Raw genomic sequence first — 72,089 nt, forward strand, 5'->3', positions numbered from 1 at the left:
TTAATAAATGGCATCAGCTGGAATTGAAAATTGATGGGGTGGAGGAGTACGTGGATCAGGAGCACGTGGATCAGGAGGTACTATTAACATAGGAAAAGGTAAGATTTCCATAGTGTTGGTTTGAATAAATTATTGCATCTTTATAACCCCTTGTCATATTGAGCTTTTCAATGCCTCATTTTAGAACCAATTACAATGTACTCAAAGAAACAAGATTGACTTCAAAATTGATCAATTTCATATTCCATATTAGTTTCTCATTACATTTTGTACCACAGGTTGCCTCTAAATGCACAGAAGTCAATGCAATCACGTGCAAAAACTGCAAAGGGCCATATCTTGTTTAATATTCACTGTATCATGATAAATCTATACATTTTCTAAAAGGAAATTGCACAAGGAAACAAATTTTTGCATTTTGAAAATGGTAGGAACTAGTGTTGGGAAAATATGAATGATTAATTAAATTTTAATTAAAAAATATCAACTTTTTTCGTGCACCCTGTATATCATGAACGTGATTACATAATTTTTCTTTGAAGGGTGAGATTGATGCATCACTATGTTGTGAACATATCCTAGCACATTGGACAAAATCCAAGTTAAGACATTTGTTGTGGGGTATTTTATGTGAATAAGGTCCAATTTGAGAAAAACGCATTTGAAAATTTTGATTTACATTGCGGCCTATGGGCTAATTAGTTATTAATTAGGCAATTACACCAAAACGATAAACATTTGTGAGGTAAAAATGGTATGAGATGTTGTAGTTTTACAATATCTATAACATATTAAAAAATAATTTTTTTGATCATTTTGACCATGTAACACAAAATGGACCACCTCATGACATGCGACCCTATACTCTACATAATGCCTACTGTACATAATAGACTACTTTACATGTAGATGGAAGGCCGTCATTTCAATGCTAACCCAACAGCTGTGAGCAAGAGTATATTTAACATAACTATGGGAATAACTTGAGATTTAAGACCTGGGTTGTAAAGATTAAAGACCTGATTTACAAAATATTGATCTTGAGAGAGTTCATATGGGCAAAAAATTAAAAATTAAATAGACATAATTACATAGTGCACTCAGAGATACATTTATACATCAGAATGAAAACTAAGTTTAAATAGTCATTGAACACAAATATATTGAGATTTACTGGCAGACAAATGGAACCCTCAGATCCATTGAAATCAGAAAACACATGCCAGCATGTAACATGTGATCAAAGGCTGGAACTGCCTTTGTTGATTACCTTGAACCCATCAATAGATCTAGAAAGGACATCAAACTTTGATCAAAGGACAAGCAACTCCGACACATCTAGATTAGCTAACAATTTACCACAGGAGTAAAAGGAGTAAACCACTGAAGACTGACACTTTACTTCATCATCAGAGATTATTTACTTATTCACTATCGAACTTGGTCAAATTCCCTGCAAAGTATAAACACACGTTTTGTGAGTTTTGTTTATATACATGTTTGTACATTTTATTGTTGCTTTTTTGTGGCACTGGCATTACATCAAAAGTTACTATTCGATTACAACATTCAAAAGCACTATCGAATAGGAGTCACGGATTGTGCTTAATATTTAAAACAATTGGTTCACTGTTTCAGTTTGGCAACTGAGTTGACTGTATTTTACAACTTGCCCACCAGCAACAACTTGTCCAAATGCCTTAAATAAGGCATTTACAGGCTGGATTTTGCCAATGGACATGTGCTATATTTGAGCCTAGGAGCTAATTCAATTTGGCTTTGCTGCTAACTGTATTCAGTCAAATTGCATACAATGTGTGCTGTTTGTGGGGGTGGGATGCGTGTTGAATAAAATATAATAGTCAATTTCACATTTTCCTGAAGATGACATCAATACCCGGCATCAATACTGATGGTGTAAACACTCACAGGGCTATTCCACTTGAAACCCATACACCCCCTATGGAAAACAAGATCTTAATCTCCTACACAGGGAGTGTAGATTTCAAATGGAGTCGCCCAATCAGGTAACTCCATTTAAAATTCGCACTCCCTGTGTGGGAGATTAAGGTCATGTCTTGCATAGGGTGGATGGATTTGAACTGTAATAGCCCAACACTGTCTCATTCATTTATGGTATTCCTCTGTCACAATTCAAATAACAACCTTTTCCTTCATGTAGTGCAAGCTATAATATGTTGTTAAAAAACACAGGGTTGCTTTGAAAATTCCCTTGAATCTTGCCAAGAAAGGCAGCATATAATGTGCTGTGTTACAAGCTTTAATTTTGGGGTGTACTCAGTACAAATGACCATATGGGGACGTGTCGCAAACATGGGTAACATTTTTGGCCTTTTGGTATATCAATGACCCCCTTTTCTAGGCTAATTTTGATATATGGATGGGTCCTTTTTTCAAAATGTTCTTAATTCTTTTGGAAAATGGCACAATTTTGCCTCATGGTAGCCAAAAGTTGTTGAAATTTCCCCCAAATTTTGGGGGAAAGTTGTAAAAATTAATTTGTGTTCAATTTGGCCGAAAATTTGAATTTTGGTATATCGATGGGTCCAAATTTCTTGAAAAATTGGTATAATAATGGGTCCACTTTAAAATTCTCAGCGGCATACGTCTACCTAAACCAAACTTGAGTACCCCTGTGGGCCTATTTGTTGTAACATTGATCAAGATTTGATGTGCAAAAGCAATTTCATTGCTACAGGTATTTATCATGTGATATCCATGGTATATGAGAACATTGTACTGCATTTCAATGAAGAGGGTGTTGTAAAGAATTATGTGAATTGAACCATCCCCAAGCTGTATATTAAAGGAATTTTAGGCTATTCCAGTTGATATGCCCCGTGAAAGATTTTTAGTCTTCCACAGAGGGAGTATGTTTTGTAAATGGAATTGTCAGGGCAAATTAATTTGAAACCCATACTCGCCCTGTATATAGCTTTACCTATATCTTCCACAACTGGAGTGAGTATTTCAAATGGAAGTTACCCAATTTTCTATTCTATTTGAAATCCATATTCCCTCTGTGGAAGACTTAAGCTTAATTTTGTTAATAAATAAAATAAATAAATAAAATAAAATAAATTTTCCAAAGGGAGAGGGTGGGATTTAAATGGGATAGCAACAACACAATATTTGCAACAATTGCTCTAAATGATATTAAATATGACCCATGCGACATGCCAAAATGATTTTTTTAAAAGCAAATTTGACTTTGAATGTGTTGGCCTGTGTTGGTTCAATTTTAAAACTATTTTGTGTAAACATTTTAAATTCAAAATCTGTGAGTGTCCCTTTAAAAGTTATGTTTACGTGACTAACGTGATTCCTGTAATGTCAACTTCATGCATATAGCACAAATTGAATAAGTTTTGATAATAATATTGTTAGGGATTCAATCATGTTTCACCGTTGTTCATCACCGTTTAACAACGATGCGCGTCGTCTGCGTGGTTTACTTCGCGAGGGCAGCTTTAGCTGCCCGGCGAAGTAAACTCACGAGACGCTGCCGGACGCGAAGTTGTTAAACGGTGATGAACAACGGTGAAACATGATTGAATCCTTTCAACAACGAAAAGAAGCTAAAGATCGTATAATTCACGATGATTTCACGAGGAAATGTCAGTTAATCATTGTCACAAAGCCTTACAAAAACTTCGATGATTTCTCTGTTAATATCATCAATAAAACTACAGAATAAAACGGGAAAATTTAGCCGCTATCTGAAAATACTGAATTCAACTTGTAAGCTTGCATACGCACAAAGGTTCCAGGCATGACGAATTTTACGGCGCTCTCGCGTAACGCGTAGTCTCGCTTCGCGTTACAGATCACGCTACAGTAAAAGTGTGGATTCATCACGGCTCCTGTACAAAGGAATAGGAAGAGTTGTTGAATTATGCTTCAACTGAAAAAGTCAAGAAATGATTGAGTTGAATTTACTATTTCTTTTATTAAAATTTAACGACAGTATTTGAAGTATGTGATTTGAAAATCTGACGTCTGCATTATTTTTAGATTTTGATAACTTGCCAAAAAGGACACGCACCTGATTCTTAATTATCAAACAAGGCCTACGAGGGCGCACCAGCAATGGTACCGGTACCGTCCTCTCAAATTTTTTTATACCTGCAATGAATTGGTGATGGGGTAAAAATGCATTTGATCCTATGTCCACAGCAGTTTGACCATGTGTCCACTGTCAGATAGTGAAAATTATGTCCTTGATGTAAGGGTTTTTCCCAACTTTCATGTTTAATAGCAGGAACATGTAGGTGTCAGTGTGTGTGTGCTCTCTTTGTGGCTTAATTACATGTACTCACGTCATCATAAAGGAAGACATTTACATTTAAGACACTTCTTCCATATTTTTCTTCCAGTCATTTTGCCAGGAAAATATATTCAATTTTGACATCTGTAAATGAGAACCAAACCTACATGTACCCTCATAGACTGAGTACTATATGAAAGGTTCATGTTTTGCTGCAGTTTGATCATGTGTCATATCAGATAGTGAAAATTATGTCCTTGATGTAAGGTTTTCCCCCCAACTTCCATGTTTGATAGCATGTAGATGTGTGGGTCTGTATGTTCTCTTTGTGGCTTAATTACATGTACTCACCACAAGGGAAAAATTTACATAAGATACTTCTAAAGGGATATGGGGTATACATATATCATTCAGTCATTTTACCAGCAAAATAGATATAAATTTTGACATCTGTAAATTAAAACCAAACTTCACAGCTTTTCACATCAACAACACAAGCTCAGATCAAGGAGAAAAGGCAAAAGAAAAAACCACAAAAAACAAACAAACCCAAAACAAACTTGCATTGCCCATGTAAGATGGCACTGAGCCCTATTGGCCTACGCCCTATTACATTTGAGGGTGCAAGATATGTCATATTATACATTCATTTTGCCAACAAAATAGATTCAATTTTGACATCTGTAAATGAGAACCAAACCTTAGAGCTTTGAAATTCACATTGACAGTTTCACAAGCTCAGATCAGGGAGTAAAGCAAAAAACAATTGTTAGTTGAAGTGGGTATCAGGGTCAGGTTTAAAAAAAATCACATTCTATCAAAATACTGATAATCTTTTGCTTTGAGTTTTAATGTCTACATCCCTCTATTGCTGCGCCATCAGGCAAATTACTTTAACAAAATCTGCTACATTTGAGAAATATTAGAAAAAAGAAAAGTTTGATTAAAAAATTTTTTACCACAATAAGTTTTTGTCTACTTTAAACCAAGGACACGCACCTACAGAATTCCTCACGTGCTGTTTGTCACAGTTTGTGCCTATGCCAAAGAACTTTTGTTCCAACAATGCAATTTTATTAGGTCTACAATGATGAAAATACCAGGATTTGGTATTGACAATGCAATGAATAAGCAGAATATTGCAAATTGAATTTAACTTGTACAAAGTTCATATTCTGAGATATTACATGTAGACTATTTCAATGCTAAATATATTTGTGTGCACACTTCACACACATTTGGAATTTCAATAAGTATAATGCTGTATGCTTAATTTCAGAACACAAATAAGAATTTTTTGCCCATTATCATGAAAGACAATATAACAAGGTGAATCTGGGGACATACTGCCAATTGCACCTAAACCAGGGTTCGGTTTTTCCTGGCGAAAACCTGTTTTTGCCTGGTTTAAACCGGCAAAAATGGCAAAAAAAAAAATAAACTGGCAAAAACTCATATATAGTCAGTCAAATATTAAAAAGTACGGTAACACAGAAAGCTCATAAACAATAACACACAACTTTTGATCAATCAAACCAGGGTTCGGTTTTTGCTGGTGAAAACCTGTTTTTGCCAGTTGTAAAATGGCAAAACTCATATGTAGTTAGTCAAATATTAAAAAGTAACACAGAAACTCATAAACAATAACACACAACTTTTGATCAATCATTCAACATAATTTTTGTCTCGTCAAGTTCTTTTTAAGAATTTAATGTGCCACATTACAGTTAATGCACTAATGAGCAATGAAAACCCATTACTTTAATTCCTTCTTAATATGTTACTTATAATTACCAAATCTGGCCTTGTTACACTCAGGAAATCATTTTTTGTAACTTAGTAATTTGTTTTGAGATGAAAAAAGTGAACTATTCATCACTTTTTTTAGTTTTTGCCACTTCTGCTGGTTTTTTTTTCCACATGCGGCAAGAACTGCTCAAAGGTCTGAAAATGGGGACACGCTACTGTGTCTTACAGTGGCATACAAGATATGCCAGTCTTTAGGTCCCAAATTAAAACAAACCTTATGGAAATGTACACTAGTACTTCTTAGGGTTTTTTTCTTCCATTTTCAACAAATCACTTAAATTAACTGATTTCCTAGCATTTATACTACAGTAAGCCAAATAATTAAGGTACCTGTTATGTTCACCCCTTGTATATCCTAAACAAAGACAGATATGTCATAATTCGAACCAGCAGCCAATAGCTACATCTTTTGGTTCGAATTTAAGACCTTCTTTGTTGAAATTGTTCAAGAAATAAACACACAACGATCCAAAAACTCAAGGAAGATGCCAGTTTAAAAGTTGCAGTTTGCTCCATATGATGCCCTATTGAATTGTTCACAACGCGTTCGAGAACAAGCGAACTAGCGCCGTGCTCAGCGGCGTAGCTTGGATTTTTCCAAAGGGGGCAAGCCTGTATGGGGCGGGGGCCCAAATTGACCAAATTTCCCTGCACTTGGGGGGAGAGATGGGGCGGGGCCCAAATAGACAATTTTGCCAGGCTTATTGATAATAATCGTATGGTATTGCATATTGTATGGATTCTCCATCTCTCTGCCCCTCTTCTCCTCTCTCCCCCTCTCTCTCCTCTCATCACTGTTTCTTTAATTCTTAACCAATAAGGTCTTACATATCTGTGTTTATTAAGGGAAGGGGTATGAACGTTTGGGCAGTATTTATTGTGGGACATTAGAGCACATCAGACATATCAAATTGCATTCTGAATACAAAGAATGTCCTTCTGATATCAAATAATTTTGATTTTTTGAAATTTGCAATGTAATACACATTTTATGGCAAATCATTAAAAATTGATATTTTTGATATTTAACAGTACTCGAAGTAAACTTTATAAATCTGATTATTTATATTTGAAGTGTATGTAGGTGGGATGAAATGCTGACGATCAATTGAACATTTTGACCTTTCGTATTAAAGATATGGATTTTTTCCCCAAAATACCAACAAAAATAGGTCTTTTGGGGAAAAAATCCATATCTTCAATATGAAAGGTCAAAATTTTCAATTGATTGTCGGCTTTTCCTCCCAGCTACATACACTTTAAGAATATATCATTAAATTTATAAAAATTTACTTCGAGGACTCTTATATCTCAAAAATGTGAAAAATATCAAATTTTATTAATTTGTCATAAAATTTGTATTATATCGTAAATTTCATAAAATGAAAATTATTTGATATCAGAAAGACATTCTTCGTATTCAGAATGCAATTCGATATGTCTGATGTGCTCTCATGTCCCACAAAAATACTGTCTAAACGCCATAAACGCTCATTCCAGTTCCCTTAAGGATATACAGGGTTGAACTTTGTGCAATAATACTTTTAAGTGATTATGTTATGAAATCTTAATTTGTCTTACACTTTTGGTCATGTTCTTTACTCATTTATTTTTTTGCTTAGTTTTTTATGTATGTATGGGGTATGGGGTGGGGGTGTGTATGTACTAGTCACAGAGGAGTAAGATAAGACAGAGCGCGTACCACCAGTCAAAGTCCCCGTGTATTGTATGCTACCAGTTCTCGCATATTCATGAGGGCCGATTGTTCGATCGTGCTGTGTCTAACAATCACGCCAGCGCTATGCGTGCCAGCGTATAGAGCGTTATGCTTTTCGCGATTACGCAATAGACCATGAAAATATGCGGTAATTGCGTAGCAGTCTCGCCTGTCGCATTTCATGGAACAATCGGCCCTCATTATCGGATGAGGCGGAGACTTTGACCGGTGGTACGCGCTCTGTCTTATCTTACTCCTCTGTGGTACTAGTATCATGTTTTATTAGGTAAATTATGCAACTTAGGCTGATATATGTTAAGGAGGTGTTTGTTTCAGGCCTTTTGAGCATCTCCTCATTCAAACGAGTATTTATTATGTTATTGTTGTTGTGTTGTTGTTGTTGCTGTTGCTGTTGTATTTTGAATAAAATTTTGATTGTTGATAAAAAAGATAGAATGCAGAATGCAAAATTGAAAAGTCATCCCGCTGGCGACTCCTGATAATAGGCTACATCACTTTCCACAAGCGCCCTACAACGCCCATGCACAATAATCTGTAGACCTTTTCCTGAGACATCACCTAGTAATCAATATTAGGTCTGGTATTTGAGTCATCCATGCCCGAAATGCAAATACCACGCTGGTGCGCACGATGAACTTTGCTCACTCTGTGCCTTGTGCATAATGGGCAGCTCATGATTATATGCATTCATACACTCTTCGATAGCGAGAACCAATCAGAGCAAGCGTTAGAAAAATCCAAACCATGCATTGATTGTGTCTAATTGCACTCTGCGTACTACGCAGGGTTGGACTTTTGACCGGTCAAAACCTGTTTTGTCCACAAAGCGGTTAAAACCAGGTTTAAACCGGTCAAAACTGGCCAAATCTGGTCAAAACCTAATTTGTATTCTGAGTTCAATGAAGTTGATGTTACATGTATACAGGTATATTAACATAACTATAATTACTACTCAAACACTGTTGGCAGGGCACCCTTTTTAAAGGGTGCCACTTGGAAATTTGGAAAATCCTTAAAAGGGTGGGGGTTTAAACTTTGTTGGTAAAAAGGGTGGATTGATAAAGGGTGGGAGTAAAATAAAAAGGGGGGGGGGAGTGTCAGCTTACAATATATTTTCATTGAATGATAAAATCATCCTAGTTTTCAAGAACAAGTGCCAAACCACAAGAATAAGTGCAAAACCACTGCCAGCAAATCGTAAGATAAAATTCCATTTGATGCATGTTTACATCCGTGTGATGATAGACTTGATTTACTTCGAACCAAATTGCCTGTGACTTCACCAATGTATACAAATAGGGGGAAAAGCAAAAAGTGGTGGGGGTCAGGAATTTTCAATATAAAGGGTGCCTCAATAAAAAGGGTGGGGGTAAAATAAAAAGGGTGGGGGTCAAACCCCACTGCCAAGTATGTCAAATAATAATAGAATAATATGATTAATTAATTAATTAATTAATAAATCATTAATTTTAAAATATAAAAAAAGTCCCTTCAAAAGCCAAGTTCTTAACAGCAACAGCCGCACTGGACTTCAATGAAGATTTCACTGACAAGGCCTACTGAAGTTAAAAGCTTCATGTAAGACATGTTGATAGGTTATTGTATCACAGTAATGAGTTGAGGAAGAATTGCAAAAATGTGCCAAATAACTTAGCCTCACTCATGGACATGTTAATTAGAAAACTAAAACAAAAGGCTTTTTAAATTGCTTTTAAAATTTGATAATTAGGCTAATCTAGCTAAGGCCCTTCGCACTTGATTATTAGTTTCCTGTTGAAGATTTTGAAAAAGGGATGAGGTGACTTTTAATTATTAATTATTAATTATCTTTTATTTTCTTTATTTAGTTTGAAATATTACAAGCAACTATTGACTCGTTTTGACTAGGGCGGGCATTTAATTATTTCACAAGAATATTTGATTTTATAAATAAGTGAAGGTGGAGTTGTACTCTTTGTTTATTTATCATTATTGTTGATATTATTAAAGTCAGAAAATGGCAAGTAGAAGTAGTTGAAAGTTATTTTAAAGGAGAAAATTAGAAATAAAAATAAAATAATTAATTATTTTGAGATTTCCAATACTGATATCAATTTGTTTGTTTGTTGCACCTGTATGATACTGGCAACATTTTTGATTGTTTGTATTAAAATATAATGTCAAGTGAGCTTAATTTTCAGTCTTTTTCCTTTATTTTATTTGATTTTGTAGCATCAAAATGGTTTTGACCGGTTTTGACCAGTTTTGACCACTTTTTAGCGGTCAAAACTAGGCGTTAAAACCTGGTTTTAACCGTTTTAACCACGCCGGTTTAAACCGGGCGGTTTTAACCGCCAACCCTGGTACTACGCGCAGTGTTTCGTGCACGTTCGCGTCGCGTAGGATTGATTCTTTTTTCGGGCGGGTTGATGCATTTATATTTGGTTCTATTTTCCAATATTTTTAGTGATAATTTTGTTATAAAAAAGGTAAAAATCACATGTTTTTTTTTTTTTTTGTATGAAATAGCGTTAATGAACTTGTATTTCTCGAGTAATTAGACAAAATAATGCACTTGAAAGCTGATGTTGATCGTCTAATGCACTCCCTTCGGGGCTCGTGCATTAGACGCATCAACATCAGCGCTGCATTTATTTTGTCTAATTTCTCCCAACAAGTAATACGCGTTCATTAACCTATAATTAAGAGAAGTAATTCATTGGTAGATCACCAGCGCAGTCACTTTCGGAGCCTTATTTCACCCTTATTTAGATGAGCACTCCATATGGCCAAAATGGTCCACCAAATCGCTTCAATTAGGTCTTCATTTTTAAAAGTTTCTTACTTCTGAGGGGGGCACATCACATCAGACACCCCCCTGCGTAAGCCATTTCTTTCATTTTATTTTATTTTTTTCTAAAATTGCCACCCCCCCACCTGACGGCTCTAGATTCGCCACTGAACCACTGTCCTTGTTTGGCACAGAAAAACATGAAAAAGATACAGAACGGACGGAGGAGAACTACATGTACACAGTTCATGGTGTTTTTGCACACTGGATGTTTGGTGGATTTGGGCCCCCGCCCCATACAGGCTTACCCCGGAAAAAATCCCAGCTACGCCACTGCTGAGGGGTCACATCACCCTCAACACCCCCTGCGCCGCCTGCACACGCAGCGATGGTCGCCCGAGGCCGAGGCCATTTCTTGCATTTTATTTAATTTTTTCTCAAATTGTCCCCCACCTGATGGATCTGTCCCCAGATGAGGGATGTCCTTATTTGGCACAGCACTGAGCCACTGTCATTTGGCACAGCTATGAGGTGCACAAGCATGTCATCTTCATCTGTGTCTTACCAGACTAGTGAGGCATTTCCTGTGTTCTTGGGGTTTCATGTCTTGTTGGTTTCTTGGCCTGCTCTGTCTGTTTGACCTCTGCACATCTCATTCAGTATTCGATGTCGCTCTCTTTGTTCGAGTTCTGTGATTCCATTCCACCTTGATTGCTTTGCTTTTCTTTGGAGGCAGTCTTTGTAGAGAATCTGTGTTCTATAGATAGGAGAACAAATGAAAAGACAAAACAGAAATTCCATTGAAATAGCATCTAGTTTTTCCGTTTCTTTTGTATTTTGTAACTGGATAAAACCAAGGTGAAACAAAAGAGTACACATGCAATTATTATTTTGTGGAAACTTAGATGAAAAAGAGACAGAATGGACGGAGGAGAACTACACAGTTCATGGTGTTTTTGCACACTGGATGTTTGGTGGATTTGGGCCCCCCTGGAAAAAATCCCAGCTACGCCACTGCTGAGGGGGTCACATCACCCCTCCGACACCCCCCTGCGCCGCACACACGCGACACAATGGTCGCTCCGAGGCCATTTCTTGCATTTTATTTAATTTTTTTCTAAAATTGTCCCCCACCTGATGGATCTAGATCCGTCACTGAGCCACTGTCCTTATTTGGCACAGCTATAGAGGTGCACAAGCATGTCATCTTCATCTGTGTCTTACCAGACTAGTGAGGCATTTCCTGTGTTCTTGGGGTTTCATGTCTTGTTGGTTCTCTTGGCCTGCTCTGTCTGTTTGACCTCTGCACATCTCATTCCGTATTCGATGTCACTCTCTTTGTTCGAGTTCTGTGACTCCATTCCACCTTGATTGCTTTGCTTTTCTTTGGAGGCAGTCTTTGTAGAGAGTCCGTGTTCTATAGATAGGAGAACAAATGAAAAGACAAAACAGAAATTCTTTTCAAATAGCATCTAGTTTTTCCGTTTCTTTTGTATTTTGTAACTGGATCAAACCAAGGTGAAACAAAAGAGTACACATGCAATTATTATTTTGTGGAAACTTAGATGAAAAAGAGACAGAATGGACGGAGGAGAACTACACAGTTCATGGTGTTTTTGCACACTGGATGTTTGGTGGATTTGGGCCCCCCTGGAAAAAATCCCAGCTACGCCACTGCTGAGGGGGTCACATCACCCCTCCGACACCCCCCTGCGCTGCGCATGCGTGGCGCGATGGTCGCTCCAAGGCCATTTCTTGCATTTTATTTAATTTTTTTCTAAAATTGTCCCCCCACCTGACGGCTCTAGATCCGCCACTGAGCCACTGTCCTTGTTTGGCACAGCCATAGAGGTGCACAAGCATGTCATCTTCATCCGTGTCTTACCAGACTAGTGAGGCATTTCCTGTGTTCTTGGGGTTTCATGTCTTGTTGGTTCTCTTGGCCTGCTCTGTCTGTTTGACCTCTGCACATCTCATTCAGTATTCGATGTCGCTCTCTTTGTTCGAGTTCTGTGACTCCATTCCACCTTGATTGCTTTGCTTTTCTTTGGAGGCAGTCTTTGTAGAGAGTCTGTGTTCTATAGATAGGAGAACAAATGAAAAGACAAAACAGAGATTCTTTTCAAATAGCATCTTGTTTTTCCATTTCTTTTGTATTTTGTAACTGGATCAAACCAAGGTGAAACAAAAACATGCAATTATTTTTTTGTGGAAACTTGGGTGAAAAAGAGACAGAATGGAGGAGAATTACAGTTTATGGTGTTTGTGCACATTGTGTTCTCCCCATGAACTCACATGTTGTTTGTTTACATTCTTGACCCAGTTAGCGATTAAATAACATCACAGGAAAATTGATGACACCAGTAATGCACATATCAAATGCAACCCCGGCCCCTGGGGACCCGGGGATGGCCGGGTCGTGGGCCGTGGATTTTGGGTTTAAAAGTTCAAGTCCCGGGTAAACACCTGGCCAGTCCCGGACCCACCGGGCAAAACTCTCAGCCACTCCCGGCCCCGGGCGAAAATCCGATGCAAACCGATGCGAACCCCGGGTATTCCTCGGCCCAAGTTCCCCGGCCCTGAGCATCGGATATAGGTCTGGATCTTAACATGGTTTTATTATCGCGACAATCTTGTCATGCGGGCTCAAAACTCGGCAGGTAGCCTATGTCTTCAATGGACTGCGGAGCTCTGGACATGCTGGGTGGATTAAAACGCTTCAAATATAGGCCTATATGTGTGTTCCATTGCAAATACTCACCTTGTTGCGGAACATCAAAAAAGCGATAAACAATTTAGGCTACCTAGATTCTCGTCACTAGCGCAGAGCAGCGTAATTCTTTTCTTTCCTTCCTATATGTATAGGTCTAGGCCTACTTGTTTTATTGTTTGAGTATCAACGCATGCGGGCCTCGGCGTGCACAGTTTACATAGCATGGAATCAAACAATTTGATATACCCTCTATTTTGCCACAGTTTTGGGGTACATTTCAGTGATTTTGGTGTATCATTGGGTGGGTTTTCAGTGGACACTAATGAACCCAACTGGATGCCCATTTAAGACTAAAATGTTGCTGAGTATGTAAGGAACTGAGAAAGACAAATAATATAGGCTGAGAGCATTAATGGTTTAGCAAAAACGCTGCTTAATCCGGCCGAGCGTAAGTCCGATTATGAACACACGTAAAGTAAGTTAGAAGGAAACTAGATCCATGTTTCAGATTCGGACTTGAGTGTTTTTCATATTCGAACTATATTGAAGTGTGTCTCACATTCAAATGTCAGACTGCTATAGGCCTACTGTTTCCACTTTCTGATTAACGTCTATTATGTCTAGCGACCCTTTTTTTCGGACGAGCACACCGGTCGAAGGAATTTTACGTTGCATAGTCGGCCCCCAGTCACCCGAAGTTCCCACGTAGTTATTTTGTATATTTTTCATGCTTTAGAGTGACACGGGGAACGGGACAAGAGTGGGTCATTTTGTATATTTTTCATGCTTTACAGTGACACGGGGAACGGGACAAGAGGGGATCCATGTGTGCCATCACTATAATATGCATGCTTGTTTTAAATATTACGAGGCACGAATGGCGGGTCGGAAAACCAGGAATATCATATTGATATAGGGCCTACATGTAGGTCTATATGATTAAAACATCAAAGATATGAAAGAAACAGATCACTGCATTTACATCTGTCAAGGATACGGGAGTGGCGAATATTCGATCTTTGCACAAACATTTTAAGCACATAATATTATAGGCCTTTTGATGTCAATCCAAAATGCAACTTCAATGATAATGAGGCTATTCTGTAAAGGCTCATACCCCATCCAAATAGGCCTACCTTGTTTAAAATCAGATGGCCATCTATCAGACTGTTGGCGCAAGTTATTAATATTTTGTTTCACGATGTTGCCATTTGGGATATTATTTAAAACATCCTTTCAACGATTTTTGATTAATGATGTTGTTAAACGCGCCAACATGAAAATATATTAGTTTTGAAAATCTGTATATTAACACCCCGGGATTAACACAAGACATTGAATTCAATTTTTATATCATACACCTTTAATTATTTGTATAAGAAGAAAAATACAGCTCGATAATTTATAAAGTACATGTACATTACCTGTAGTATAGTCTTCTGTTAAGTATTATGGCCATGTAGCAGTCGATCGCAGATGTCACAAAAGTATCATGGATTCTTTTATTATCACGGTCAGTTTTGTTTTTGAGTGTAGGCCTAATAATTTAAAACTTTACCATCGACGGGTGGTTAAAACTTTAAAACAATAACATAAAAAAACCCAATACATAAATAAGCGTATAGCGGGCTCTCGCTTGCACGTGCATGTCAAGAAGCCAGTGTGGTCTGGTTAAACATGATAACTTTAGAGCCCCGCTAAATAGCAGATACATGGCCTACTGCAAAATTTGGAAACAACAGCCAAGATTTTGTTTTTGGAATGGATTTACATGAACACTAACATTAATGTGGTGACTCAGTGGATTATTAATATACATCCACGGCTCAAGTCCGCCAAGTGATAGGATTCCCCAGCCCATAAATGCGGGCATCCTTAATAGCAAACCTCGGCAATGTTCACAGCCCATTTTACTGGTTGGAAAACCCCGGGTAAGTTACGACATAATCCCGGCCCTCCCCGGGTAAAGTCCCAGCCCAATTTCCCGGGGTTTTGGCCGACGTCAAGTCTTATACCAGTCCCGGCCAACACCCGGCTCCCCGGGACACATTTTGAGTCAAATCCCGGGTCACATGGGGTCAAGTCCCGGACCATCCCCGGGTCCCCAGGGGCCGGGGCTGCATTTGATATGTGCATAACGCAATCACTATGAGGAGTATGATCACTTCAGAGATGCAGATCACAGTGTGGGTTATACTATTGCATGGATCCACCATCTTGGTCCAAAAGATCTCCCTGCATAGGCATGTACAACAAGTGCATTTTTTGGCGCTTAATTAAGCATGCATATGAAAGGCGGCCATAGGTGCAAACTCAACATGCCTTTTCGGAGAGAATCTCATTTTGAGATAACCGTGCATTACTTGATGCAGATGGAAGTACATAATTGCTGTGCATAATTGGGTGTCATGGTGAGTCATGGGATGTCAGGATGGGCCAATGGGTATCATGGTGGGAGAATGGGTGTCATGGTGGGATAAGGGGCATCGGGGTAGGTCAAGGGGTGTCATGGTGGGTCCAGAGGTGCCATCTTTGGGCAAGGGGAGTGCGTCGAGGGAAAGGCGGATGGGTGAAGGGGTGTCAGGGTGGGTCATGGTATGTCAGAATGGGCCAATGGGTATCCAGAGGAGGCTTAAAGGCATTCCTACAATGCACTATGATTGGGAAATTTGATCAATATAACCTAATTTTAAAGGCAAAGTCCCCATTGCTACACACACAAAATGGTAATTTTAAAACTGCAGCCAACGAGCTAATAGTTGAGACTTTAGGACTGATATTTGATTTTCTTACAGGAAACATTCATATTGTCCCACTGCATTAATTTTATTCCTAAGTCTCGATGTTTTGAATGTTAAATAATAGGATGAAAACACCAGATATTTGCACACAATCCCAATGCAAGGTATGATCAACTATACCACATGTGTACAAAAGCCAGACATACAAGGTCAGAAACCCCATTGGGTTGTGGGAATGTCTTTAAACATCCTCTGATGGGTATCATAGCTTGGGAGACTAATGGGTGTCATGGTGGGATAAGGGGCATAGGGGTAGGTCAAGGGGTGTCATGGTGGCTCATGGTGAGTCAAAGGGTAACATGGCACATCAAGGGGTATCATGGATTATCAAGGAGTGTCATGGTGGGTCATTCGGTGTCATGATGAGCTAAAGGTCAAGGGGTGTTGTGGTGGGTCAAAGGGTTTTATGGTGGGCAGGGCCTCAGATTCAACGAGAATCACTGAATCGATTCTCGTAATAATATAATATATTTAGCAAATGGCTGGCACAGAGTCTCATGAGATCAACATCCTTTATGCTACATGCAAAGATTAAGCACTAAAGAAATGTATTTGTTGGGAATATTTGGCTGTAACTTAATTAACCCCCTGAGCACTACCTGCCGATCTAACATTGCCTCTGATTGGTCAATTACATGATATCTTCACTTTAATCACCAATCAGAATGAAGCTTTGCAAATAATTCACCCCAGTTTTTTTGCATGGTGAAATTATTCTAACAATGTAGCTGATTGGTCCAATTGATAATGAAAACTTCTTTTTGACCAATCAGCAGGTAGTTCTCATAGGGTTAAGGGATGATCACTGATTTGCTAAAGAAGAACACACTTTAACTCTTCCATAAATTAAGATTTTGGCTGTTTTTGGAACAAATATGATTGTGAAACAATCTAGTAAAGGTAAAATCTCACATTTAGCATGAAGGAGCTAGGGAATGGACGCATGAATGTGTTCATTTATTTCCTGAGCATGTGAGACGGTTGGTTAAGATATGCAAGCAAACGATTCTGATGCACTTTCATGGGATGTGCATTTGCAATGCGAGAAGTTGGTTGATTTTTGAGGCATCTGTCGTAAATACCGAAAGCTTTTTGTTTTTTAATGAAGCAAGTATAGAGAAAAGAAGAAAGTATGAAAACTAATAAGAACATGGTTCTCTAACTGCTGCCAATGCAAGTTCCTTCTATTCTGAAAATTCAACACAATTGAAAATAATTTACTTAAAAATATTTTTGGTTGTACGTGAGTGCGGCTTAGAACCAGGCTGAAATGTATTAAAGAGCAACATAATTGAAAAATAAGAAAGAAAAATAATTTGAGTATTAAATGTCATGATCCACTGGGCAATAAATCACTTTGTTAAACAAAAGGACACCTGCAAATTAAAATTGACATTGATATATCATTTGGCAGTACTAATAGTCCCACAAACAAAACACCTACACTTTTTATTATGCTATAGATTAAAGCAACATACCTATCCATTGCAAATTAAATCTATAATATTTTTACAGCGCTATCGCCTATTTGCATTTTATCAAATTAGGAATGACGTGATAGCACTGAACAGGAGAGAGAATGTAGAACTGAATATTTGAGGTTTAACCTACAAACTTGGAAAAAAGTACTTGGAACACTTGGTACACTTTGTCGCAATTCCGTGCAGAATTTTCAATGATCATGGAAATGACGTGTATTTTGTTTATGAACAAACATGACATCTACAAATGATTTAACCTTCCCCTCTCCCCATCAATCAATGTAGGAACACTTTGGAAAACTGTTGTCGAAGCAAAATTATGTTATTCTAAAATAGTTGGGTGCAATTAGTAGGCTGTTTTTCAATTTGTAAATGCTAACCAACTATTTTGAATAGGATGTCAGCCTTGTAGTTTTGTAAGCCTCATAAGTCACTAAGTGTCACATGTCCTAAACCGCCTGGTTTTCTAGAATGAACCATTACGCCTTCACAGATGTGTAAGTCTGTGATTGGTTAAGATGATATGGTGAGACAAGACCGACCTTGTCAAGATTTCCTTTAAAAAAAGTTTATCTTTGTCTACTTAAAGTTCAAAACATCTTATGTTGTCACGGTTTGTACACACAATAAATGTACGAATACCAGAGCACTAGACTAGAAACTTGTTTTGAAAATTAATTTCAATTCCTGTGACGACCGTAAAACACATAACAATACATGTTTTCAAACTATTTCTTCCCCCGCTTTTCCCAGGTTTAGTTCAGTATTCTTTTCCTTAGATTACACACTTCAAGGTAAATAAGCCCACACCAGAACATTCCAACCATTTCCATGGTAAATTGACAAGTGTAATATTTAGGCCTATATGATAATAAGTTTTGATTGAATATTCTACTGACAACAAACTTTACGGTATTTGAAAAAAAAGTATTATTGCATTGAAATGGCTGAAGCGGCGTAGAGAAAGTCGTTTGTTTTCAACATACTAATCAAAGTAAATGAAATGCCCTAATTGTACAGCCTGCAATATTTGATGTAGGTTGATTCTTTTTCAAATCCCATAGATCTATACACCCTTTAAAAATGCTAAAAAGGCTTCAACTGCATTTTATCATCATTTCTTATACTTTTTCATGTACAGGTTGGCATAAGCTTCCATACATGTACGATCAATTGGAACATAGTATAATGTATCCAAAAACATGCCCTTTTTAATTTTGATCGCTTTCCGATGCAGCAACACACTGCTTTACAGTGTACATTATAGTTTTGTTCTTTATACTGTTCTACACAAGATCAGGCACATTGCAATCTGCCAGCGTTTAGCTCCCTCTAGTGTACAATAAACAAATAAAAAACTCATGAATACGAAGTGAGCAAGTATACTCTATATTTTATTTTATTTTTATTTTATTAGTTCTTATTTTGCCTGGGGAAACCCCATCAGTGCAAGCACTGTTTTTCAGGGGTGCCCAGGGGTCAAACAAAATACATCAAAATCTTTTAAAAACACATACATTAAAATTAAATATGGAATACAGATAATAAGATAGAATTGCACATGTATACAACATACTTAATAAAACACTATGTAAAAATACATTTAAATACCCATGCCAGCTGGGATTACATTTGATGCACATAATTATAGTGAAGGAGCATTTTAAATATCAAAATATATTTAGTTAAGTTATTGGCATGACATTATAGTGTGGGTAAAAATACACATTTTGGTTGTTGTTTGACCTTCATACCACCTTCCCTTTTGGAGATATCATTTATTTCCCGTTTGGGAAATTTTAGGGAATTCCAGAAATGCAAACTTAAAATGAATACAATCAAATTTTAGGAAAATAATTTGTTGATGTATAATTGAAGCTTTGAATGTACGGTACTTAACTATTAAAACCAAAAGGGGTCACTATGTTTGATAAAAATCAATATAATAATTAATAAAAGTAAATGAGATATTTCAATTTTCCTTTTTGAATATGAAAGCATTAGTCAAGTTACATAGAGTACCTGGTAGTGCAAACAAATGGGCTCACATTTGATTGCAAAGGTGATTTCTAGAAAAGGTGTAAATTTATTTTCTTGCAGAAGCCCTTACATTCACATAAGGTGCAATATTAAAGAACTTACAAAATAGAAAGGCTTGAAAATGGTACCAAACCTATTCTCTTAGTTTCTATTCATCAACACTTAATCCAAACCCAAATTGAATCAAATCGAACAAGTAATACTTTTCAAATTCAAAAAGTGGATGTAAGGGCTTTTGCAACAAAGCTCTTCATTTGTTTGCCTTAAGTCCAGTAGTGACGTTGGTGCATATTTCGCTGGTCGCAGTAAAGAATCGTGCACGTTCAGTTAATCGTGCAGAGAGTGCACACACGTGACACATACAAGGGTGAAATTAACATCCCTGTTGAACCATTGAAGGGGGCACATGCCTTAGGGGGTGCCGAATTGCCCAATTTAGCATCGATTCTGCACCCCCTCCAAGCAATGAAAGTCAAAATTGTGCATTTCAGCACAAAATCATTTGAAAGACCAAAATTAATTAGTGGTAGGCCCTATGGGAGGGGGCACCATTATGTATCCTTAGCCCTGGGCACCACAACCTGTAGCTACGCCACTGTGCAGAATTTGAGGTGAACCAAAGAATAAATAACACTGATACACAATCCCAAACACACAAACACCAGTCCTTTGATCTGGGACGGTTTAGGGACCGTTCATTATTTCTACCGGAGGGGGGGCCGGGAGCAGACAGAAACCGGAGGGGGGGGGGGGCGGGAGCAGACAGAAAGTCACTGCCGAAAACTATATGACCCCCTTCTCCGATAATAAAACCATATGACCCCCCTCCGAGCTACATGAAAATCATGTGACCCCCCACCTGACGTATGCACAAAGCGCAATGACGCCAATAGATGCGCGCATGGATCAGCTGCCTCAACGCATCACGTCACTGCCACATATCAGGCTGACAAATTATGCCTTTACTGTTTTTGCCACCCGGCTATCAGTATACCAATTTTTCACAAAAAGCACCTAAATTTACCTTAATTGCAGTAATTGGCCACTTTTCTCCAAATAGTGGTCTTTACTGAATAGCCACCCATCAATATACCAAAATCGCTGAAAAAGACCCCAAAATTGTGGCACATCCTCATATACCTTCAACTAGGTAGAACTCCACAGGGTATTTTTTAACTTGTTTATTTATTTTATTATTTTATTTTATTATTAGTTTGTTAATTTATTTTTCTAACAGTTTTTGGTTCAAACTGCCACCCTGTGCTCCAGCTAGTAGTACATGTACATGTACTTCAATACCACAGGTCCCTGAACAAACCACAGTGATATTATCCATACGACTACAGTTTTTTTGCACCAAGAACAATCTTTCAAGTGGCAGGTTTGGAAACTTGGGATCAAAATTCATTAGTTTTATGTAAAATGGCTGTAAAACGAATTTATTTCATTTTTTAAGTTGTAATTTAATTCAATCATACAGAATATAAAAAATCAAATGCGTTTAATAAACTATCAAGCTGATTTATTAATTTTCAATCTCTTAAATTGTAAGTATGCATCAACTTCTCATACATGTTGATACTGGATGCAGTACATAGCCCCCTTGGTGTAAAATGAATGAGTTGCAAAATCTTCTTCATCAGTACATTGTATATTAAAATGAATAAAAAGTAGTTTATAAATCAGTGATGTACAGTGGCGTAGATTTCTTTTTGACATGGGGGGGATGGGGTTGGAAAAAATTCTTGAAGTATAGTGAATCCAGCACCCTTTGGCGACAAAATATGTTTATGGTACAAATGCGCGGGAAAAAAAAAAAAATTTTTGATATTTTGACTGATGAAATATGGTGCAAAGGTGGAATAAATGCTGGCTGCAAGCGCATACGGAAATTTGCACTTTTGGGGCTAAAATGGGCACATATGTGGTCAGAAACCTATATTCAGGCGTCAACATTGGCGGGGATGATTGTATGGAGCATCCCCTGGCAAAATATTGGGGGATCTATGCCTATGGGGTGATGTATCGATCGGACTCAAGTCCACTTTTTGCCGGACACAAACAGACTCGGTTCGGCCCAAACTTGGACACAGGTCCAATTAGATCCATGTAAATGTGAAATGATTATCTAAAAATGTCAAAATAGATCTCAAATTTGATTCAAAATTTTTTGATATTCAACATATCCACAAAATTATTTAGATTTATCTGTCACTTCCCAGAATCATTACTGTTATTGTTTTAATGAAATAATTGATAATTAATATTTTGACCATATAAAATATCTAAAATTTCTTTCATGGAACTTCCTAATTCATTAAACTCTTGAAAGAGAGAAAACATGCACACAGACATGTACACCCCATCCATAGGGCTAGGGTGGCTGTGGTTTGTGTGTGTTCACTACTCAGTGGCAGTCACTGCACATTTGTCCATCACACAACCATAATATAATTTCTGAAAGGGTGAATTTCTATTAGTATTATGATGACAGAGCTGCCAACTCTCCCTCTTTTCGCAGGAGACTCCCTACTTTTAAACCTTCAGAACCCTTAATTTTTGGTCATCTCCCTGAAAAGGAAATGGTTTTGTCCATTAAGATGTACTCTCTAAATGTGAAAGAGTGAAAAACAGCTCAAAAAGAGTGGTTTTTCCACTCCTCCTTGGAGCTGTATGAGTGACCACTCCTTTTAGAGTGAAATTCACTCTTCAAAAAGAGTGAGGAAATTCACTCGAAAAAAAAGAGTGAATAAAATCACTCTTTAGTGAGAGTGAATTTCACTCCAAAAGGAGTGGTCACTCATACAGCTCCAAAGAGGAGTGGAAAACCACTCTTTTTGAGTTAATAGCTCTGAAATAAAGAAGTGAATGAGACTGACAAAAAATAATCACAGAAATAGGCACAAAATGTTCATTCATTCATGTATTTTTGTGAGCAAAGGAATTACAACACAATAAGTGTTATTACATGTTAATTAAGATTAAAATGGTAATTTTGGCATGATTAAAAGCTTAGTGACGTGGGACTATGGGCCTAGCATCACACATGCAGATAGACGTGCTGCAGTATATAAACATGATAAATTAGAGACTGGTCAGAGATAACAGGCCTATGCTTTGGCCTGACCCTATAGCCTAAGCCTAGCTAGAGGCCTATAGTCCTCTGACTTTTGGCATCACACATGCAGATATAATGTGCTGCAGTATATAAACATGATAAATTAGAGACTGGTCAGAGATAACAGGATTATGCTTTGGCCTGACCCTATAGCCTAAGCCTAGCTAGGTATGGCCTGGCCTTGCTGCATGTGATCCTGTGGCTACTGGTATGTATAGCATGACTAGCGCATCGGACTCGGAGATGTGATCGGGTACATACTAACAATAAAAGGGCTGACGCAGTATAACAAACATTACAATTATTACACAAGTACACTCAATCATTTACAGGTTTATGAAGTAATACATGTACCAGGTATGCATAGCAGTGCATGAGTGTGCTACCGTAATGCCGGACCGACAATGTGAATCAATGTGTTCAACAAATGAAGAAGCTTCATGGGTAGGGGAGAGCGGGGAGTGTTCGCCCTAGGGGTAGGTTCACCCACCCCTTGTTTCTCAGCACTACGGCTATCGGGGAATTTGGTGATGGCAAAATTAGGTGACAAATGTCATTTTAAACTTCTCATATTAGCTACGTGATATATAGGGCAGTGTTCATCGAACTGCAGCCAAAACAAAAAATTTACACCAAAACGTAACTTTTTCTTGCATTAATAATGTTGTATTATCATTGATACATAAATACAGATGGTTTTAATGGAAATCTGTATTGGGAACATATGGGATTTGTCAAAGATTAAATGCAGTTATAAACTCCTTATTCGATTTGTATTTTGCATACCCTTAAGAAAATACAAAAATGTGCACAAAGGGCACGTTAAGCCCTTTTTGAGGATGGGGCATGTTCGCCCTATATCTTTCCCGGGCGGACTTACCTCCAAACTGGAGGGCGGACCTGCCCCATCCGCGTATTATGTAAAATATTGATAATTATACCATTAAACAAGGTAAAACAACTGAAAAGCATGTTTTTTTAAGTTATGTGGTATCAGTATTGCTCATACCACCGTTTATTTCCTAATCCATAATCTCCCGAAGTTGTAAACATGATACGCTTAAACTCACTTTAGACCCCTACATTTTACCCTGACCCGACCCTGCAACAAATTTAGTGACTCCCCAGAAGAGAATGAATGCCCTGTATACCCTTGCTAAATGTTTGCATTGAATATGTTATTGTTATGCAATGTTTAAACCTTTTTTGGGGATTAGGGTGAACTTACCCCACCATATGGGCGAACCTGCCCCAATATGGGGCAAGTTCGCCACTTTGCAAAACTTTTTTGTTTGCTCTATCCTGTTGCTATTGTAAGCCCTATAGTTCTGGGATTGTGGCCGTATATAGCTAAGACATGGGGCTTTCACATGGGCTAATCAGGTCATCCCTAACCTTAAAATTGACATCGCTAGGCTGGTCAGAAAAAAATAGGGCGAACACTCCCCGCTCTCCCCTACAATTATCACCTTTGAGACAGTAACATCAGATTTTTAGTTGTCGATTACAATCTGCAATGATTCAACATAAATAAAATAGTTCAAAGTATACTTACCAACGAAAATATTGGCTATTTCTTCGCCAAACTGCTAATGACAACTCCACCGCCATTGCTGCAACGACTATTCGCCGAATGAATAATCACAATTTTTTCGTGGCTCTCAGCGTGAAAATCCGGCTTTCTGATTGGCTGTACGAACTGTGGATTCACTCCAAGAAAGAGTGATTGTAATTTCACTCTGAAATTGAGCGGTAATTTTGGATCACTCTGTAAGGAGTGAATCTACATTGACCGAGTAGAAGCTTTTTTTCACTCTAAAAGAACGACTAACCGCTCGAATAGAGTGAGAATGAAATCACTCCAAGTTCCGAGTGAAATTTTCACTCTTTTACATTTAGAGAGTAGTTTCTTAAAGAAACTCAACTTGTTCCGATTTACCACCTTTCTTTCAAGGGACTACAACGACCTGCACGTTTTGGGTTTTGTTGTTGTTGTTTTATTTTTTACTCATCAGTGGGAGACTTTTTTTCTTATTTTCCAACAGAAATGTTGATATTTTGCACGGACACCCGGGCTGAGGAAAACGCACGTTACTATTATACTAAATGTTATCAGTATCAGAGGGTACAAATCTCCTTATTACAACAGGATTTCAAATTCTATTACGAAAATGGCAGTGTAAATGTATATTTATGAAATATGGTTCAAAATTCTCATATTTCAGCAAATTTGTATTGTACATTTGGCAAATTAGAAGCAAAATCTAGAATTTTTCTCCATTTTTTGGAATGTTTTACCCAATGACCCATTTTTTCAAAATGTTATAATAAATTACTTACTTTTGGTGCAAATTTATGTCAATTCACACCGTGGCAGTTGAAAAACAGGTTGAGGTCCGACTTAAGTCCGGACTAGGACCAAAGTGTCGGCCGACATGCAAAGCGCAAATCTAATGGTCAGAGGTCCAGGGGCAATGTTCCGGATGGGGGTCCAGGTGGCGCAGCCCCCGGAAGCTCCAGCATTTTTGAGATGCAAAACCATCTGACCCCCCTTTCAATAACTAAAAACCATCTGACCCCCCTTTTGCCTGACAAAACCATCTGACCCCCCATGTATTCTCCCGGCCCCCCCCTCCGTGGAAATAATGAACGGTCCCTTAGTGTAGTGGTCTTCTTACTCATTTCTCACCACTGCAGCCCGTGTTCAATTCCTCGCATTGCCACAAGTGAGTTTGGTTGCCGATCCATGCTCGTCCTTGCAGGTTTTTCATTGGGTGTTCCGTTTTTCCTCCAACATCTAACACCGGACCTCTTCCCATATGCCTGACCTGTCACATTCGGTTGGCATTCCCTTAATTTAGTACATAGGATGTGTGCACTCTAAACTAAAGAATTAGAGAATAAGCGATAGGAATTTTATTTTGCCTATCCTCTACCGTGTGATAGACGACAGGCAGGTCCAATATACTACGATAAAAATATTGGACCTGCCTGTCGCTCTATCATAGGTAGAGGATAGGCAAAATAAAAATTCCTATCGCTTATTCTCATTCTTAGTCAGCTAAATATTATTTTAATAACTGTAAAATATTTTTTAAAGGAAAAATTAAGTTACCGTCATAAAAACTCCCCTTTTCTAAAATGAACGAAACTTGTTTACAACTTCACATACTAGCGGCGTGCGAGTATTCCGACCTGCGCTCACGCATACAACGCGATACATACGCACACCTCTATGAGCGTGTTATGCGTTATTAACACTCATGATGACGTGGGGTCGTCTACCGCCTGATAGACGACACCCAAAATCATGCGATTGTCCAATCAGATTATGTGTCTACTAATAGACCACTCCCACTGACTAAGAATTACCCTTACAAGAATGAACAAGTGACCTTTAATAAGGATTTTGTTCAGTAAATCACACCCTTACCCCCATCCTTAACAGGGTTCATTTAAGAATTGAATGAATCAAATGGGTAATTTTAGTGTTTTTTGATATATTTTATTTTTTATTTTGAAAAGTTCTTGTTCAAACTGACATTTTTCTTGCATTGTTTTGTATATTCATCATTTATGCATTATTGCTCTTCTTCTATTATTAATATTTATTTTGGTGTGATCAGCTGAAAATGCCCATAATAATACAAATCTAGGGGAGTAAGCATAAATGGCCAGAATGCTGAAAATATGCATATTTTTCCAATTCTCTAGATCTAGTTTTTGACCGTTATCTGCTAAAAACCGCGTATGTAAAGTATATTACATTTCATAGCTAAGACTTAAAGGAGTATTTCGTGATCCTAGCATCCTCTTTTTATGACATTTTCCAGTAGATATCCACGAAAAAAGCTTATTTCCAAAATTTCAGTTGATTCCGATTTTGCGTTTGCGAGTTATGCATGATTATGTGTATTACACTGCTCCATAGACAATGTGTTGTAATTTCGTTCTGGTGCACCAGAACGAAATTCAAATTTGCGATATTTTTGCTAAACAAATTAATCTGCAAGAAATATTTGGTACATAAACATTATGTAACCAGAGGTATCCAGTGGTGTAAAAATCTCAACTTTTTTTGGGAAAAGTGGGGGGATGAGGCTGTGGATCACGAAATGCCCTTTAACTAACCTGACAGTTTCAATCAGGTAAAGTTAAGTTTAACTACTTTGGTTTTGAAAAATGAACATGTAATCTGATTTATTGCAAACCTGATGAATCTATTTATGAACCGTAATTATTGTTATTCATGGTAGACTGGCTACAATTAGAGTCTGTGGTGGAACTGAACTTGATTTGCAACAACAAAATGTTATGACACCTTTAACAATAGGCCATTTAATAGAAGGTCATGACTGCACCATTTTACACACCTAATCAGGGTTGCCAAACATGCAATTTTGTAGCACAATTGGGCAACTTTTGAAAAACTTACCAAATTCACCCACAACGTTTCCCATAGATACCAATTGTTAAGGAAAACATGGGGCGATGTTTAACATTGACTTTTGTAACTTCAATTCCTGTAGTTTCCTGTCCGATAATAGAAACCAATGGTCAGGAGGAAAATTGGGTGACTTACCTTAAACTGACTTTTCGATTATTTGATATGTGATTTGGGCTGAACAGTTTTGGCAATCTCATACACAATATCACAGGCACAGAAATATCTTTGCCATCCTCTCAAAGTTTGTTGTTAAATTGATTTTCATTTGTGTGATGACATGCAATGATATTGGTGGATTTAAGGGTTATACTCTATTTTAAAAGCACACAGTCACAAAGTATGCACATTTCATGGGGGTCAATGTCTGTAATTTTAAGAATGTCCATATTTTGATTTCATGATGTGGTCAATTCATAATTTAACATGGGGGGGCACTCACAAATTTTTTTTGAAAACTTTGTATCAACTTTTATATTTTTACCCAAAATTTTCCCAGTCTCACTGAATGACCCCCTTTTTTGGTAAGATTTTCCCCAGTCTCACAAAAGATCACCTTTTTTGGGCCTTCTCACTGAACGACCCTCGTTTTTTGGTGTCTAGGCTCTCACCAAAAGACCCCTAGTTTCGAACTGCTGTCCGCACATCCCTGTCACTTCCAAATTCGAGTGCCCCACATCGGGAATATTACCAAATGAAATTTGCAACAACATTTTTAATTTGTCAAAAAAGGGTTTATGCTATAAACTGCTAGTATTTTGTATGAATATTGTGTTGTTGGAAGCTCATATTAATGCTAGATAAAATAGCAGTCAAAATTATGCAAGCTGCAGCCCCAATAAATTTGAAATATTGCTGAGAGTGATGTGTTGGCAACCTCTCCTCTCCATATCTTTGTCTTTATTTCACCGGTCACAGTTTATTTGTTTTATTCATTTATTTATTTATTCTTTCTTTAACCAGGGTAGCCCCTTCAGTAACTGGTACTGATCTCCAAGGGGGCCCTGAGTGACAATTTACAGTACACAATGTAATAAAATAAGTTGATAACAATTAAAAGCAATGCATGGAAGCAAAAGTTACTTAAATACAGTAATTACATTGTACATCAGGTCAAGTAATAATTACATTATACAGTAATAGAATAACATTGTACAAGTTTTACAATCAAATAGGGAGTAAAAGACAAAAAAAAATTTTATAATAAATTTGTGGAATTCAAGAAATCAAAAATTAAGTCAAATCACAATTTTGAAATACAGTTTTTAAAAGTATGAACGGTCACAGAATCAAAGTTTCCACGGATGTCTTGGGGGAGTCTATTCCAAGCATAACATGATCTGTAGTGAAAAGTTCTCTTACCAGGATTTATGTTCCATTTTGGAATGACAAGAGAATTGAAAGTTTGGCTTCTAGTACCATGAGTATGAAGAGATTGCATATAAGAAAATAAATATGATGGTGCATTATGGGTAAGACACTTGAACACAATAATCAAAAGTTGTTTCTCCCATCTTGTATGAAGTTTATCCCAGTTAAGAGAATCCATCATGTCTTTAATAGGTGTTCTTATATCCGCTGATAAAAGAATACGAGCAAGTCTATTATGATGTACTTGAAGTGAAGTTGAAAGAGAGTTTATGCAATTTGTCCAAACAGGACTACAATAGTCAAAGTGTGGCATGACAAGGGCATTGGCAAGCATTTTAAGGGTATCATTTGGGAGATACTGTACTTGTATAAAATTATATCATGATATGCTTAATATTTTTAAAAACATTGTGTTGGTTAGGCCGTATAATTTTTATTATGTTGTGTATTTTAAAGATATTTTAGCCCATTTCTGGTTGTGTAAAGCGCCTAGAGGCATTTGCATTTAGGCGCTATATTAAAAGGTATAACTATGATTGTAATCCCATCGCAAGACTTTTTTGTGTGTGTTTAAACAACAGGTTTGGAGATAGAAAACATGTGGGGAAAAACAATCACAGAAAACACATCATCTTGGATCCCCAGGACCCCCTTGGCCGCTTATGTGTTTTAAATATGTGGAGAACAACAGAAAAAGATGATGACTTCTATAGCACAACATGCGTGATATCCAGGTAAGATTGCTGAAATTTGGGAGAATAATGTACTAAATTTGAACCAGGAAAAGACCTTGAACTGCAATTCAATGCACAAACAAGCATTGATACCATGACAATAGAAACCAGAATTTTGCCAAGTCAGTATAATTCTATTGAAACTTATTTATAGATACTGTAAAATTGTTTAAAACTGAGCTGATGCAATCACTGTGTTACTACAGTGCAACCACAGACCTGCTATAGAGGATTTGCTTGGACCCTGCAGGGTAATAACAGCCTTGTAATATGAGCTATCTTCAGCATCACACAATGTAATAAGCTATCTTCAGTAGATATCAGTATTCACACAGTGTAATATGAGCTATCTTCAGTAGATAGCAGCATTCACACAGTGTAATATGAGCTATCTTCAGTAGATAGCAGTATTCACACAATGTAATATGAGCTATCTTCAGTAGATATCAGTATTCACACAGTGTAATATGAGCTATCTTCAGTAGATATCAGTATTCACACAGTGTAATATGAGCTATCTTCAGTAGATATCAGTATTCACACAGTGTAATATGAGCTATCTTCAGTAGATAGCAGTATTCACACAATGTAATAAGCTATCTTCAGTAGATAGCAGCATTAGTACAATGTAATAAGCTATCTTCAGTAGATAGCAGCATTCACACAATGTAATAAGCTATCTTCAGTAGATAGCAGCATTAATACAATGTAATAAGCTATCTTCAGTAGATAGCAGCATTAATACAATGTAATAAGCTATCTTCAGTAGATAGCAGCATTAATACAATGTAATAAGCTATCTTCAGTAGATAGCAGCATTAGTACAATGTAATAAATTATCTTCAGTAGATAGCAGCATTAGTACAATGTAATAAGCTATCTTCAGTAGATAGCAGCATTAATACAATGTAATAAGCTATCTTCAGTAGATAGCAGTATTCACACAATGTAATAAGCTATCTTCAGTATAGAGCAACATTCTTATAATGTAATATACGCTATCTTTTGTAGATAGCAGTATTCATAATAATGTTTACAATTTAAAGGAGGATTTCGTGATCCTAGCATCCTCTTTTTTGACATTTTTTAGTAGATATCCATGAAAAAGTTATTCCCAAAATTTCAGTTGATTCCGATTTTGCGTTTGCAAGTTATGCATGATTTAGTGTGTCACACTGCTCCATAGGTCACTGCTGGAATTTCGTTCTGGTATACTAAACAAATTAATCTGCAAGAAATTTTTGGTACATAAACATTATGTAGCCCGATGTATCCAATGGTATAAAAATGCCCTTTTAAGCTATCTTCAGAAGATAGCAGCATTCACATAATGTAATATCCACTAGCAGTAGGGGTATAAAATGCTTGCATCACAATAATGATAAGACAATTTTAATTAAGTTGATAAATTTGGGTTTCCTAAAAATCTCACATGTGTAAGGAATGAGCGAAGAGTGTTGGCCCATTGGAATAGGGGTGTGGGGGTGTGTGTGTGCGGGTGTGTGTTTGAAAAAGTTTGTGAACATATTATCTTGAGAACCATGCTATGATGATGAAACTTGGAAGGGGGCAGCATCATCAGAGGGTCTCGACGTGATTAGATTTTTGGCGTAAAATATGGTAATTAAGTACTTAATTTGCATAATTTATGCGTATCATATATACTATGTATATTATACATTAATTTTACCAGCACAATAGATTTCAATTTTGACATCTGTAAATGAGATTCAAATCACATCAGCAGCTTCACAAGCTCAGATCAACGAGAAATTAAAGAAAACCCGCCCCCCCCCCCCAAAAAACAAACCTATCGCCTATGTATAGTGGCAGCCCATGTATGCCTACTAAAATGAACAGAGCTAGAGGAATAAGCGGCTTACATGGTATTCATTTGAGGGTGCTCTATATTCATGATATTACTTCAAGAATATGAATGATTTCAACAGCAGGATCAGGTTTTTTGTTGCAAGATTAAATGCCTGCATTCCTTTTAATATTTTTTGCTAGTCTTCACATGGTCCATCAGGCAAATTACTGACTCATAAACTGCTACATTTGAGATGCGAAATATTTGAAAATAAAAAAGTAAATAGTTTGATTGAACTTTGTGTTTTTGGCACATGATATGATTTTGTCTTCTTTATACCAAGGCCACCACCCACAGAATTCCTGACTTGTTTGTGCCTGGGCCAAAGAACTTTTATCAGACAATGCTTGAAAATTTCAACATTTTTCTCTGTTGCTTGGTTGCAGGGATTGTTTGCTATGGTTGTGGTATACATTGATATAGCCACTTTTATTTTGTGTTTGTATTGTTTTTAAACTTGTGTAAAAATATTTGTGTAACTTACAAAATAAATTCCAGAGGATTGTTTTGACTTCAAAGTAACAAAAGTTCCCCATAGGATGTTGGACTACACAGTAAAAAACATTCCTCTGTAGGACTACACTCGGTAAAAAAGCCCCCCCCTACTGTAGGACAACACAGTTCCCCTGTAGGACTACTTTTTTACATCTCCTTGTAGGACTACACAGTAAAAAAAAGTTTTCCTGCATCCAGGGCTCGCAGAACTTCACTTGCCCAGCAGCACGGGACAACCAAAATCTGACTTGCATATGCCCAGCAGATAACTGGATTTACAGTGACAGATATGGTTCAAAGTGTTTTTTTTTAATGATTTTCAATAATTATTATTATAGATCAAGAACTTCAGAGAAGAAGATGAAAATTACTAACATTTTGCCATATCGTGTACCAGTAATTTCATTTTAATAAAAAACTTTTAAACAATAATTGGTAAAGCCATCTTTTGAAGCGGTGAACTGTCATAATCAAGGATCTTTTTTAGCTTTTGTGGTTTAAAATCACCAGGGGAAAAAAGAAATGGGGGATTGAGCAATTTGGGGTATTTTAGAGCTGAAATGATCAAAATCAAGGGTATTTGAAGGGTATTTGAGTGCTCAGTTTTGGTCAAATTTGAGGATCTTTCAGAGCTGCATGATCCAATGAAAGATGCATCTTTCTGGGGGGAGTATATCCGCATGGTCATAAAATATTTAAATGCGCACTTTCCTGATTAGGGATGCTGTCACAAAAATATTTAAAAAGAGCAATGCACACTTTCCTGATTAGGGATGCTGTCACAAAAATATCTTAAAAGAGCAATGTGCACTTTCCTGGTTAAGGATGTTATCACAAAGTATATAAAAAGAGCAATGTGCACTTTCCTTGTTAAGGATGCTCTCACAAAAATATTTTAAAAGAGCAATGCGCACTTTCCTGATTAAGGATGCTGTCACAAAAATATTTAAAAAGAGCAATGCGCACTTTCCTGGTTAAGGATGCTGTCACAAAAATATTTTAAAAGAGCAATGCGCACTTTCCTGATTAAGGATGCTCTCACAAAAATATTTAAAAAGAGCAATGCGCACTTTCCTGATTAAGGATGCTCTCACAAAAATATTTAAAAAGAGCAATGCACACTTCCCTGGTTAAGGATGCATTCACAAAAATATTTAAAAAGAGCAATGCGCACTTTCCTGATTAAGGATGCTGTCACAAAAATATTTAAAAAGAGCAATGCGCACTTTCCTGGTTAAGGATGCTGTCACAAAAATATTTAAAAAGAGCAATGCGCACTTTCCTGATTAAGGATGCTCTCACAAAAATATTTAAAAAGAGCAATGCGCACTTTCCTGATTAAGGATGCTCTCACAAAAATATTTAAAAAGAGCAATGCACACTTCCCTGGTTAAGGATGCATTCACAAAAATATTTAAAAGAGCAATGCGCACTTTCCTGATTAAGGATGCTCTCACAAAAATATTTAAAAAGAGCCAATCGCGACATTCCTGGTTAAGGATGCTCTCACAAAAATATTTTAAAAGAGCAATGCGCATTTTCCTGGTTAAGGATGTCATCAAAAAAATATTTAAAAAGAGCAATGTACACTTTCCTGGTTAAGGATGTCATCACAAAAATATTTAAAAAGAGCAATGCGCACTTTCCTGATTAAGGATGCTCTCACACAAAATATTTAAAAAGAGCAATGTGCACTTTCCTGGTAAAGGGTGCTCTCACAAAAATATTTTAAAAGAGCAATGCGCACTTTCCTGGTTAAGGATGCTCTCACAAAAATATTTAAAAAGAGCAATGCGCACTTTCCTGATTAAGGATGCTCTCACAAAAATATTGATAGAGAGCAATGTGCACTTTCCTGATTAATGATGCTCTCACAAAAATATTTAAAAAGAGCAATGTGCACTTTCCTGATTAAGGATGTCATCACAAAAATATTTTAAAAGAGCAATGGCACTTTCCAGGTTAAGGATGTCATCACAAAAATATCTACAAAGAGCAATGCGCACTTTCCTGGTTAAGGATGTCATCAAAAAATATTTAAAAGAGCAATGTACACTTTCCTGGTTAAGGATGTCATCACAAAATATTTAAAAAGAGCAATGCGCACTTTCCTGATTAAGGATGCTCTCACACAAATATTTAAAAAAAGCAATGTGCACTTTCCTGGTAAAGGGTGCTCTCACAAAAATATTTTAAAAGAGCAAAGCGCACTTTCCTGGTTAAGGATGCTGTCACAAAAATATTTAAAAAGAGCAATGCGCACTTTCCTGATTAAGGATGCTGTCACAAAATCACAAAAATATGCTTAAAAAGAGCAATGTACACTTTCCTGGTTAAGGATGTCAACACAAAAATATCTAAAAAGAGCAATGCGCACTTTCCTGATTAAGGATGCTCTCACAAAAATATTTATAGAGAGCAATGTGCACTTTCCTGATTAAGGATGCTCTCACAAAAATATTTAAAAAGAGCAATGTGCACTTATCTGATTAAGGATGCTCTCACAAAAATATTTATAGAGAGCAATGTGCACTTCCCTGATTAAGGATGCTCTCACAAAAATATTTAATAAGAGCAATGCACACTTTCCTGATTAAGGATGCTCTCACAAAAATAATTTAAAAGCAACACGCACTTTCCTGGTTAAGGATGTTGTCATAAAAATATTGAAAAAGAGTGATGGGCACTTTCCTGATTAAGGATGCTCTCACAAAAATATTTAAAAAGAGCAATGTGCACGTATCTGATTAAGGATGCCTAACAAAAATATTTAAAGAGAGCAATGTGCACTTTCCTGATTAAGGATGCTCTCACAAAAATATTTAATAAGAGCAATGCGCACTTTCCTGATTAAGGATGCTCTCACAAAAATAATTTAAAAGCAACGCACACTTTCCTGGTTAAGGATGTTGTCATAAAAATATTGAAAAAGAGTGATGGGCACTTTCCTGATTAAGGATGCTCTCACAAAAATATTTAAAAAGAGCAACGCGCACTTTCCTGGTTAAGGAAAGTTTAGACAGGTTGAAGGGCTGTATATATGCAGTGTTTATGCTCACTTTTGTTTAAATATTCATGTAATTTTATCGTTGTTAGGAAAATGTTGTCCACTCCTGGTTTGGAACATGTACAATAAATATGATACAAAAAGCCAATGGGTGAATTTGCTGATAAGAATAGGTATATCAGTAAAATAATGACAAATTACAGGGTCCAATGCCGGGAGCAAATGTTTTTCCATGGTACAAAAATGATATGAAATTGCACACAAGCTGAGACCAGCTTGGCTTTTTACAGCAAGAGTTGACTGTATTGTGTTTCCATATTATCCAGTCTGCTCGGTTCATGTGCCGGTCGAAATCTATGCACGATTGACTCTGTGGTATCTGTTGCCAGACATTTGTTCACAGATTTTGGATGAAATAGAAGGCATAATAAAGAAAAGTTTTAATCCATGAACTTTATGCTTAAGAACTGCACAAGTCTAACTTCACATAGTCAGCATGTGCATATGACCCCTAGGTGCTCCCAGTAAAAACCCAAGATTACTAAAATGTCCACTTTTTGCAGCAAATTTTCTCAAAATTGGTTGATTTTGTCCCCCCTGAAATTCACTTTGCCCCCCCCCCCAAGGCCCCCCCGAAAAAGTTTCCTGGCGCCTCCACTTCCTAAACTTAGCACACGATATGCAGCGCAATAGCCATAAGGCAGTTATTCTAAAATACAAAGATGTTCTGTACACAGTAATTGCTGCAATATAACAGCCCCTTATAGTGGGAGAATCAGTGATCACAGTGAAAGTTTAAAAAAAAAGGTGTATTTATTGCTTAAAAGTGACGCGGTAAGTAATTAAAATTGTCATTAGGTATTTTTTTAAATGAATTTTTATTTGCAAAAAAATGAGGAAAACAACAGTATTGATCAAGTTGAAGACCCATTTTAAATACATGCATAGGCTTGAAGGCCTATGATCCGGGGCAGGGGCACTTAATTAGGGTATGAAAGACCCCTCTTTTTGGATTTAGCAGATCCAAAAGACCCCCTAAATATGACCAAAATAGAGCTCTGAAAGACCCTTGATTTGACCATTTCAGCTCTAAAAGACCCCTAAGTTGATAATTCCTCACATTTCTGTTTTTTCAGGCAATTTTCAACCAGAAAGCCAATAATGACCCTTGATTTTTACTGTTCGCAGCTCCAAAAGACCCCCTTTTACTTGTTTTCACAGCTCCAAAACACCCCCTTTTACCGGTACGCTGTCAGCTGTAAAAGACCAACCACCTCAAAATTCCAGGGGGAGCGTACCCACCAAAAAATATGATGTGCCCCAGACCTATGATACATGTAGGCTGTAGCTAATTTTTCTACTAATACAGTTTTTTTGTGAAATGACTCCTATCTATATAAAAAATTATATGATTTTTATGATTTTCAAATGAGCAAATCACTGAGTAGACCTTTAAGGTCATAATAGGGGGTGTATGCAAATCACTGACTAGGCCTTTAAGTTTGTGTCTTCCACAGGGGGTGTATGGTTTTAACTGTATGAAACCATTTTGGACATTGAATTTGGGAAGTTACACATTCATGCATATAGTGCCCTGTAGATTGCTGCTATGACATCAACTTTCACAATGTCTGTTTTTGGCAAAACATATGTATGTTTTTGACATCAGAAATTAATATCAGGGAAATTACCCTTTCATAGAATCAAAAATTCTAAATCAGGCCCTCTCAACTGGCGGCGCGCACCACTTGTGGCACTTGGAGTCAGTCGAAGTGGCATACGATTTTTCGCATAAATCTTGAACAAAAAGGGGTGAAAATACCCAATCTGGGCCTTTAAAACCGTTAAAATCCAGGAGCTTCCTGGACCCCCGATAAAGCTTCACCACTGCACCGTACCCGCTGTGCGCCCGCTCTAACTCACAAAGTCCTCAGGCTCATTTAACATGTTGGTGCTTTATATGATCACTGACATTTTCCAGTTGGCACTTTAAATAAACAAGTTGAGAAGGCCTGGGAGTATATTTTATGTTTGTTTAAAAATTTAAATTCTAAGTATATCGATCTCCAAAATCTGAAATGGTTAAGTTGTTGATCACTGTAAATAATAGCTAATAATGCAGCAATAGGCAGTATTGTCTAAATAGAAATTGAATATATATTGTGAATTATGAAGGAAGTAATAAGTCTTTAATTGTACGTAATAATGTACTTTTGACTGATTTGAAGAAAAAATTATTAAAAACAGTTCTAGGAATCAATTTCTTGTGCATAACTTACTAATCGCGATATCAATAACGCATGTTTTTTTTCTGAAATCACGGCTGAATACTTTGCAACTTAGATATGTAGATATATCATCACACTTTTATCAACTATAATTAAAAACAATTCTAGGAATCGATATGCTGCATAAGATTATTACTTTCAATTTATTATTTTGTATATTCCATTCTTGAAATCTATGACGTCTGTTTTTTCTTCTGAAACCATGGTTGAATAACTTAAATATGTTGAGTAATTCCTGTAATTTCATTTTCTATCTTTGTTTTATTTGAAGAATATTTTGCAATTATGCACAGCACTTTTGCTGGCCATGGTAGACTCTGTCACAGATTGAATTAAGCAAGCAAGACTGATATAACAATAATAACATTCCATAGTAGACTCCAGCACAGATTTAATTAAGCAGGGCTACTGTAATAATAAGTCCATGACTCTATATAGACATGGAAATCCACAAATTAACTTCATGAACTTTTTAATGGAAGTTGCAAGAATTATGTCAACAGAAATATGAAATTTGATTTCAGTTTGATTCATATTTGTTGTATCATGTGGTGGTGCAGTGCTCTAAGACTTAGACTCATAATTGCAAGGGACCTCGAGGTCTAGGGTTCGAATCAATGTGTTATGCTCTTCACCCCTATTGCCTCTTCTCATCCAGGTATGCAACTGGGTATGGGCTTTATTCATTTGTAACTCTGAAGGAGGTCTGGCACCCCACCCACCAATGCAATCTTGAGGTCTATGGTTCGAGTCCCTGTGGTGTCAATGTGTTGTACTTTTCACCACTATTGCCTCTTCCCACACAGGTTTACAAATGGATACTGGCTTTATTCAATTGTAGGAAAGGTAACAGACTTGTTGTGGAGGAGGTATTGCACCCCACCCCTACAGTGGTCTATGGTTCAAGTCCCTGTGGCGTCAATGTGTTGTGTTCTTTACTCCCATTGCCTCTTCCCCAGCCAGGTTTACAAATAGGTACTAGCTTTATTCAATTGTAACAAATGTAAAAGACTCGCTGTGGAGGAGGGATAGCACCCCACCCTGCAGAGGTCTATGATTCGAGTCCCTGTGGCATCAATATGTTATGCTTTTCACCCCTATTTCCTCCTCCCATCCAGGTTTACAAATGGGTACTCCCTGTGAAGGAGGTATAATAGCACCCCACCCCTGTAGCGGTCTATGGTTCGAGTCCCTGTGGCATCAATGTGTTTTGCTCTTCACCCCTATTTCCTCCTCCCATCCAGGTTTACAAATGGGTACCAGCTTTATTCAATAGTAGGAAAGGTACTCCCTGTGAAGGAGGTATAATAGCACCCCACCCCTGTAGCGGTCTATGGTTCGAGTCCCTGTGGCGTCAATGTGTTTTGCTCTTCACCTCTATTGCCTCTTCCCACCCAAGTTTACAATTGGGTACCGGCTTTATTCAATTGTTGGAAAGGTAACATACTCACTGTGGAGGAATTTTAGCACCCCTTCCCCTGCAGCAGTCCAATATTTGCTTGTAAAGAGAGATGGGCACTCTGGCCTGTATCACAGGTTCACTCCCTTTACCTGGGCACCTTGCCTAAAATTGGGCAATATTTTTCCCTCAAAATAGTGAGATTTTCGATGATTTTTTTCTTCTGGGAGAAGAAGTAAAGCTATTGTAACATTTTGCTGAGGAGGATAGCCTCAAATGTTTTCAAATTCTGATTTTTCATTGATTGGAGTGTACTACCTGGAAAAAATCAAGGCTTTAGTTGCTGTATTTGTTACATGGAAACAAATACAGCAACTATGTCTATGGTAGTACCATCAACCATGTCACAGACTTCAGGTATTTGGGTTCCAAGATGGGCTCTAGTGTTGGAGACCTAAAAAGAAGAAAAGCACTAGCCTGGGCAGCTTTCTGGAAACTGGAACGCTTTGGAGAAGCCCGTCCCTGCCAATCGACACAAAAATCAAGCTGTTTCAGACAACGTGTGTTACTGTCTTTCTGTACGGGTGCGAGTCATGGGTAATTACCAAGGACATGGAAAACAAGATCAATGCATTTGCAACATCTTGCTACAGAGTCATGTTAAACATCAAGCGTGTGGATCGGATTCCAAATGAAACCATCTACAACCTGACCAACACCACTCCACTGGTTGCCAGAGTCAAGATTCATCAACTCAAATTTCTCGCCATATACTGCGTCTTGAAGATGGCGAGCCTGTGAAAGAATATGCGCTTTATATTCCACCACATGGGAAGAGGAAACCGGGACGGCGCACACTGTACTTACAGTATGTCCAGCACCTCCTGGGAGATACTGAAGGGATGCTGCAGCCAGACAAAACTGTTTCGCTTGCCCAAGATCGCATTAGTTGGAGAAAGCTGACTGATGATGATGATGATGATGATGATTTGTGACAAAATCCAAGACTTTCAATTACATGATATGTCCCATCATTTTGTTCATACAATCAAAATATTCGTCGATCGCAATGTTAATAACATACGTACATGATGAGCAGGATGAAATTTGCTACAATCAACGAAATTAGTAGTTGGCACACCTTGACAATATGTTGCAACTCTTCATTGCCGCTCTGATAATTCAGTGAAATTAGTATAACTATGGTTGATGAGAAGTAAAAACCTTCCCCTTTCTCCTTCCCTCCCCTATTCCCCCTCAACCAATGTTGGGGAGACTGGAGAGCCCAATGGGAAAAGTGCTTTCATCAACATTGAACTGGGGGAGAGGGGTGGCGATTTACATTTAGTATGCCAGAGTGTGCCAACATTAATTTCGTTGATTGTAGAAGTAAATAGTAATTTTCTTTATTTTGTTGGGCACAAACTTAAAAGTGGACATGACAGTGAAACCTAACCTTTTATGGAAAATAAAAGCAAATCTATTTCATATGGAAATGGTACAATATTGGTTTGATGGGCATCTCCAAATTTATACTGAAATTCAATGAATATTTGTTTTATTGAGAAAAAGGAAATTAAGAGGAAAAAGCAGTTTCTAAAAAAATTAAATTGAAAGAAATTGGTTAGCCTGGGATTGAACAGCATTGTCAGCATTGATATAATAACAATAGAAATTACCACAAAGACATTTCTTTGAAAGTTTATTTTTAGATAGATTCCACTGTAATAGAAGTATTGGCTTGTGAAGAATGTACGTGAATGGCGCAATTTTCTTGCAAATTTGCGGCTGTGTTAGTTTGTTTGTTTGTTATGCCATGTTTTTTGTGTTTGTTTGTTTGTTTCTTGTAATGTGTTTGTTTGTTAGCTGTGGTGTGTTTGTTTGTTAGTTATGGTGTGTTTGTTTCTTGTAATGTGTTTGTTTGTTTCTTGTAATGTATGTGTTTGTTTGTTAGCTGTGGTGTGTTTGTTTGTTAGTCGTGGTGTTTGTTTCTTGTAATATGTGTTTGTTTCTTGTAATGTGTGTGTTTGTTTGTTAGCTGTTTGTTTACTTGTTTGTTGGGGTGTAGGATTATATGTGCACTTACAGTATTCTTTGTTTTTGTGCATACATGGGGTGTTTGTTTGTGTTGTTAACAGGATCAAACTTGAGAGTAATGTGCATGTGTTCTGAACCTAATGTATTTGTTTGTTGGGGTGTTTGTTTGTTTGCTTGTTGGGGTGTATTTGTTTGTGTGGTTATATATCTGTGTGCACATGCATGTACTGTTTGTGTGTGTGTGGTTAACAGGATCAAACTTGAGAGTAATGTGCATGTGTTCTGAACCTAATGTATTTGTTTGTTGGGGTGTTTGTTTGTTTGCTTGTTGGGGTGTATTTGTTTGTGGTTATATATCTGTGTGCACATGCATGTACTGTTTGTGTATGTGTGGTTAACAGTACCAAACTTGAGAGTAATGTGCATTATGAACCTGTATTAAAAGCTTATGATATTTTTTAAATAAAGTTTTTTGCTAAATGATGATAGACAATTTTTACCAGTCAATACTGGTCTAACCACCAAACTAATGTATGCAGGCTCCAAGGTATAGGCTTTTTGATGAAATTGATCCAGAGGATGATTTAAGGAAGCCCCATCATGCACTGCAAACGTGTTATCACTAGAGTTTCAACTGCCACTTTACTTTAATTTTTTAAATAAAGTTTTTTGCTAAATGATGATAGACAATTTTTACCAGTCAATACTGGTCTAACCACCAGACTAATGTATGCAGGCTCCAAGGTATAGGCTTTTTGATGAAATTGATCTAGAGAATGATTTAAGCCCCATCATGCACTGCAAACGTGTTATCACTAGAGTTTCAACTGCCACTTTACTTTTCAAATCCCATTGAATTCTGTGCAAAAGATGTTGTTTAAGAATTGTGCGTGTGTCATTATTACTTGGTCGATTTCAGAACAAAAGTGATGTATGCATAAAGGATAATTTACACCTTCTGTAGGTAACATAAAATGTGAAATCGACTAGCATTTTGAATGCGTTTTTATTGTAAATATATCAGTCCAAATTCAAATTTAACCATGCCCGTCAATGCAATGTGCGAGCAGTGGTGTCATGTTCACTCACACAGCTGTGCTAACCGCAAGTCAACACAGTGGCGTGGTGGGAAGTGCTTAAATCATTCTCTGAAATTGATCAGTGTAACCAGTGCCAGATCCAGGAATTTGCGATGGGGGGGGGGCATAAGTTTTTGCCTGCCCTTTGCGGTTATCGCACAAAGCAGATGGTGTCTAGGGGAATGTGCTCCATGTGAAATTTTGCGCTATTATCGTCGTTATTGGTTAAAACAAAAAGTGGACAGGTGTCCAAAACACAAGCCCAAGTTGACACTTCTTTATTCATTTTTATGGGGTGATGAGGGTAAACCTTTAAAAAAAAATGAATGCATATGCCCAATGGAAGCCATTTTGTGGATCTTTTTTTATCGTGGCTATTATTGTTATTATTGCTTTAAACAAAAGTATACAGTTGTCCAAAACAGATACCAAAATGGGCACATTGGTGGGGGGGGGGGGCATGGGCCGGTGCCCTGCCGGAAGTATGACCCCGCTACTGAGTGTAGCATATTTTTAGGAGTGATAGGCTTATTGATGCAGGCTGGTTTCAATTAACTACTTTCCATTTATGTAAACAATTAAACTAAAATGTTGTCATTAGTTTGTACTTTTGTAATTGTGACCCAAGTTCTTGAGTAACAAGTGTTATTGGGATTCTTTAGCAAAATATGTATGTAAATGACTGGCAATTACCTGATCCCACAATGCAGTTTTCATTATTTACATTTTACAGATCTCTGCCCTCCCATAAACACTGCATCTACATACAGTGTTTTTCTATGGGTAAGCAGATCTCCTTTTTATGATCCCACAATGCAGTTTATCAGAGCTAACAATCCGACCAATTTGATAAAAAATGAGAGTACCGTGATACAATTATTAACCAAGCAGTAATGGCAAAACACATACAGTGTTTTGTTGTGGGTGGGCAGGTCCCACAATGCAGTTCACCAGTATAACATTCAGACCAATTTTATCCTAAATGAGAGTACCATGATACAATTTTAAAGCACGCTCTGACAAGCAAACACTGATTGAATAACAAAATGATATAAAATTACAGATTGAAATAGGGTTAACATGATTTTAATATTTATTTTATGCTGAAATACGTCCAAAGCAAACACTGATTGAATAACAAAATGATATAAAATTACATTGATATAGGGTTATGCTGAAATATGTTTAAAGCAAAATCGTTGTTGATTTCAAACCTCAACGAAGATGCATCCATGATATTTCAAGCTGGGTTTATATGTAAATAGTTTTAATATAATAGGCCTACACTTTTTGTATACAAAATCCTGAATGAAATACATTTTCAAAGTCTACTAAATAATTAAAGCTTAACAAATGGATTGCTTATTCTTGCTACTCGGACAAATAGTAAACTTGTGCTAAATCACTGAAGAAATAAACAGGAATCAGGGCCAAGGCAATTTCTTTTTGTGTATATGATTCAGTGCTGGTAGACAGCCTATTTTTGAATGATTTTCTAATAAAGTAGAGGCATGTACTTATATTTGCTGTAGGAATAATTTTGATTATATAGTATTCCTTGATTGTAGAAATAAATTTTGGGTAGAATTTTGTTTACGTGTGCATTTTGGAGAATGTGGCGTGATATAGTTCTTTATTATCAGATTGTATATGAGAAATGATGTAGAAATTAATTTTTGGTAGAATCTTGTTGATATGTCTGCAGTTTTGGAAGCATCGCGTGATATGGTTCTTTTATTATCAGATTATATTCATGAGAAATATGCGAACCGTTAATGACATGATTTCTTTCATAAAACTTTTTTCACAAATTGAACAGGTATAGAATTTGGTAGATATGAATGTCATTGTTGTTTTCAATGTAAATAATGGAAAGGCTAATAATTATTATTTGGTCCCTAGATGTGATCTTTATGACGGCTCCATTTATGGCACCGAATCCACCCGATATCTTTCAGCAATGATGAGTTGAATAAGTTCAGCGACACAACGTTTTACAAATCTCCTTTTTTGGTAAACATTGCATTTCAAATTTCAGTTAATATGATCATTGTGATTTGCAACACACTGATACACATTTAATAGGTTATTGTTGCCAGCATTGACGTCAACACATTCCAATGTGTAGATCTTTATTGTTAACAAATTCAATAGTAAAATCCAAATCAAGTTTAATGCTCTGCATGCTAGCCATAGCTTCAACATGAAAAGTCTCAACTTTTGAGATATTTTCTCAAAATATCAAGAGCTATTTTAAGAACCACTGAACCAATACAGGGCTTGTTTGTACTCATTTTAATGCATTTGTCATTCTGATTCCAAATACAGTCATGAAAATGAACAATTCTGAACTGAAAAATGAAACTTGTCGTCTGCAGTCGACACCCTCGTGGAGAGAGTTAATAACATGCAAGCTTGTGCAAACACTGACCATTGATAAACTTCAACATGAGATATTTTCTCAAACTATCAAGAGCTATCTTAAGAACCACTGAACCAATACAGGGCTTGTTTGTACTCATTTTAATGCATTTTTCATTCCGATTCCAAATATGGTCATGAAAAGGAACAATTCTGAAACTTTTGAATTAAAACAAAATTAAAACATGTCGTCTGCAGTCAACACCTGAATGGAGAGAGTTAATAACACGCAAGCTTGTGCAAACACTGTGACCGTTGATAAGCATGCCTTCTCCAAGCAGAGTCTCCTTAAACCTTCAAAATTACAACATTGAACTAAACAAAGATGTTGTCATCTTTACCCTTTCTTTAAAGGAGTATTTTATGATCCTAGCATCCTCTTTTTATTACATTTTTCAGTTGATTTTGTGTTTGCGAGTTATGCATGATTATGTGTATTACACTGCTCCATTATACAATGTTAATGTACACTAGAACGTAAATTTCATAATATTTTTGATAAACGACTTAAGGAAAGGGGTATTCAGAATGCAATTCGATATGTCTGATGTGCTCTCATGCCTCACAAAAAATACTGTCGAAACGCTCAAAATGCTCATTCCAGTTCCCTTAATCTGCAAGAAATATTTTGTACATAAACATTATGTACCCAGAGGTTTCCAGTGGTATAAAAATCTCAACTTTTTTTTTTTTTTTTTGGGGGAGGTGATGCTGTGGATCACAAAATGCCCTTTAAATGAGCAGGATTCAATATAAACATGTTGGTGTGTTAACAATTGCTATGACAAATACCTGTAAATGTGTTGTAGTGTTTATTGGAAGCAACACCTCCTGTACTGTGATGTGTTAAGTATGGACTTAAACATGTTGAAGTGTTAAAAAACAGTAATCCATATCTTAACACTTGTGTTTAGAGTGTTGTTGCTTCCTCTTCAGCATGTGGGGGTGCTGTGTTATTTTGTAAACAATATAAAAAAAGCGCCCACCCAAAATTACTTTATTAAACGCCCTGGGCAGTTAATGGGACACACACAGTAATATTTTCCCCCACTGGGTTCAAAACAGGCCCAAGTGAAAGGAATCCAATCAAAACCACTAACAATTTTGTATTTCTTTAATATTTGATCCATCTATATACAAACATTTATCAAGTGCTCTGCTGAGAATCAGCGTTTATGATATATGGATTGAAACTCTAATGTAGGGATAATGGCTACATCAAGTTTTTAAACTTAAAAGTTTCAATCACAGCCTCATAAAAATTGGGATGCAGGGGTAAACTTTGTGAGGTGTCCATTTTTATTTTATATAAAACATACTTTTGATTTGCTATTGAATTATGCATGGAAAATGACATCAAAATAATATTTGTATTTTTCGTAGCTTATACACATCTAGGGAGGTTTGGCAATGCAACTTTAAAATGTATGAATTTGGACACAAAATGTTGGTTTTTTTCAAATGGCATTGTCATTGTCGCCCACAACTTTAAAACTTTAATACAGAATGTCAAAATATTGAAATAAGATGATTTATAGAGGATTTGTTTTTCATTATTTGGTACAGTCAATAAGTCTTGGAATTAACTCATTGAATTTAATACAATATGTATGCAAGCAAACCACCCACTCAAGGTATGCGGTAATGACATAGGAATGTGATTCTTTTCAAATCAAATTCAAAACAATTTTTGTTTATCATTTTGAGACCCACCTGTTGACACAGATATGTTAAAATGAATAGATGAAAGTCTGGCAATACTCCAATCCTAGACAATATATCTACTTTTTGTTCTCCGTGTTTTATTCCTTTGTTTCTTGTCCTTCTTATGCTTCCCTCCCGATTCTTTCCTTCTTTTCTTTGAAACAAAACTCACAATTTTTCCAATTTTTTTAAACCAAAACTAATACATCAGTTATATTATTTTCTTGCTACCAAAATGTTAATTATGTATTTGATATTAAATAGTACTACTAATTGGAAGGCTGATGGTCTCAGAAAATTAGTAGCCCCATGATCATGATGATATTTAATTCCCCTCATGAGTAGTCAGCATTAACTTCAGTGGCGAAGGAAGATTTTCAACATGGGGGGGGGGGGGGTAACAAAATGAACATTTGTTGATGAAACATTGTGGGGTGCCGGGGGGTTTTCCCCCTGGGAGTTAAAACAATTCTGCAAATAATACATAAAAAAGACCCATTTTTCCTGGTTTATGATGACATTATTTCACATCACTTGGAATTGTTGGGGTGGGGTGGGGTGGGAGCTGAAGGGTATTTGAGCCACCACATCATTATTTATTTATTATTATTTTGTTCCATTAGTTACAAGTTTGGCAATACTACTTTGCTAAAGTTACGTGCGTCATATGTTTTTGTGTCTAGATAGTTCAGCATATTTTGAACTAAAGAATTCTCAACTTCTTACATGAATAGGTGATGACGCACACAGATTGTATGCAAAAACAATTATGACATTTTTCTGTTCCTTTTATTTCGATAAACCTTCAAAAGACTGTCAGAAATCAGGTGATTTCAACCAAAGCATAGAACTATGGGACCGGATGACAAATTCAATTTATCGCTATAACTAATGCATTCCTTTACGCTGGTGACTTTAACGTTGAACTTGATAATGAAATCAATTTCAGTACCACTAGCAATCTTTAAAAGTGTATTCTTATTTTATTTCATAACCATGATAATATTAGCTAATATTTGAAAGTGAACAATAAAATTGTGGATTTATATTAATCTAAATGATTTAAGGTGAAATGCAGAACTACCATAACAAAATATATAAGGCCCTATGTCACTTGATCGATAACGCAAAGTATCCTTAAAAAAACAAATTATTTTAGAATATCTCCTGAAATTCAGTGTTACCTTAGAATATCTACTGATATTTTCCGTTATTTTAGAGAATGTTGTGCATTTTTGTGTTTTTTTACAATATTCTTGTCTTTTCTTAGGTTTTATTAAAATGTTTCGTTATTTTGCGTTATCGATCATGTGACATAGGGCCTTATATACCATGTTATAATTGAGATTATGCTCTTCCCCTAATTCCACAGGGTTTGATAATCCATATGCTATGATAATTGAATCTGGGGGGGGGGGGGCAAACATGCAAAACTTTCCACATTTTTTCATTCAAGACCAATCCCTAAATTAATATTTTCATGACCAGGTTTTATTCTACATTATGCCAAAAAAAAGGGTAACAAACTACAGCAATAAACCATTGGCTATAAACTTTCATCTGATTCAGAAAGATTTAAATGTAAATCTTTGTGTTTATTCCCTCTCTAATTGACAAAGTATTCTTTAAAAAGCTTAAAAACAAAACAAAACATTATTGTTAAATTTAAATTTTGTTCCCTTTCCTGAAATATTGGGCCTAGTAGTAAACCTTACAGTAATTTTCTTGCCATGTTATATTTTCCTGTTGCAATCATCAGGATCATGTACAACAACTGTGCATTACGTACATAGAGCTATACCTCGGGTGGTTTTTATTTTGATGAACCTTAAAATGGTCCGGGGGCACTCATGTAAAAAGTTGTAAGCATGCATGTGAACAAAAACTCGGAATAAGAGTGATATTTCTACTGCAACGTGGGCCCGTGTTAAGGGTCTCAAAATCATTGATTATAGGAGGCCCTTTTTTAACACCATGTGTCTGTGCTAAGGGTAGTTAAATTCAATCACATTCTTATCCCCACAATTGTCATAATAAGATAATACTGCCCTCATAATGCAGGCGATAATTATGAGAAAAACGCCAGAAAGTTGATGTCTGTTACTTTTTTTCTTCAAAATTGATCATGCATCCTTGCTAAGGGTTGAATTTTAATCCACTTGTAACTTTGTCCTTGTTAAGGGTATGGTTAACAAACCATTATCCTTGTTAAGGGTCATTTTGAAGACACAATGCATGGTTATCCTTGTTAAGGGTGCTTTTTTGAAGTGCATTGACACGCATGCTTACAACTTTTATATATATGAGTGGCCCCCCTTGGGGTATGGTATCAGCCTGAATAGTGTACACTGTGCCTTACTTACAGATTGACTAACCTTTTGGTCTGAAATGGACATATCTCAAAATGCCACAAAGGTATGCTCCCTCGAGTGGTGGCAAATTAAAGAGAAAAAGTAAAGAATATACCGTAGTTAAAGCATTTCCACACCCAGGGGTGGCACTCATCATAAGACCCGGGTCAATATCCATATGGGTCCTTTTCACATCTCAAAATGCCAAGAAGGTTTAAACCCCCTGAGTGGTGTCAAATGAAAGTTTAGAATATAATAAAAATTATTTTGCCACGGGGGTAACACTCCTCATAGAACCTGGGTCAATATTTTGATATATTTTGGGGCCTTTTCATATCTCAAAATGCCAAAAAGGTATGACTCCCTCACCCCGAATGGTGTCAAATGAAAGAGAAAGAAGTAAAGAATGTATTAAAATTATTTCCCTGTGACACTCCTCACAAGACCTGTGTCAATATTCATATTTTGGGTCCTTTTCATATCACGAAATTCCCGGGCGAAATTCCAAGAAGGTATGACCCCCTGAGTGGTGTTAAATGAAATAGAAAGAAGTAAAGAATGTATTAAAATTATTTCCCCACTGAGGTGACTCTCCTCATAAGACCAAGGTCAATATTTCTTTTTGGTTCCTTTTCATATCTTGAAATTCCAAGAAGGTATGACCCCCTGAGTGGTGTCAAATGAAAGAGAAAGAAGTAAAGAATGTATTAAAATTATTTCCCCACTGGGAGTGACACTCCTCATAAGACCCAGGTCAATATTTCTTTTTGGATCCTTTTCATATCTCGAAATGCCAATAAGGTATGACCCCCGAGTGGTGTCAAATGAAAGAGAACAAAGTAAAGAATATAATAAAAATCATTTCCCCACCGGGGGTGACACTCCTCATAAGACCTAGGTTTTGGGTCTTTTTCATATCTTATAATGCCAAGAAGGTATAATCCCCCGAATAGTGTCAAATGAAAGAGAAAGAAGTAAAGAATGTATTAAAATTATTTTCCCCACCGGGGGTGACACTCCTCAGAAGACCAGGGTCAATATTTTTATTTTGGGTCCTTTTCAAAATCCGAAGAAGAGAAAAAGTAATCCAAATATTTTCCCCACCGGGGGTGACATTCCTCATGAGACCTGGGTCAATGCCAAGAAGGTAGACCTCCCAGTAGTGTCAAATGAAAGCGAAAAAAGTGAAGAGTATAATAAATATAATTTCCCCACTCAGGGGTGACACTCCTCATAAGACTCAGGTTAATATTCCTATTTTGGGTCATTGTCTTATCTCAAAATCTCAAGAAGGTTTACCCCACATCTCACATCTACCACAATATACTGCCAAAGGTTCATGGTTCAGCTATGGTGCGGTAACCGCTCTAGTTTATACTTGATTCCATTTCCCAGGGTTCATTTACAATTGTAAAGAAAATACAATGTGACCTAAAATAATAGATACGGCACGATTTAGGGTCGGAAAAAAAACGGACATGTTTTGAAAAGAAACCCTAATACCTCATACTCATTTGAGACACTAAACAATATACCGTATAATGCGGATAAAGTAAAAGACAAAATACAAAACTTAATATAAAGATTCTAACTTTTCAATAAATTTGTAATTCTCATAATTTTTTAAGATTTACAAACCCTAATAAAACAAAGTCAAACATAAGAATTTCTAGATTCTTCTTTTCAATGCTTATTTTCCATTCTCATAATTTTCCTCATAATACAATAAAAAACAAAAGAAATGGATTTACAGATCCTAATAAAACAAAGTCAAACATAAGAATTTCTAGATTCTTCTTTTCAATGCTTATTTTCCATTCTCATAATTTTCCTCATAATACAATAAAAAACAAAAGAAATGGATTTACAGATCCTAATAAAACAAAGTCAAACATAAGAATGACTTTTTTCTAGATGCTTATTTTCAATTCTAATAATTTTCCTCATAATACAATGTAAAACAAAAGAAATAGATTTTCAAACCCTAATAAAACAAAGTCAAAAATAAGAATAACTTTTTCTAGATGCTCATTTTCAATTCTCATAATTGTCCTCATAATACAATGAAAAACAAAAGAAATATATTTACATATCCTAATAAAACAAAGTCAAACATAACGATGACTTTATTAGATGCTTAAGAAATATATTTACAAATCCTAATAAAATAAAGTCAAACATAACAATAACTTTTTTCTAGATGCTTATTTTCAATTCCCATATTTTTTCTCATAATACAATGAAAAACAAAAGAAATATTTTTAATTCTTTTTTAATTATTCTTATGTTTGACTTTGTTTTATTAGGGTTTGTAAAGTTATTGCTTTTGTTTTTCATTGTATTATGAGGAAAATTGTGAGAATTTAAAATGATCATCTAGAAAGAAGTTATTCGTATGTTTGACTTTGTTTTATAAGGGGTTTGTAAATCTAAATTCTCATAATTTTCCTCATAGTACAATGAACAACAAAAGAAATATATTTACATTTTCTAATAAAACAAAGTCAAACATAAGAATGACTTTTTTTCTAGATGCTTATTTTCAATTCTCATAATTTTCCTCATAATATAATGAAAAACAAAAGAAATATATTTACAGATCCTAATAAAACAAAGTCAAACATAAGAATGACTTTTTTCTAGATGCTTATTTTCAATTCTCATAATTTTCCTCATAATACAATGTAAAACAAAAGAAATAGATTTTCAAACCCTAATAAAACAAAGTCAAACATAAGAATAACTTTTTCTAGATGCTCCTTTTCTATTCTAATGATTTTCCTCATATACAATTAAAAACAAAAGAAATATATTTACAAATCCTAATAAAATAAAGTCAAACATAACAATAACTTTTTTCTAGATGCTTATTTTCAACTCCCATAATTTTTCTCATAATACAATGAAAAACAAAAGAAATATTTTTAATTCTTTTTAAATTATTCTTATGTTTGACTTTGTTTTATTAGGGTTTGTAAAGTTATTGCTTTTGTTTTTCATTGTATTATGAGGAAAATTGTAAGAATTTAAAATGATCATCTAGAAAGAAGTTATTCGTATGTTTGACTTTGTTTTATAAGGGGTTTGTAAATCTAAATTCTCATAATTTTCCTCATAGTACAATGAACAACAAAAGAAATATATTTACATTTTCTAATAAAACAAAGTCAAACATAAGAATGACTTTTTTTTCTAGATGCTTATTTTCAATTCTCATAATTTTCCTCATAATATAATGAAAAACAAAAGAAATATATTTACAGATCCTAATAAAACAAAGTCAAACATAAGAATGACTTTTTTCTAGATGCTTATTTTCAATTCTCATAATTTTCCTCATAATACAATGAAAAACAAAAGAAATATATTTACATATCCTAATAAAACAAAGTCAAACATAAGAATGACTTTTTTTTCTAGATGCTTATTTTCAATTCTCATAATTTTCCTCATAATACAATGTAAAACAAAAGAAATAGATTTTCAAACCCTAATAAAACAAAGTCAAACATAAGAATAACTTTTTCTAGATGCTCATTTTCAATTCTCATAATTTTCCTCATAATACAATGAAAAACAAAAGAAATATATTTATATATCCTAATAAAATAAAGTCAAACATAAGAATGACTTTTTAGATGCTTATTTTCAATTCTAATAATTTTCCTCATAATACAATTAAAAACAAAAGAAATATATTTTTATTCTTTTTTAATTATTCTTATGATTGACTTTGTTTTAGTAGGGTTTATAATGCTATTGCTTTTGTTTTTTATTGTATTATGAGGAAAAATATTAGAAATGAAAACCTCATACTGAATTCCCCCTAAATCGTGACATAGCTGTAAAATAACGTTCACCTTCTTCACTTATTTCAGCCTTGGATTTCAATTCAATTGATTTTGTATATGTGCAATGGTCTGTATAGGGGTCAATCATATTTAGCAACACGCTTTACATAATGTTCTCTCCACGCGGGTGTCAACTCCAGACAACAAACTCCATATTTTCTTTAAAAATTCAAAAATTTCAGAATTGTACATTTGCATGACGATATTTGGAATCAGCATGTAAAATGTATTGACATGAGTACAAACAAGCCCACTATTGGTTCAGTGGTTCTTGAGATAGCTCATGATATTTTGAGTAAATAGTTTGAATTTGATATTGAAGCCTGGCATTGTGCATATTGACGGCTAGCACACAGAGAATTAACCAACTACTAAAGATACATTAAAATATTGAATTAAATAAAACATAACTTTTTGTGAATTATATGATTGTGTTTAGTGGATTCTGTTTCATTATGACCAAATAACCCCTATTACAAATGTTGAAGTAGACTGACAAGGTTGTTTTGGTATTCTTTAAAAATACAAAATTCATGTAGTGGTAAATTATTATTGCAAAAATACCTTAAAATCCAGGTATGCAATACTTAGCATTTTGGTTGGGCATAATTATTATACCACTGCTATACAGCCAGACAATTGGCCCGGTGATTGGTGAAAGAGTAAAATATCAAAATTACAGCTTTGCCCTATATCTATACAGAACACTACTGTATTATAGCACTGCTATCAGGGCCGGATTTACCATAAGGCCAGATGAGCCCGGGCCCAGGGCCCCCAAAATTGTCCTGTGTATTGTACATCTTCCATTTAAGCCGAAAAACACCATTTTGGGGGCCAAAATAGCCTACAAAAATTGCAAAATTTTGCGCCCTTCGCACGCACTGGCCTGTTCGATAGCAAAATTCAGCTTCAAAAAGAGCTAAAATTTACATTTTTCGCGTGCTTCGGGCGCAAATGTCCAAGTAAAATCTAAAAACTTGGCCAATTGTGTGCACATGCCTTCCTCACGGTGCGTTTGGGGCCTCTAAATTCTGGCCTGGCCCAGGGCCCCCAAAAAGGTAAATCCGGCCCTGACTGCTATACCATGTATGTGTAGCCAGACCATTGGCCTGGTACGTGAATGAGTAAAATATCAAAATTATAGCTTTACTATCAGAGAGTATTATACATGAATGTAGGCCTGTCTTATCTTTACAGAGCACTACTATACCATGTATACAGGGGCGGTGTTATGGGGGGTTGGCAGGGGACACCCCCTATGATCTGCGAAAAGAGGGGGTAAAGGGAAGGAAAAGAAAAGGAAGGAAAGAAAAAAGGGAAAGGAGGGAGGGAGAGGGGGGAGGGAGGAGGGGGAGAGCAGTGGCGTAGCCAAAGGGGCAAAGGTGGGCAGCTCCCCCCGTGATAAGTCTTTCACCCCTCCTGTGGGATGTTGGCTGTTCTGATATTTAAGATTTGCATGCCTTTTAGCCCATTTTGAACCATTTGCGTAAAACTATTTTGTGACAGAGTAAAAACAGACAATACACTGCTCTTATGGTCTGGTGATCGCTTGTTAAAGTTTGTGACGCTACATGTATTTCCATGATAACCAAGAGAATCACGTTTTCAAGAATTGTATGAAAATTGAAACAGAAACTACAAATAATTGAAAATTAAGATTAATTCCATTGTTTTATGATTCCAAGAAGATAGGAAACTTATACAATGCAAAGGAATGTGTATCAGTTTTCACACAGTGCAGGCTACCCTCAGAATACAAAATTTTATGAAACAGAAACTACAAATAATTTAAAATTCAGATTAATTCCATTGTCTTATGATTCCTAGAAGACAGGATACCCATACAATGCAAAGGAATGCCTGCTTGTGCTAAACTGTTTCAGTTTTCACACAAAATGCCACCCAGTGCAGTGAATTACATTTTTGTATGAAGCTAAATTCAATGAATCCACCAATATCATGTCTCTCTCTTCTTCTCCCCTCATCCCTTTCTCTCCCTCCCTCCCTCTCTCTCTTTTGCCCTCTCCTCTCTTCTCTTCTCCTCTCCTCTCCTCTCCTCCTCTCCGCCCCTCTCCTCTTCCTCAAAACACTGTTAATGTTTACATTCAGATTTTATTAACACTGTAGTTTTCAGCACAGTACTTCAGCGGTCTGCCAATTTGGCACAGTTTATTGCATATACGGCAGTGAGGTTCTGATTGGCTATTGAATCACATCATCATCACATCGGCACCTCATTCGCTAGTAAAGCTGCGTATCATTGCATAACCTAGTTCTTTTTACGTTGTAAACAGAGCAGACGAACGAACATCTGAAGTAGGCCTAATTTGCTGAATAGTATAATGTGTTTAAGAACGCAGGCTTAAGGGCCCAGAGAAAGTAAAATCCAATGATACCTTGAAAAAAGGGAGTGAAAAAAAGAGAGTGAAACCCAGGCACGGATTGAGGGGGGTCTGGGCCCCTCCCAAAAAAGAAAGGAAAGGAGAGAAGAGAAAGGGATAAAAGGAGGGAAAAGAGAAAAGGGAGAAAAAGAGAAGAGGAAAAGTTATATTGCACATAGTTGTTCATGAAACTTGCAAAAGGTGTCACATCAGTGGACCAGTGTAACATTTAACATTTTTAAATTGAGTCTGGGCACTTTTTTTTGTTTAAAGCAATGATATAAATAGTGTAAAATGATGTACCAAATGGCTTCAATTGGACATTTTTGCAAAATTTCACAACTTATGAGGGGAAGACCCCCCTACATATGAATGAGCAATAACTTAATAATTAGGCCTACAGTAATAGTGCATAATGGTCCACAAATGGCTTTAATTGGGCCTGCATTTTCACACCTGATAAAAATGAAAAAAAGGCCTTTAAGTTTTTATAACTAAAGTTTTACACAATATTAATATCAAACCTTCCACCAAATGGCTTCAATTGGGCTTTCATTTTGCAAACTTTTATAACTTCTCAGGGGGGGGGGACATCCCCCTCAGTTACTGCTTCAATCGTTTAGGTTTGAGCATGGGACCCGTGTTTCATTTCAATTTAATTTCATTGATTAAAAATTCTTTTAAAAAAGGAATATGGCGCACAATAACAGCTTTGATGTAATGTGCTGAAATGTAACTGTTTGGATAAGTTTTTCTTCTTTAAAACATTAGCATAGTAATCAAAGAAATGTAAAGCATATCTATTGCAGTGGGAGAGGTGTAAAAATTGCACTGCATGGGATGCAAGCCCGGGGGTGTCACTCCCATTGTGGCCTGAACACCATCTGCGATAATCAACTTTTGAAAAGCACCCTAAACAAGGATGGTAACACGGGCCTGTTTTCACACCCTAAACAGGGATTTTATTTCTTGCATCAAATTTTATACCCTAAATTTCATTTCCGCGTATTAGCAATTGCAATTTTGCTACCTTTTTCCTAATTTTTCATGTTTTTGACACCCTAAACATGATACGCGCGTATTGTGTCTACCCACGAAAAACTACCCTTTTTACGCGTTTCATTATCGCGGATGGTGTACAGGCCACAATGGGAGTGACCCCCCGGGATGCAAGAGGATTGGTTTCAAGTAAAAAGGAATAATGCTCAAGTTACCATTATTTCGGTTACCATTGTTATGTGTTGAAACACATGAATTTCATTCAGGTCAAGCAAACAACATGTACCATATTCCCATTCAAGCATGTCCCGATGGAAATAGGTTGCACTGACAACCAGTAGGCCTACATGATACTGATTGATTGACATTAGTTACAAACCACTGCCCACTACCAGTTTTGAAGGGGTGGCATGCGCTTATATTTTTCATGCTCCTCTTATCATTCTTGATAGATATGTCAATAGCCAAAGCAAAACACACGGTGAAGAACATGCTGTACTGCCCGTACGTTCAACGTAAAAATTTGTTTTTCAAAGCTGCATTTTGGCTCTTTTTCGCACTCATGCAGGAACTAATTCAGCAAAAATGAAACTATATATTTTCCAGTGCAATATGTACATTTTCAAATGAAAGTTTCGAGTTGAAAATGGATAGGAAAAGAAAAATTCTAACCTGCCACTACCGAATTGAACCCGGTACCTTGAATTCGCCAATTCAATGCACTAGCCAATTGAGCTACCGAGCCATCTGTTATAATTTAGAGGTTATATAATCCTAACATCTGGGAGCCGTATTTATCTCAGTCTCCTCAGCAGCCACTCTCTCCACACAAACAATGTTTGTGTGAAGGGAGTGGAACCAAACTAGATGGTGTAGAAATTGTAGAAACATTGTAGCAGTTTTAACCATAAAAGTGTGCCCCCTTCTGACTTATGTACTGAACAAGAACATAATTTGTCTTAAAAAATCTTGCATCCTACCACCATCATCCTTCCTTAAATATAAGAGATGTCTCATTAAACCTGCCAATAATTATTGCAAATTATCACACACACAAAGACCAAGACAAGACCAAGGCCAAGACAAGATCGATCTTGAAACCTAGCTAGCACTGCTGACTCTAAGGGCGAATTTCTCGACGGGTGGCTTAGCAGTTGGCTAGTCTAGCCGCAAGGCTTAAGAGGTCGTAAGACCAGGCTTAACTGAAAACACGTTCCCAAGCACGGCTACCATAGCCTCGAGGCTTCGTTTACCTGTGGGCCAGGCTTGTAGGATTAGCCCCAGGCTTCGGTAAAATTTGCATTTCTCGAAATCAGTCTTCTGTAGCCGTAGTCTACGCAAGCCTGTTAGGCCAGGCTTAAAGTGGCTTTTCTTGGCCCTGCCTCAGAGCAGGTCTTAGGTCGTAAGCCGCGGACTATTTGAATTGACAAATTGCTTGAATTGTAATGCAAAGTTTTTCGTCCATATTTTTGAGAAATCGAAACAGATGCTGTCTTTCGGGAGTATATAAAACGGGGACCCCGAAAACAGGGACCCCAAAAACGGGGACCCCGAAAACGGGACCCCTTAAAATAACCCCATAAAGTTACTGACAAATTTCTAGGGGGTCCCCGTTTTTCAACTTTGGGGTCCCCGTTTTACAAATTGACCCAGGGTAATCTGTAAAACGGGGACCCCTATTTTTTCACTCTATTTTAGGACTGATGAGCCTCCAAATCTCGACAAAATATTCACCATGGATATACTAATATTACAAATGTAATTTATGAAAGTAGTAAGCACTTCTTATATAATTGTCCAATATACACAATTTTGGGGTCCCCGTTTTTAGGGTCCCCGCTTTACAGATTGACCTAGGGTAATCTGTAAAACGGGACCCCAAAAACGGGACCCTTTAAAATCACCCATAAAGCTTCTGACAAATTTCTAGGGGTCCCGTTTTTGGGGTCCCGCTTTTACAGATTGACCCAGGGTAATCTGTAAAACGGGGACCCCAAAAACGGGACCCCTATTTTTCTCTCTCTTTTTAGGACTGATGAGTCTCCAAATCTCGACAAAATATTCACCATGGATATACTAATATTACAAATGTAATTTATGAAAGTAGTAAGCACTTCTTATATACTTGTCCAATATACAACATTTTGGGGTCCCCGTTTTCGGGGTCCCCGTTTTATATACTCCCGCTGTCTTTCATTCAACATAGAGTAGGCCTAAGTAATAATCATTTGTTCGATTTAGTTGAACTTCATTTCACCATTTTATTTTCGTGTTCATAATCATTCGAGTCAGTTAAACCTGCTGTTAGTTGAACATTTCACCATTTTATTTTAGTGTTCATTCCGAGTCTGTTAAACCTGCTGTTGCTCTAAGGCCTACTCATTTTGAATGATGAACTTTCTTTTTGGAGCAACGGTGCCAAAGGGTGCAATAAAAGCGAGGCGTAATCTTCGGCGTCAACTTGCTGTCGTGAGCGTCTTCAGGAGAGGAAGGATCCTTTTCTGAAGTATTCGGATACCAAATTTAAATCGCGTTGTCGATTCAGTAAAGGCAATGTTTTAAGGCTTACTGATCTGCTTGAACCTAACTTGTAACGGTCAACAACTCGGTCAAGGAGCAACCCTCTCCTTCCTGTTCAACTTCTACAAGAAGTGCCCCCCCCCATATTTGACATGTCCAAAAACCTTGACGTTCCACATTAACTTGCTACCATGCTTTCCTCTTTTTTGCCTGAGATTTATTATCGGACGCCTAATTGCTTTCAAACTTGGCTGCAAAATATGCAGTAATTCAATTCTGTATACATTTATATACATCTGTATACATCATCATCATCATCATCATCATCATCATCATCATCATCATCATCATCATCATCATCATCCAACATCATCATCATCATCATCGTATTAAACTATGCACTCATGCTAAATTCGCAAATAGAACATGAAAATATCAGCAGTAGATAGCACGCACGATGGTTGTCAAATGGTTGGTTATGTTTTTGTTTAATTTGCACCAAAATTGTTTTTTATTCATTTTGCTTTTATATTAAACAGGACAAAAGACAAATAACTTGAGAAAAATGCACCAAAATGATCCTTAATATTGTTTTACTTTTGACAAACATGCGTATATGATTGTTTGAAGTGTGAAACAATTTTTGCTTTAGGCCTACTTTTAGGGGAATCAAAGTTTCCCTTTCTGTAGGCTTGCAGTTTGACCCTTTTTGAAATGCAAAAAAAAAAAAAATGTGTCGAGTAAAAAGTATAGAAGTAGGCCTATCATTCATGCAAGCAGGACTCATGATAAAGTAAAGTGGAAATAAAATAATACATAAAAGACACAAAAACAGAAAACATACTAGTCTTGCATCAAGTTGTGTACGGTGTAAGCCCAAGCACAAGACCGCGGGTCTAGGCTAGTCTTTGCGATGGTAACCTTGTTAGTACGGTAAACTGTGAAGGACAACAGCTTATGCACATCTACCTCCAACTGCCTATACAATTAAGTCGCTGGTAGAAAGGGACGAGGTTGTCAAGCGTTAAGCCTGCAAGGCCACTAAGACCAGCTTGAATTTGCGTTCAAGAAATCCGGCTACAGTTAAGACTCGGGCTTCGAGAGCGGGCCAGGCTTAGTAGCCTCAAGGCCACCTTAAGCCTAAGGCTTACTAAGACTTCTATCGAGAAATTCGCCCTAAGGGTGAATTTCTCGACGGGTGGCTTAGCAGTTGGCTAGACTAGCCTCAAGGCTTAAGAGGTCGTAAGACCAGGCTTAACTGAAAACACTTTCCCCGAAGCATGGCTACCATAGCCTCGAGGCTTCGTTAGCCTGTGGACCAGGCTAGTAGGATTAGCCCCAGGCTTTGGTAAAATTTGCATTTCTCGAAATCAGTCTTCTGTAGCCGTAGTCTACGCAAGCCTGTTAGGCCAGGCTTACAGCGGCTTTTCTTGGCCCTGCCTCAGAGCAGGTCTTAGGTCGTAAGCCGTGGTCTATTTCAATTGACAAATTGCTTAAATTGTAATGCAAAGTTTTTCTTTCATATTTTTGAGAAATCGAATCAGATGATGTCTTTCATTCAACATAGAGTATATGGCCCCTACCTCTAATTAATAATTATTGTTCGATTTAGTTGAACATTTCACCATTTTATTTTAGTGTTCATTCGAGTCAGTTAAACCTGCTGTCACTTTGCTATAAGGCCTACTCATGTTGAATGTTGAACTTTCTTTTGGAGCAACGGTGCCAAAGTTGTACAATTAAAGCGAGACGCAATCTTCGACGTCAACTTGCTGTCGTGAGCGTCTTTAGGAGAGGAAGGATCCTTTTCTGAAGTATTCGGATACCAAATTTAAATAGCGCTGCCGATTCAGTAAAGGCAATGTTTTAAGGCTTACTGATCTACTTGAACCTAACTTGTAACGGTCAACAAATAGGGGCGACCATCTCCTTTCTGTTCAACAAATATTGCTAACCCGATATTTTGCTATAAGAAGTCCCCCACCCCCATATTTGACATGTCGAAAAACCTTGACGTTCTACATGAACTTGCTCCCATGCGTTCCTCTTTTTTGCCTGATATAATTATCGGACGCCTTCCTTTCAATGACATGAAGCAGTGGCTGTAAAATATGCAGTAATTCAATTCTGTATACATTTGTTGCCTGAGTGCGACTTGTCGGAGGCATGCTGATGGTAATAATGATTATATTTGTGAACAGAGTTCTTACGTTAACATACCCGAAGGAACAGTACTTGAAACGTTTGAATGATCAAGAAACAAAACTTCTTTTATCGTCATCATCATCATCATTATCAACATCATCATCATCATCATCCAACATTATCATCATAAAATATGCACTCATGCTAAATTCGTAACATGAAAATATCAGCAGTAGATAGCACGCACGATGGTTGTCAAATGCTTGGTTATGTTTTTGTTTTTGCACCAACATTATCCTTAAATAATTATTTACTTTTGACAAACATGCATATGATTTGTTTGAAGTGTGAAACAATTTTTACTTCAGGCCTACTTTTAGGGGAATCAATGTTTCCTTTTCTGTAGGCTTGCAGTTTGACCCTTTTTGAAATGCAAAGAAAAATTAATGAGTCGAGTAAAAAAGTATTCATGCAAGCAGGACTTATAATAAAGTAAAGTGGAAATAAAATAATACATAAAAGACACAAAAACAGAAAAAATACTAGTCTTGCATCAACATGATCAAGTTGTGTACGGTGTAAGCCCAAGCACAAGACCCCCGGTCTGGGCTAGTCTTTGTGCTGGTAACCTTGTTAGTACGGTAAACCGTGAAGGACAACAGCTTATGCACATCTACCTCCAAATGCCTATACAATTAAGTCGCTGGTAGAAAGGGACGAGGTTGTCAAGCGTTAAGCCTGCAAGGCCACTAAGACCAGGTTGAATTTGCGTTCAAGAAATCCGGCTACAGTTAAGACTCGGGCTTCGAGAGCGGGCCAGGCTTAGTAGCCTCAAGGCCACCTTAAGCCTAAGGCTTACGAAGACTCCTATCGAGAAATTCACCCTAAATGTCCAAAGTGACCTAATAGTCAGAGCCCCAACATTAAAAAAGGGCTCTAAAACTGGAGTTAGGTTACCTTGAAAGAACTTTTTTTACAACCAATGTATATTGATAGTCTGGAAACTCAGGATTATGAATTCAGAGGTCGTATTTTTCTCCAGGATTGCAAAAAAATAGATATTGCGCAATAATGATGACGTCATCAATTTTTTGTGAAAAAATTGCAAAATTTATGAAAAAAATATTCTTACCTGTATGGATACATGAAATGCTTCTTCTACCATTTCTGTTATGTTAAAAGCTGTATCATATTTAGATATTGTGTTAGAAAGCTTTTAATTTTATTTTTTACATTGACGTGTGTACTAAATATAATTTTTGATTGCGATTTTCTCAATATGCCGTTTTTTCACTTTTTGGGGGCTATAGATATTGGCTATTTTCTCTGATAAACATATATTTAAACAATTTTTAAATCTTTTAAACTATTTTCATATACACTTGGATGTTCTTAGTCAGAAAAAAATATGTTTGATTCCAAAATGTATATTGGTATAACGTCTATCGAACAAAATATGATGACGTCATCAAGTTTGACTCCGCATGTGAAAAATATCAAAATCATTTTTGTTACTGAAAACGATAGCTGACATCAATATATGTAATTTAAACTCAAATAGGAACCTCACTTGGCCTTGATGTACGATTTCTGAGCAAAACAAAATATATACATGCATTGCTGTTTGTATAAAAATGAAACTTCAAATGCATTTTTCTTGCATTATGACGTTTAACAGTTTAATGTTCAACACGATTGAGCTTGGTGATTTTGCATATTACATTAATGAATCCCCAGCGTTATCACAAATACCCATATCTCTGTTCCCATCCAAATAGTGTGTGAGCTCGGGGTGTGCACCGTACTACCAAGAGAAGGTTGCAAAGTTGCACTTTTACCATAGGTAGTTGATATCATGGGTTATACAAAAATGCCTGATAGCAATTGAACCGGAGTAGCTTTTTGCGGGAAAAGGTCATCGAACTTTACACAGGGTCAAATTTCAAACTTGCTCTAATTGTGTTACAAACCATATCTCTAGTCACAAAGATTCAGAAACTGTATAGTTTGACCTATATAGGACATATCGTTATAACCGAAAAGGTCAAATGTCACGCTTTTGGCTTCATGGTGGTCAAAAACATCAATGTGCTCGATTTTGCCAAAAGAGGTGTCAAAATGTTCGTTTTGATAAATCAATTCAAATAAGGATAGGATTGCACCATCTTGCATGTTTCACTACCTAGGTAACACAGCAAAATAGGTCATGGTAAATATTCAATGGAACTTTCCGGTGGTTTCTTTAAATGTTAAATCTGGTTGCTTTACACACTTTGCCATAGATAATTTAGATTTCCATGAACACGCACAGGATGGAACTACATTGAACGCAACACCGCACAAAATAAACCCAGTGCACATCGCCTATGTGTCTTATTTGGCTGATGTACATATATATGGTAGGGATCCTCAACCGGTACATATATGCTGAGCGGTCATGCTGTTGGGAAGCCCATCTGCAAGGAGATAGGAATATGCTTCCGTACCTGGTAGATGCAGGACATTACAAATACCTGGCATGCCTTCCACACTATTTAGAAGCCATGGAGTCGATGTCAGTTATAGCTCCGGAAGTTAATACTGCCTTCAAAAGTGGCGAATTCACAGTAATTCACCAGTACATATTTCAATGGGGGTGAGGAGTGACATGGCATAAGAACAGACATACATTATTGTGATGCAAAGACTCGCTTATTCCATGGCATAAGCCACCAGCAAGCTGCGATGGTAAAATACCTTATGGTAGCTCCTAGACTAACCGCCATATCTGGACGTAAAAGAGATGGCACACGTGGACAAGGTAAACAACAAACACCACGAAGATACTCCAAAGCTGACTATATAAACATGTCAATGCAACAACTAAAATGCCAAATGCCATAATAACCAAGATGGTAAACCTATGGGTTTACACTTGTCAAGATATGCTTAACATATCTGCTAGACACAAGGCAACATCCCTAGACCTTATAAATGCCAGATAAATTGATATTACTACACTTAAGAGACTTCTAGTATGACAGCCGACATTGTTAAAGTCACTGCATTAATTGGAGGCAAAGCTAAAAAAGAGAGAAAGAAAACTGCTGCTAAACAAGCCAAGAATGTTTTAGCAGTACACAATGGTACTTTAGCACCATTAGTAGAAATTTGTATTTTGTTGATGGATTGGACGAGAAAGACACGAAGTCGTTATTCCAGCATGAATAGACCAGCTATCAAGGTTCTCCTTTTCAGTCGAATGGCTGCATTTGAGCAAGGGAAATGCAGACTTCATAAATGACATGAAGACATCGCTAGGCGATGATTGGCCAGTTCATGAGTCACCCGCAAGCATAAGTACTGATGGTAGTTGTAGCGTGATAGTTGAAGCGATGGCCTTCAGCAATTCAGAAACGAAACTTTCTTTGATTGGCAAGCTTATTATCTGAAGAAATTGCTGAGCCTATGACCTGCAGGTTGTGATGACATATTTTGTCGGGGATAGGTATGATATATGTTGGAGATCTGGTATCATTGAATGGGGAATAACGGAAAAAGCGAACAAAGGAGAACACTTCAAAGGAGTATGACCCACAGGATACCCTGCTTATTCCCGACTAGGGTTTATTCATGATGAATCCAAAGAAAAAATCCAACCTTCTTCACTATCTTGCAAAGGCATGGGAACGTCAACATGGCAATCTACCACAAGGTGTGCATCTCATATTTGGAGATTGCTTACGTGACCCTGGCTGTACATTAGAACTTACAGCGGCAGGTGTTGCGATCATTCCTGTTGTCATGTGCTCTCCATGAAGAAGCAGATACCAGGATGTTTGCCCATATTCAGCAAATGTACATCACCACAAGAAAGTTCTAATAATGCAACTGACACAGATGTAATCATCATGGGAATGTATAACGCTGTACGCATTCCTGGACTGAAGGAATTATGGCTTCAAAAGCTAAACATCGCGCTACCATTGCATACCACTGTGGAAAAAATGAGCAAAAACATGAACATTGCTGAACTGGAATTAACAGCAGTGATTCTTTCCATATGCGTACTCAGCGGCTGTGACACAGTCAGCTATCCTTATCATAAAAGGATCGCTCTAGCGACACTACTATATAGATAGTGGTAGATGCAATGCCTTCACAGCATAAGGTAACTATGGTGAAGATGGTGATATATGGAGCTGGAAGAAGAAGTAATAAGGGCAGCAATTCTTCTTCGCGCTCTATGGGCGATATCATGGCTTCTCTTGTAGTTTGGATGATTTGCAAGCCCTCTGTTCGCAAAAAGAAAAAAGTGGACTTGAGACATTTTCTGTATTTGCTCTGTTCATCATGTTCCCTTTGTGGTCATATTCCGGTTGTTGCGCAGTGAACGGCTCTGACGGATACTTGCGCGTTATAAATGTTCATATTATTATTATTATTTCCCCCTTGCCCCCTACAGAAGATGCATTTGCGAACGCTGGACGGAAGATTGTCAATGGCAAACATGTCCCAATCATAATGCTGAAAGACCCCAAACCCCAAATCGTAATGAAACATAAGCCATGCGGGTGTCTAAGTGCATGAGAAATTGTAAATGTGCAAATAACATGAATAACGGTGTAAAGTGTATGCATGTACATTCAGGTAGTCCTGATAAATGCGTACGTGTTGCAGCTGATTGCATTCTGCAGGATAAGGATGATGAGTAGTGTCAGATATGAAACTACAGACAGAATAAGTGGTGAAACAACTGCAACAGACACTGCTGTTGAGAAATCTAGGTTACAGAAGTAAGTCCAACAGAGTCTTTCTTAACACGCATGAAATTAAACCTATTTATGATTTTATGATATATACAGTACCTCAAATTATACATCAAAGTTTCAAATTTATGTAGATAAACATTTTAACCACGCGTACAAGAAAAACAAAAAGTAGACAAGTCTTGTGAAGCTCAAAAGTCATATAATGCAAGAAAACTTCGCTTGAAGTTGAATTTTCCTACAGACAGCAATGCATATCAATAGTTTCTGTCGCTCATAAACCGTAAAGAAATTGAGTGTGCGGTTCTTACACGAGTTGAAATCAAAGGTAACGATGCTTGTCATCATATAAAACAATAAAAAACTATTTCGATATTTTTTACATGTGGAGTCAGATTTGATGACGTCATCATATTTTGTCCCATAGATGTTATACAAATATGTATTTTGGAATCAAACATATTTTTTTGTTACTAAGAGCATCCAAATGCATATGAAAATAAAGTTTAACGATGTGCAACAAGTTAAACTCAATTTGCCCTTGCCGTGAAAGTGGCGATTCCATTTGTTTACCGGGTCAGAGGTCATGTTGTCATGCCAGCGTTGTGGTGATTGACCCGGGAACCAATGAGAGTCGTCGCATGTCGCGGGTTGGGACATGATCCTGGTGATCAAATCATTGTTGGTTTGAAATCATACAAGACAACATCTAAAAAATTTTGTCCTGAATATTTCGTCTTTAAGTGAATAAGCGGTTAAGCTTACAGCACACAAAGGTTGTGCTTTGAATACATCTAAAAATGATGCGCTGGTTAGACAATAATCATCTCAAAACGTGAAATTCCGTGCTGGAATATCAGGTTTAATGTGCAGAAATCACATACTACGCTACGAGAAATTTGTGCGGTAGATCGGCTTGGATAGTAGATCGATTTCTCGATCAACGCTTGTCGTGCAACAAAATACACAGATTACATCAAACTTGTAACTGATATTAAAACATCGATTAGAAATATCAACAATCTAGGCACGCCTCGTGAGTTTTTATCCGTAGCTGTAATAATCATCGTGATAATTGGATTGACTCGATGAAGCCGGTGAAAGGATGAAAAATTAACCAAAACATCTCGCTAATCTAACCAGTGTCACTGTTATGTTTGTCGGCCATCGTGGGCGTGGCTTGGACCTGAGCTACAGAACCGGGTGAGATAAATTTTATGTTATAGTGGGGACCCGATTTTGTAATTAAAAATGTTTAAATAAATATAATAATTATTGGGATGTCTTTCAAAAAGTTTGGAGTCGAAAGGGAACATTCCCGTGTCTTTTGGTCATTTAAAATGGTTTGTTTACGAAGTCAGCAGGTAGGGAGAGTTGACTGAGGCAGATATGCAAATAAAGTCAGCAGGTAGGAAGAATTGACTGAGGCAAATATGCAAATAAAGTTATGACAGCTATGGCTGAAGATGTGGACGGTTCGTTTGCCCGTATTTTAATAAATTAATTCATTTAATTAATCGTGTTTTAATATCAGTAATGATAAGATTCAAGATTTATTTATTTGATATTCATCTTTCAATTTTAAGATATAATCAAATAAAGGATACAAATAAGTGATAGTACAAACGACATTACAAGATGACTAAATAATCATGTAGTACGTATGTTTATCAAAAGATGAGGAAACTATCGGAAATCGCGGGCGCCAATGTTGAAAAGTCGCCCAAATTTTTTCTTAACTAGTGGTTTTTATGGGGCAGGAAATTGTAATAAGTCTCTGGAAAAATCTTCAAAAGTCGCCCAATTGGGCTACAAATCGCGGGTTTGGCAACCCTGATGAGTTAACAAACTGAATAACCCGATGAATGGTATCATTGTCATGTTAGACCAGATCGATAGACTGTCAAGGTCACAGATGCTAAAATATGGGCATCCAAGCATCACGGTTGCAAATGCGTTGGAAAAAATAATAATAATAATAAATAATTAAAATTAAAAAGCTTATGAGATGATGTGCAGATACAATATTGAAAGCTACTTTTAGCAAAATAGGTAGCAAAAGCAAGTATTTTTGGCAAAAATTCAAGTTAAGCCATAGAAAATCTGAAAATTCCAAACATCTCTGAGCATTTTCGTTCGTATTATTTCGCTATTGATAGCCCGTCTCCCTCAAGAAATTTGGTCGTATTTGGCGTATTTTGTTCAATTTTGGACATTTTCTTAAAGGGCCTAAAACATTTTGAGGTTATGGCAAGTAAAATTTGATAGTTAATGTAACATAAGCACGTCAGGTTCTGTGATTTAATGAAGTGAAAGGCTATTATGAGTATTTTTTTTTCTTTTAGATTTTGGAAACTTAGGTGTAAGCTTACTGACTCTGCATAAAACGTATATTTAATATGCATACACGATCATGTCAGAAATTAATATTTTGTTCTGGGTCTGATTATTCGGACTAACATGTCACAACTCACAAGGTTCTTTGGTGTTACAATCTTGCTGGTGGGTTAAATGTTAACTGTTGCATAATGCCTTATTCATGAAGTAACCAAGTTCAATTTCATCTTAACTTGGTCATGCAGAGCATGAAAAAATGTAACTAGGCAATGCTCATTGGAATCCGTGGATCCTTTGTCTATAATGGTCACGTAAGACTCAAAAGAAGGCAACTTGAACATGCAATGCCCGTTAGCAATCCTGGGTTACGGATTTGTACAATTAATATTTGGATAAATAAATAAATAAGAATAATAAATAAATATAAAAAAATAAAATAAAAAAATACCAAAACGATCAGGATATGAATATCTGGAAAAATAAACGAATAAGCTTTTTAGCTATCTTATCTAGTATAACTGGTTCATGCAAAAAAAAATAAAAATAAAAATAAAAAATAAAAACATCCAATGCTCTTTGGAATTTCTGGAACCTTTTATTAGAATTGTTATGTGAAAGACTCAAACGAAAGCATGGAGGACTTTTTAGCAATTTGGGTAATATTAAAATATTTGGAAAATAAAATAAAACGAAAAAAAAAAAACTTGGAATGGGATATTTATATTTAATATCTGGATAAACAAATAAGTTCCTTACCAATCCTTGGATTCGAAATTTGATAATTATATTTGGACAAATAAAAAAAAAAATAAATAAAAAATAAAAAAAAAATAATAAAAAAATAAAAAATAAATAAATAAAAATAAATAAATAAAATAAAATAATGTTGAAAAAAAAAAAAAATGTATATATTAATATATACATTTAAAATAGACTTGGTGATTTATTAAAGCATTATTTACAATATTGTTTCATGCAAGCCAGCCGAAGCCGACCTACAACAAGTTACTTGGCAACAACATAACTAAAGACTACAGGAAAGCACCTGTATCCGCTGAGAAGCGATATACAAAAGTTGACAAAAACATTGCTACGAAACTTGAACTTGAAAACAGAATAGATACGACAGCAAAGAATGAAGCCTTTATAACCTTGAAAGATCATAAGCCAAATTTCAACAATAACCCTAAATGCAGACTCATAAACCCATCCAAACCAGAAATTGGTAAAATCAGCAAGCGGATACTGGAACGCATAAACGCAAAAATAATCAGCGCTACAAACTTAAACCAATGGAAGAACACAGATGAGGTCATCTCCTGGTATACAAACATCAAAGATAAACAAAGCCATTCTTTCATCGGCTTCGATGTATGCGAATTTTACCCTTCAATTACTGAAGATCTACTGTCGAATGCCTTAAAATTTGCAGCCACGTATGATCATATCACAGACGATGAAACGCAGATCATATTCCAGACCAAGAAATCGTTACTGTACAATACCCAAACCCCATGGTGCAAGAAGAGTAACTCAAAGTTTGATGTCACCATGGGCAGCTTCGATGGAGCTGAAACTTGCGAGCTCGTTGGTTTGTATTTGCTGTCACAATTGCAACATATCGACATTAATGTCGGATTGTATCGCGATGATGGCCTCGCCATTTGTAAGAAAACACCACGGCAAGTAGAAAACATCAAAAAGAGATCTGCAAAGTATTCTCCAAAACAACCTAAATATAACAATTGAAGCCAACAAGAAAACGGTTGATTACTTAGATATTACTCTTGACTTGCGCGATGGATCATATAGACCCTACATGAAGGCCAACAATAACCCCCTTTATGTACATAGAGACAGCAACCACCCACCATCCATAACAAAGAATATCCCGGACAGTATAAACAAACGCCTCACTAAAATTTCTGTAAATGAACAGGCCTTCAAGTCTGCCATTCCGCCATATCAAGCAGCTTTGCAGAATAGCGGATATAGTGAGACTCTCACATTCAATGACCACCGGAAACCAAATAAAGACAACAATAAACGACAACGCTCAAGAAACACAACTTGGTTCAACCCGCCATACAGCGAAAGCGTATCAACAAACCTTGGAAGAAAATTCTTCAACTTGCTGGACAGATGTTTCCCCCCTGGACATAAACTGCACAAACTCTTAAACAGAAATACTGTCAAACTGAGTTATTGTTGCATGACCAATGTAAAACAAATCATAACTTCACACAACAGATCAATTTTGCACAAAGCAGAACCCAAGGAACCAGATGGAAAAACTTGCAACTGTAGAGTGAAACTTGACTGTCCCCTCCAAGGCAATTGTTTAGCTTCCAGTATAATTTACCAGGCGACGGTAACTCGACTTGACAATTCACATCATGAAACATATATTGGACTAACCGCTAACTCGTTCAAAACACGCTTTAGTTGCCATAAGAGTGACTTTAATAACAGTGACAAAAGGCATTCAACAACATTAAGCGAGTACATTTGGAAATTAAAGGATAAGAAAATACCTTATTCTACTGAATGGAAATTAATCAGTCGGGCTAAGGCCTATTCAACTACCAACAAACTATGCAGACTTTGTCTAGAGGAAAAATACTTCATCATATTTAAACCCCATCTCTCTTCACTGAACAAAAGGAATGAGCTAATAAACACTTGTAGACACAGGAAGAAGCATCTCTTGATCAACTACAACTGATCAATATATCAAGTATTGACTGTCTTCATGAACTTGAATTGCTTATATTATGTTATGTAACCATTTTTGACTGTAAATGTATGCCAATTAAACTGTCTAAAGATCTAGCACTAGCTCCGCGCGTTTTACGCTCGGTGATCGCGCTCAGCTCGCCGTCGCCACTTCACAAGCGTGAGCATTCCGCTAGAAATAGAAATCAGTTTCCAGTGATAAGCATATTCTGACGAGTGTAGATCTCGGTGGGGCGCCTTGCATGAAACAATATTGTAAATAATGCTTTAATAAATCACCAAGTCTATTTTAAATGTATTCCAGCTCCCTTCTTGGTTGAGCACTTTACTGTGGATGATTTACCTTACTTGGATTTATTTATATTAATATATATTAAGCTAATAATAAAATTATTAAAAGTAAAGTTAATGTGCATGCCTTAGCATGCTTGGTTCTTGGTTGGATATCCCGCTTTTTATCAGGTGCAATACATGAATAATGTGTAGAAATGATTTAATTTATAAATTTAAATTAAGTAACAAGATCAACGGATGATGGTGAGTTTAATAATTAAAAATTTTGGTAATCTAAGGTCATCAATTGACACCTGTATAGAAAAGAAAAAATTGTAATTTCCTGATGGCCACTAAATGGAGATCAAGTCAAAGTCATGATATAAGTAAATCTGTCCCTATTCTTGACATGCATAGGACCCATGTATAATCAGTGGCAGTGTGTCATTCTGGACTCCCTCATCTGCATATTAGTCATAACTGGCTAGCTCATGAGTTAGGTAGGAAGTTGCTCAAACAGCAGACTACCAATGCAGGGCACAGTATGCCTTGGGGTACACATACATGTTGATATGAGATTCTAAAGTCTGGCTCAGCAAATCAAGTGTCAACTAGAATTAAAAATGTCAAGGTAACACTGTATGATGGTAAATAGTTCTTTAAAGTATATAATTTGAAATGTTCAAATTTCATGAGGAAAGATGATGGCAAATGTTTATGTCTCATAGCTTCAGAACACGACAACATGAGAAAGCTCCGAGTCGTGGGTAAGAAATTAATAAGAACCAAAAAATTGTTTGACACTACCGACATGTGATCTTTTTGGATCACAAATTAAATTAAGATATTAATAAATTAATTTACATATGGTAATTATTAAGGCTATGCTGTCAGGTGTTTCTCCTCTTTTCTGTTTTTATTATATTTTGCAGGTGAGGTCAATGACTCTTAAAATTTGGCACCAAGAAGGAAGCCTGCTTGCATACATGTACATTTGGATCCCCATAATTGCTAGTGTCAACTAGACCGGGTGTGAGCCTACATCAAGTAGACTGGGTGTGAGCCTACATCAACTAGACTGGGTGCGAGTCATCATTGACTGTAAAGATACATAGCAAAGATATTGGATATTCTCAATTGTTGACACCTCTATAGATTGCAGTGATAGATATTCTACATTACATAATTATGGGATTAAAGAGAACTGAAGAAAGCGGACCTTAGAGATTTGGAAATTCTTTCAACGCCACATTAGCAGTGGACTTTAAAGTGGAGTGAAGGGACAACATGCATAAAAATTTGATAATATTTTACAGAGTTGTTCGAAAAATAGCAGTCAACATTAGAAAGTTGCATTGGACAATTGAATCTGATGCTGTGTTCTCTGTTTATCAAATATTTGAATGGCATAATGTTTTATGAGGTCATTGCCACTTCGATGCTGGAACGCTGAATTACAGGTGCACCTGGATACCCACAATTGCTAGTGACTACTAGACGTTGGTGTGAGCCTACTGTAGGCTAAAGAGGCAGCGAAGATATGGAATTCCTAATTGTTAACAAGAAAGTACTTATCAAGGTGGTTATCATAGCTTTAAAAAGTACAAGGTTATTTCTACAACAAGTAACGATTAAAACAATCAACTGCAATCACCAGGTTATTTCTAGAGTATTAGATAATCTACAGTAATAGAGGACTAAAAATTACTGAAGATAGAAGGAAAGACTATACAATCAGCCAACATCTAGCGATACATGAAATAAAATGTAAATTAAAGGTTAACAAAATTATGCGCCACTGAATAATTATGTCATTACATTGGTAGTGGACTTTTCGCATTGGAGTGAATGGACATCATGTATAGAAATTTGATAATTACAGAGTTGGACAAAAAAGCGGCCGACATTGGAAAGTTTCATTGGCCGATTGAATCTGATGGGGTCGGAATATCATCAATATGTCATCTTCTCACCATGAACTGTATCTGTGCTGTAAATAAAAACTTATAGAAAATGAAAACATAGTTTGGTGGCAAGCCCTGGAAGAGAATATATTGATGTTCTTCAGATTAAGCTATAGTATGTCTACCATATAGTGAGATCAGAGTGCATGAGTAGATCACTTCAGAGTTGTGTTT

Source organism: Amphiura filiformis, chromosome 18 (genome assembly GCF_039555335.1).
Source record: "Amphiura filiformis chromosome 18, Afil_fr2py, whole genome shotgun sequence".
Taxonomy (NCBI): domain Eukaryota; kingdom Metazoa; phylum Echinodermata; class Ophiuroidea; order Amphilepidida; family Amphiuridae; genus Amphiura; species Amphiura filiformis.